This window comes from Panicum virgatum, chromosome 6N, assembly GCF_016808335.1.
Source record: "Panicum virgatum strain AP13 chromosome 6N, P.virgatum_v5, whole genome shotgun sequence".
NCBI classification, from domain to species: Eukaryota; Viridiplantae; Streptophyta; class Magnoliopsida; order Poales; family Poaceae; genus Panicum; species Panicum virgatum.
The window spans coordinates 40048784-40120642 of NC_053150.1; the positions used below are offsets into that span (position 1 = coordinate 40048784).

Sequence of the window (71859 nt, forward strand, 5' to 3'; positions counted from 1 at the left end):
TTCTTCATCTTGTGCTCCCCCTTGATCCATGCCATGATCATGATCATCACCATGATGGTGACTTTGATCTTGAGGGACTTGAGAACTTGATGGCTCAACTCTAGTGGATGATGATGGGTCGTCATTTCTTGCTTCAACCGTAGCATACCTCCTTTCTTCTCACTGCCTTACTTCACCTAAACCCATCCTCATGATTGCTTGATTTGGTGGTTCTTCATCATCTACAAGATTCATATCAACTTGCTCTACTTGAGAGCCGTTGGATTCATCAAACTTCACATCTACCGTGGTCTCAACAACACCGGTGGTTTTGTTGAAAACATGATAGGCATGTTCATTAGTACCATAACCAAGTAGAAAACCTTCATCAACCTTTGGTGCAAACTTTGAGTTTTTGGCTTTCTTGTTAAGTATGTAACACTTGCAACCAAAAACTCTAAAGTAGTGCACCTTAGGCTTGTTACCGGTGATTATCTCATAGGGTGTCTTGCCCAAATACTTGTGGATATAGAGACGATTGATGGCATGACACGCCGTGTTTATTGCTTCGGCCTCAAAGATATCCGGAGTCTTGTACTCATCAAGCATGGTTCTTGCGGCTTCAATCAATGTCTTATTCTTCCTTTCCACAATACCATTTTGTTGAGGTGTATATGGAGCAGAGAATTCATGCTTGATTCCTTCTTCATCAAGATATTCTTCAACATTAGTGTTTCGAAATTCCGAGCCATTGTCACTTCTAACATTCTTGATCTTCAACTCAAATTAATTTTGAGCCCTTCTAATGAATTTCTTGACAATTCCTTGTACTTTGCTTTTGTCATGCACAAAGAATACCCAAGTGAAACGAGAAAAACCATCAGCAATAACAAGACCATATTTGTTACCGCCAATGCTAATGTAGGTTATTGGCCCGAATAGATCCATGTGTAGAAGCTTTAATGGTCTTGATGATGTCAAGATGTTCTTGGGAGGATGTGGAGCACCAACTTGTTTCCCGGCTTGACAAGCACTACACAACCTATTTTTCTCAAATACAACATTGGTTAGTCCTAGGATGTGCCCGCCCTTTTGAAGTTTGGCCAAGTTTCTCATGCCAACATGTGCTAGACGGCAATGCCAAAGCCAACCCAAGTCGGATTTTGCCACTAAACAAGTCTTGGGCTCAATTTTATTTTTAGAAAAATCAACAAGATAAACTTTGCCCTTTAAAAGACCCGTAAAAGCAATAGAGGAATCCTCCCTTCTAGTGACGGTCACACCCTCGTTAGTAAAGAGACAATTGTAGCCCATGAAACAAAGTTGTGAGATGGACAACAAATTGTATCCCAACTTTTCAACCCAATAAACATCATTAATTGAATTATTATGAGCAAGAGCAATTTTACCCAAACTAATTACTTCTCCTTTGCTATTGTCTCCAAAGACAATAGTTTCTTTGGGTATATCTTCCGTTTCCAATGAATAAATGAAAGAGATACAAGATTTATCCCAAAGTTCACTCCACAAAGGAGCTACGTCTCCGTTGAGGTGCTCACAAAGAGCAAGGTTGCCATATAACCCTTTCCCTCACTCAATAAACCACTTAGGTGGATTGAGGTGCTCACTAGCAAATGTCCACAAAGGACGGGTAATACAAACTTCCGGAGGCTCAACCACAAAGGAATAGAAGCTCACCGGCACCTCTAACCGTCTAGGAGCCAAGCTCTAAGAGTAACAAACGCGAATCGATGAATCAAGGTTGCTTCAAATGCTTCTTGAGATGAACAAGTGCTAGCTCACGGAGTGCTCTCAAATCACACCTCGAATCTCACTTCCTCTCAATCCCTAGGTGTTTCCTTGCAAGAATCAATCTCTAGGATGGAGAGAAGTGGAGGAATTAATGTTTTGGAGGCGTGGTTGGTCGGGGAGAGAGCCAGCAGTAAATGAAAGGGGTGAAGGGGTATATATACTCCCACCCCGGAAAGTGACCGTTGTGTGTTTTCTGGTGGTACCCGGATCATCCGGAGTAACCTCGGATCATCCAGGGTAGGAACAGAATAGGTCAAAAACACACTCGAACTCCCAGGTCCGGATCATCCGGTGTAGGGCCGGATCATTCGGCCTGGCCTTCTTCCAGACGCTCACAAGTCACCATGTTCGGATCATCCGGGCTAGGGCCCGATCATCCGGACTTACGCAGAGCCGCCCAACACTGTGTGGCCGGATCATCCGGCCCAAGGCTGGATCATCCGACCTTGTGCAGAAAGGTTGTGCTGGGTAATGTTTTGTGAGTGTTTTCTCTCAAGAATATCATATCAAATGAAGCTTTTTAATAACCAAAAATTCATTCGAAATGCGTCCCCCTTGATAGTACGGTGAATCTATACTCAAATTCAAACCGAAAATTAAAGTTAAACCTCCGATAGAATCCACCATACTTAATTTGAAATTGGGGACCTTCCTTTCATCTTCCTCTTGTTTTCTCATTTTATTCCTGCACACACTTTCTTCAAAGCATCACATCACCAAATTGTGATTGTTAAAAATCACCAAAATTAATTAGGGCCCTAGATGCACTTTCACTCGTGCGCCACCATCTCCGACGACACGACGCGCACCGACGTCGTGCCCGCCGAGGATGTATCCCCCTGGGCCTGAGGCCGGTATGCCTTCACGATCTTCTGGGGAGCCGCCAACAGAGGAGCGAGCCTGCCCAAGGGGCTGGAAACAAATGAGATCAATAAAAAGATGAGCAAATCGAAGTTACTTAGAGAAGACCAAGTGGAGAGGCACTTACCGCGTGGCAGTAGGGCGGGGCTTCTTCGGCTTAGGCTTGGCCGCCAAAGATCTGACCTCACCCTGTCGTTTGCCCGATGCGCTGGGCGGAGGCCGCAAACCTTGCGGCGCTCCAAGGACCGTGGTGGCCGTAGAGGAAGTCGGGCAAGACGAGGCCCCACGGCTGGCCTCGAGGACCGAAGGTTGGTCGGTCACGGAGGTCCTCATAAGCATCGCGTCTCCTACCCCTGCGCCGGTGGGCGAGCTGATGACCGGGCCGCCGGAACAAGCTGACGCACCCTACGGTGGAGGGGGAGCAGCGATCGCCCCCACGACCGGGGGTCCCGGCAAGACCCCAGCTCCGCTCCCTTCTCCTTCCTCATGCGACAAAAGAGCCCAATCAATATGCTCCTCACGGTCATGGTCGTCGTCGCCCTCGTCGTCGTCGACACTCCAGTCGGGCTCCTCGGGAGACTCGGCGTCGCTGTCCACCTGCTCGCCGTGCCTCCTGCCATCCTGCGCTGTTGGCGCTCTGCCCTGCGTGTTTGCTGGGCAATATTCCATTTCCGCTTGCCATCTTTCTTCTTCTTCTTCTTCTCGGCAGCGGTGCGGTTCATCGCTCGTTGGGCTGCGTCCCCGAGTGAGGGAGCGTGAGAGAGACGAAAGCCATATCCATCCTACGAGCGTAAGGCGGAACTCCCACAGTCAAGCAGGTTGGTAGGCAAGGCGAAAAGGAAGAAAGGTTTGAGGTCAGAGCACTTACAAATCGGACGAACCCCACCTCCGGGCGCATCACCGGATGAGCAGGGATAGGGAACACAGGGTACGGCTTGTCGAAGGCCTCTCGGAATCACAGGGTGACCTCGATGTTGCTGATCTCGCTGGCCACCAAAACCGTATGGGCGACCGCATCCACTGGCGCGTCGGGCCTCATCTCATCCAGCGGGAGCGTCCACGCCATTATTGGCGCAACCCACCGCTTGTGGTACGTGCCCACCACGCCGGCGCCAGTCAAGCCCCGACTCTTCAGGAGCCTGATGGCAGCTAGGAGGCCGGAGAGCTTCTCAAGTTCCTCCCTTTTCGGGCTGTACTCCCACATGGACAGTTTGTCCGTCAGGAATCAGTCGGAGAAGGCGGGCAGGGGAGCCTCCCCGTGATTCTTGACATAGAACCATGAGGAAGACCACCCCTTGTTGTCCTTGGTGAGGGGGATCATCATGTACTCACCTGCCTGGGTGTTCTTGCCGCTGCCACCGCCGCCTCGGAGGTGGATGCTGGCACACCCGATCGGGGCGTGATGAAGTTCATCCCCCACCCTTGCCTTAATGGGGGAGACGGAGAAGAAGTACAGGAAGAGGTTGAAAACAGGGGGGACGCCGAGGAAGCCTTCACACAAGGCGATGACGGCAGAGATGTGCTGAATCCCATTCGGATTCAGGTGCTGCAGCTCCAGCCCATAGTGCTGCAGCAGCCCCCAGAAGAACGGGGCGGAGGGCGACGCAAAGCCCCACTCGTGGAAATGCACGAACGAAATGATGTATCCCGGAGGCAGCACTGGCTCCACTCGCCCTGGGGCACCTTCCACTCTTCCGCGTCCATCAAAGGGCATAGCAGCCCCCTGGACACCAGGCCGTTCAGGGTGGCCTCGGTGACATCGGAAGGAGCCAAGAACGACATGGTGACGAAGGTAAAGAAGCTCAACGACGATGAGAAGGCTAGGGAGGCCGCCGGTGATGGGAACGAGGGGTGAAAGGTGTGGATGTTCCTTGCATTTTCTCTCCTCCCCTATTTTTTCCTCTCTCCCGCTTTTGATTGCAGTGTAAATGTGGGAGGAAACTCGCCGCCGCCGGAACACACAATAAAAGAGATAAGGAGAAAAGCGAACCATCCCCTCGATTCTCGCGGAGAGGATCATTACGTCGCCGCCCATGACGTGCCGAACCCACCAGAACAGGGACCCACGAACTCGGCAAGATGCGGCCCATTGAAAATTGCGCCGAATGGCTCAATCAACCATTCTACCCTAGGTAAGGAGGGGATCCGGGCCCTAAACGGGTCCGGATGGCCCAATAAAACGCCCCAGGGTTCGAAAACCGGCCCAGCAATGGGCTTGAGGCTGCCTAGGGCACCAAATGAGTGAGGGGCAATGACGGATGGGCCCCTGGCGGTCAGTCCCGGGCACCCAAAGGGTGGTCTGAGCTTCCGGATTTGCGTCTAAGTCTTGATTAGATTCTGACCCGTGTTTTCCCCTGAAGGAAGGTGACGAGCCACTGGGGTCGGGCGAACGACCCCGGTAACTATGACGGTCGGGACATCAAGAGTTTCTGGGGTAAGCCGCAAGCTGACTCAGTCCGACCCACCCCTCCCCTCCCCCACCCCCCCCCCCCCCCCCCCCGCACGGGATCGGGGCTCCACTTAGACGAGCCCGTTAGTAGCTCCATGAGCGCCGCATTTCGACCCCCGACGGAAAGTGTGGGTCAGCTCGGCTCTCCTACTTTGAGAGAAAGAAGTGCGTGGCAGAGTTAATCAGAATGAAGTCAAAATGGCTCCCGGCCGGCAACCTAATCGAACGGGGAGCCCGGGGGTTAGCATCACAAAAAGAGGTCCGCAACGGGATCGCACTACGGGCGGGGTAGGCCTGCTAATGGGTTGGGTTGAAATGAGTTTTATGGGGTGGGTTTTGAAATGGAGTGTGTTTGAATGATTTAAAATGGGTTGTATTAGTTAATGGGGTGGGTCGGGGCGGGTTCTATATAAATGCGGGTTGGGGCGGGTTGGGGTGGGTTGAAATGGATACTTTTTACAAAATAGTATAACTATATATAAATGTGGGTCCCACGTGAGAGCTGGACTCTGAAATTAAAACCACGTGTTTATATCAGAAAATTTTATCGAAATTAACTGAATTTTGTTGGAGATGACTCAGTACGACTGGCAGCTATTTTGTGCAAAGCAGTGTGGTTAGAACTACCTGTGGGCCCCACATGAAGAGCCGGGCCCTGGAATTAAAACATCGCGTTCACACTATAAAATTTTATCGAAATTAACTGAAATTTGTTGGAGATGACTCAGTACGACTGGCAGCTACTCTGTGCAAAGTAGCGTGGCTAGAACTACACGTGGACTTCACATCAAGAGCCGGACCCTAGAATTAAAACCTCGCGTTCACACTATAAAATTTTATCGAAATTGACTGAAATTTGTTGGAGATGACTCAGTACGACTGGCAGCTACTCTGTGCAAAGCAGCGTGACTAGAACTACACGTGGGCTCCACATCAAGAGCCGGACCCTAGAATTAAAATCTCGCGTTCACACTATAAAATTTTATCGAAATTGACTGAAATTTGTTGGAGATGACTCAGTACGACTGGCAACTACTCTGTGCAAAATAGCGTGGCTAGAACTATATGTGGGCTCCACATCAAGAGCCGGACCCTGGAATTAAAACCTCGCGTTCACACTATAAAATTTTATCGAAATTGACTGAAATTTTTAGAGATGAGTCAATATGACTGACAGATACTCTGTGCAAAGTAGTGTGGCTAGACATATATGTGGTCCCCACATTAAGTGTAGAACCACTAAATTCCTCTACATAGTAGAACCCATGGGTTTTTATGGGTTACCCGCTTATAATGGGGCGGGTTGGTTAGAGTTGAGAAATTAACTAATTAGGTTGGGTGGGGTTGGGTATCTAAATATGTTAATTTTGGGTGGGGTTAGATACGGTGCGGGTTCCAACCCATTAGCAGGGCTAGGGCGTGGTCAGCCCGCCCGACCCTACGGATCGGTTCGAGGAGGTTAGACGTCGAAGCCACAGATGAGACGAATGGAGCTGGCCCGCACCTGAACACAAGGGAGTGGAAGTTGACAGTAATTTACATACAAACTTATATTACTACTCATACAAACTAACACTAAGAGCAAGTATTATGGGCCACGGGGCGTCGGCGGAATCCGAGCTGGATGAGAGATAAAGCAAGAGAGAGAAGGAATCGGACGTTTCGCGAGACGCCGGCCGAACCGGGCGGCTGCAGAAGCGGGACGCTCCCATTCGCCGCTGCGCTGCGCCGCTGGCTTCCCATTCGCCGTTGCGCTGCACCGCACGCGGCAGCTGCTGCTGGAGCATTAAATGGACGCCAAGCTGGCTTCCTTTTCGCCGAGGTGCCGACGCAACCATAGTTCTTGCTCTAAAGTCTGATTGATAGGAAGACCATGCAGGTTCATACCGGAACAACAAAAGCTAAGAACGCCTCGAAAGCAAAATACCATCGCCTAGCAGGAGTATGGCAGGGGGGGGGGGGGGGGGGGGGGGGGCGGAGACCGCGGCGAGGTGCTGGATCCGAGGCCCGAGGCCACAGGGTTCATGGCCACACCACGAACCTTTGGCCAACAGTTCCTCTTCAAGCAGAGCTGGCCGCCCGGAGTCCCTCGGGAGCTCCCCGCCGTCGACCGGTCGGGCGCGCCCTGTCAAGTGCCACCGCATCCACCACCGCCCGCCAGACGGAGGATCTCGGCGTTGTCGATCTCGGCGACGACGTGAGTGGCGGCGAGCCCGAAGTCACCCGCGAGCGAGTCACGCTCCTCTGTGGTTGTGAGCGGGGGTAGCCTGGGGTTCAGCTGGTGAAGGTCCTGGCCGGACCTGAGCTGCGCTGCGGTGAGCAGCAGGGCCGCCCCACGATGCACGCCGAGGCTCACAGCCCTCCACACATGGGATGGGAAATCGTGGAGGCGGAAAACTACCTCGCTCCCTGGCTCCCGCGCCATGTTCACGGTGCGAAGCGCCGTGTGCTCGAGGGTGTAGAGGCGGCTCTTGAGATCGTCGAAGCGGAGCCCCATGTCTGCGATCCCACGGCGGGCCGCGGCAAGGTCCCGCTCCAGATTTGCCGCCTTGGAGCGAGCCTCGGCGGCCTCGCCCTGCGCCTTAGCTGCGTCTCAGAGAGGGTCGTGAGGGCGGACACGAGGTCAGCATTGAAGGTGTTGACACCGGATTTTAGTAAATCTGATATAATAGGAATTATGAAGCAATCGGCTATTCGTGTCAATATGAAAGCCGGTAGTCAAAGGTTGTTGTCGATGAAGCCGGAAGCTTGCTTGTTGGAAATTCATACGTGAAGGCAAGGGGAGCAAGAAGCTAGTAGGAGCTTACATGCAAGTATGTGAGGTTCACATGTGACGGCAAGAAGCTAATAAGCCTTGCATGCACATGTGTGGATACATCACGTGAAGAGTATTCCTTAATTAAATATGGTTAGCGCCTGGCCGAATTATTTTATTATTGATTATGGAGGCAAGTCATGGCAAAGGAAGCTTCGCACACAAGAAGGCCAGGAGCAGCACGTGCATGGCAAGATGGATCGGAAGGAAGCTTAATCACGAAGGACTCTAAAAAAGGAAATTAGAGTCCATGTATCTTAGTATTTCCTTTTGTTTAGATATTTCTTCTTTAGCAAGTTTGATGTGCTGTAGCCGGTTAGGTTGTTTAGGCTATAAATATGTACCCTTGTCTATTTGTAAAAGTTTTGTCACACGACCAATCAATAAACTCTACTTTTTCCCTTGCAATTTACTTTTCTATCGGCGGCTTCGCTATTTTCTTTTTCTGCGAGTTCTTTCGAGTTGATCATGGATGCCTAACATTTGAGCGACTTGATCTGCTGGTAAGTTTTCGTTTACCGAGTAAATCTGAGCTTTAGCTTCCAGGCGCATCGATGTTGCTTTGTTCAGATCTATTCAAAACTTATCGAATTCATCTAGGCTTTGATCTCTGGCGCATCGTTGTTTTCTCGTCTAGATTTATTCACAAATTACCATGCTTAGCAATCTGTTTAATCGGCTATCAGTTCCTTTTTTGTAGCCTTAGATCTTGAAAAGCTGATTAGATCGGTTGTAAGCTTAGCTTTACTCAGATCCATATATTTGTGGGTTTGTGCATTGTTATCTGGCACGTGTCGGCTTTAGATATAGCCGTCTGTTGCTACCTATATCGGCAGCTTCTTGCCGATCTCCCGCAGATCGCTTTTAATGATTGTTTATCATGTTCGATCTGTCATTTTCTGTATTGGCAGCTCCTTGCCGATACGCCGCGTGAGGGTTATTCGGAAATCCAGCCGATACACCCTCGAATTTAACATTTACCCTGTTTCCTTGTCAATCAACAGGTCAGATTGACTGGCATGTTTGGTTTGTATTCTGAAGCTTGGCGAACAATGTCTTCAGATTCCAGTGTGTTGATTTTTGCGTCAACACATCTTTTGGCACACCCAGTGGGACACGACAGTGGAATTATCATCATGGATTTTCCAATGGATGGAGCTAAGTTACACGAGACGATTGATCAAGCTGTGAAACAAGCAATGATAAACTGGACTAATAGCCTAGCGAGTACGGCGATTAATACAGTCAAAGGTGTGGATGAGCATCGGCTCAGACAGGCGGCTATCAATATTGTGCATCGGCTTTGCAGCCGATGGCTTGTCAGCAATCATGGTTAACAGTTCAACAGCCACAGCCTGTTGTTCAGCAACCACAGTCGATGGTTTATCAGTTACAACAGCCAGCAAGCTATCAGCTACAGATGTTGGCCTCTTCACTGATGATTTGTCAACTACAACAGTCAGGCGGTTACCAACCACAGGCATCCGCTTATCAGCCGATGAGTTATCAACCGTCGATGGCTATTCCACAACAATCAAACTATTATCTTCCACAGACGTTGGTTTGTCATGCGACTTGTCAGCTTCAACAATTAAGTGCGCAACAGCTGATTGCAGGGTCACCGATTGTACAACATCCGATCGTGCAACAACTTCAACCAGATAGTTGTCAGCCGGTTATGCAACGATCGGAGCCAATAATTCATTGGCAGTATATTGCAAACAGCCAGGACGGGGAGTTTGAATCTGAGGTATTGGCTTCTGGAGTGTCCAGAAAATTAGAGGATTCGTTTTCAGCAAACATGGTTAAAGCTGATGATGGGAATAAGGAGACTCATACTGATTCGTTGGTTTTAGAAGAGCCTCAAAAATCTATGGACAAAATACCCATTGATGAGCAAAATGATGATTATCGATATAAATATGTCCAGGAAGAAAGTGACCGATATAATAAAGAATGCAAGCAACATGGGAGTATATATCGGCTTGTTAGAGAAAACTTGGATAAATATATTGTTTCAACTGGGAAGGCCAATATAGTGATCCTTACAAGAGTATTGGCCGTCATATTTACTGAGTATAACTGGGGGTTCTGCTTAAGTTTATGGGATCTAGGTGGACGGAGCTACTAGTGTAGCAGTGACCATCAACCAATGACTTTGTTTTTCTTTCAGTCCATTGACTATTGGCTTGTTACGTATGCTTATTGAATTTTGTCCTAGGATTGCCAACCTAGAGATTGGAGTATGATATTGAATGAATATTGATCCAATGGCAAGAAAAAAGTAAAATATTGTTGCATCGGCAGACAGAGAAAGATGTGCCGATAGCTACAAGATAATCGATATATCTATCGGCTCCAGGCCGGCGGCCCAAGTATTCGCCATACACGAGCAAGGGTCCTGTCCATGTTTATTTCAATGAAAGCTAGGTGGACAAAAGTTGCATGAGTACATATAGTTTACCTCCGTTGGCTGACATCAAAGACAAGTACAAAGGTATACAGGAAGTTCGTAGCATGCAGATTCATTTGATCGGCTACATGAAGAAGTTTGGAAGGACAAATCGGCTCCTTGCCAGCTGATAGAGGGAAGCCGATATACTTCAAGATTACCTGTACGTGGGAGCTAGTCAAAATTGATCCATATTCTATTTCTAGATAGCTGACAAGAATTCTCTTGGCTAGTATTGGTCGAAGTTTATCACCTGTGGATTATTTTAAAAGCCTACTTAGAGAATTGGAGCTGATGGATTATACTGCATTGACTATTATTTTCCAACGCATGCTGAAGCGCAGGTAGAAAGAGAAGCACAGCCGAATAGGGTTAATCAAAAAGAAACATGGATCTGATGTGAGTCAGCTGCTTATTATATATTATTTGAGGTCGTTCTTTTGATATATCTTGGATGGATAAATCGGCTACACCTACTTCAGCCTTTAGCATCAATGTCCGATAGAGTTATCCAGGGTTGAATACGAAGTGGTATTTAAAGAATTATTTGTTCCAATGAATGGATGGAGCGGCCAAAAGATTTGCTACGACCTGGATATTGAAGCTGATTTACTATTTTATTGCAGGCACCATATCTTATGGAAATTAAGGTCCTTGTGAAAATTTTGGAAACTCCAACACAGGCCATTGGATCTCCATCCAAGGGCACCAGACAGATCTAGGGAAATTTGCATCTAGGCGCCCGCCTCACACCCCCACCTGACCTGCTCCTTTTGCACGTAGCCCCCTGACGCCTCCGTTCCGTCTGGGCGATGAAGCATCGTTCCGCTTCCGTTTCCTCGGCACGAGGCAAGTGAATCGCCCCGGCCTAGGTCTTCCGCCGGCGGACTCGTCGCCTCCCTCGGCTCGCCGCCTCCCTCGGCTTGGCGCCTCCCTCGGGCCGCCGCCTCCCTCGGGCCACCGCTGTCAGACCCGGGGCAGCGGGACTGTTTATAAGCATAGAATATTCTAGAGTAAGGGATAGCTCATGGATATACCTTACTTCTTTTGTAACTACCTAGATAGGCATAGAGCTAACCGCAGTACAAAGGAAACTACCCGATCGTGCTGTAGTAGGACTCCAACCGTACTCGGCTAGGACTTTCCATGTAAACCTATCCCCCCGGATATATAAGGGCAGGCAGGTGCCCCCTGGAAAGACATCAACACCTAAGGCAATACAAACCACCACACAAGACGTAGGGTATTACGCAACTCGCGGCCCGAACCTGTTTAAATCTTTGTGTTCCTTGCACCATCGAGTTCCAGAGCAGTCGATCCCTACCTACAAACCTTACTGCTAAGGGTATCCCTGAGAAGGCTTGGCGGTAAACACCGACAGCTGGCGCGCTAGGTAGGGGGCTAGTTCATCGGCGAGTTCGATGGCCACCTTCACTTTCAGCACCATGACGCTTCCTCAAGGCGTCACCTTCATCTTCGATTCGTGGGTCTGCGTCGCCAATGGTTCGGGCGGCTTCGACAGCCACCTAACCAACTCACCCACACTGAAGATCAACCGCGTCGAAAGACCCCAACAAACTCGCCGGATCAGACGATCATGGCATCATGTTGCTTCCCAACCTCGCCAAGGAGATCGAGGCGAAACTCGAAGACAACTCGAGTTCCACTCGGACTCAGATCAATCTCAAACCGAAACCTACTCGGATTGAGACTCCTCTTGCTCAACCCATCTTCAGGTTACGAAATTCATCATCTAATTACAAACAGATGATCAGATCCATCTATGAAAATAGCTCGGATCGTCTTTTCTATGTCGAGAACTACTCAGTCACCGCTAGCCAGGAGGCACCTATTTTCGACGTTTACCCAGATCCAGTAGAGTCGTCTCAAAACAGCCTGAATTTCATCACCAATGCGTTGGCAAAGATCCAACTCGAGTCCTGCAAAAGTCATACTCTTGCAGAACTACTCGATCATCTTCGGAAAGTTGCCAGCATTGACGATCTTTCATTTCAACACGGTACTCCTCTCGTAACCGAGAGGGAAACTGGGTCCGGAGAAACCGTCCTAGCTGACTACGACTCAGACCTAGAAAGCTTCTCCCCCGAACGTTTGATTCCGGTAATCATCCAACAATCCGACGGTGCTCCTAGTCAGCATGATCCAAACGAAGCTTTGGATCAAATTTCAGCAGACAATCTGACCCAAGACGCTCCACAAGATGAAGATGAAGCTACTCGCATAGCTCGCAGGGCAAGAAATCAACGTAAAGTGGAGCACAGGGTTCAAGCTATGGAACGAGCTCGCCTTCTCCTGCGCAACCTCAATAATGAATTCAACAACATCGCGGATCCAGTTTTCAGAACCCCAATTGCCGCGATGACAGAAGAAACCCTGCGGCTCATGCAAATGCCTCAAAACCCGGAGATGGAGCGTGTCATACACCTTGCCAGGAACACTGTTGAACAACTCGAGAGACAAAACCCGTTGTCCTCGCTCCATGGCACCCGGTCGAGGGCCACCGCAACAGTCATACCTCAAGCAAGTCGTACTCCTGGAGGCCATCATCATCAACAATAGTTGGAGCAGCAAAACCAAAGAAACCAAGATGATCAGGAAGTTGCAAGCATCCATTGACCCAGGGGTGGCCAACCACCGGCAAACCAAGCCCCTAGGCCTCAGCCAAATCGCAACAACAACAACCGCAAGCACAATAGGGAAGAGGTAGCCGATTTCATAATGGACGCATGGGACATCATCAACGCAAGACGCAGATCGCAGCTTGTAGACAACTCCGATCACTTCCAAGCCCTCAGCAGAGTCTTCGATAACACCGAGTACCCGAAGGATTTCAAGCCTACGAACATCCAAAAGTATGACGGTAAGCAAGACCCTGCTCAATGGTTCCGTTTATACTCGACCGCTGTTAGTGTTGCAGGGGGAGACACCAACACCAAGGCCCTGGAGCCCGCACCCCTCATGTGGCTCGAAAGCTTGGCGCGCGAGTCTATACACTCGTGGGATGACCTCAAGAAGGCCTTCATCAACAACTTCCAAGGGTCGCTACATCGTGTAGCTACTTGACACGCCCTGTCCATGTGCAAGTAGGAGCAAGGCGAGTCGATCAGATCTTACGTCAAGCGCTTCTTCGACACAAGAGCCACCATCCCCAACGTCGCCGACGACAATGTCATCGACTATTTCCAAAGCGGCTTCACTGTCCAGTCTCTGTACCGTGACTTTGGGCTTAATCGCCCCAAAACGGTAGTGGAGCTACGAGACATGATGCAGCGCTGGGCGGACGAAGAGGACCAAGAACGCAGTCACTTCCCACGCCGTAACAACGACAACAATGGGAAGCGCCACAACGACTGTGGAGGGCCCAGTAACCAGCGAGATCCCGCGTGTAAGCGTAAGCCTGACGACACTGTCAGCACCATGGATCGCACCCTGCGTGGTAAGAAGGGCGACAAACCACAGGATCAATTCGACAAGATTCTTCACAACAAAAGGTGTCCAATCCACCCCAAGAGCAACCACTCGATGTGGGAGTGCACAATCCTGCACAAATCCTTCCAGTAGGCACCTGCAGATGCTCCTAAGAAAAAGCAGAACAAAGATGATGAAGACGACAAGAAAGACCCAGATGGTTTCCAACAGCAACAAAATGTCGTCAATGTCATATTTAGAGGAGATCCCAACTTCTCCAAGCGAGCCCAGAAGCTCCTACTTAGAGAAATCCTTTTAGTCGAGCCAGCAGTTCAGAGGATACTGAAATATAGTGAGGTCCCCATTACCTTCTCCAGAGAAGATCAATGGAACAGCTTCTCTGAACCCGGAAAGTTCTCGCTAGTACTCGACCCAGTCGTCCAAGGCTCCAAGCTTACTCGAGTACCCATCGTCGGCGGAAGCGGGCTCAACTTGATCTTCGCAAGTACACTAGCCAAGATGGGCCTTAACTACATGAGTCTACTCACTCTGAGCAAGGCCCTGTTCTACGGCATCGTCCCCGGAAATTCTTCCACCCCAATTGGCTCGGTCACCCTTCCGGTCACATTTGGCACAGAACAGAACTTCCGGACGGAGTACATCAAGTTCGAAGTAGCCGACTTCGAATCTTCCTACCATGCTATCTTGGGAAGACTAGCGTTAGCCAAGTTCATGGCAATACCACATTACGTGTACCTTCTCCTCATGATGTCGCGTAACACAGGAGTACTTTCCTTACGTGGAGACCTCCTCAAGTCCTTCGAGTGCGACAAGGAAGCAATAGATCATGCTGCCACAATCCGGGTTCCTAGCTCTGTCAGTGAAATACTTGCTGCTGCTAAGGAACTCTCACTCAAGGAGTCAATGCCTTCCAAGAAGCCAAGCCAATCATCGGTTAAACCAACTGGTGACGTGGGCACCAAGACTATCCAGCTACAAGAGGGAGACGATCCAAAACCGCCATCATTGGAGCAGGTTTAGACGATAAATAGGAACTCGAGCTCATCAACTTCCTTAGGGCCAACTGAGACGTATTCGCGTGGAAACCAATGGATATGCCAGGGGTGCCCAAGGAGTTGATCGAGCATGCCTTGAAGGTCGACCCTAAAGTCACACCAAATAAGCAATGGTTGCGGCGTTTTTCACCAGACAAGCGAGAAGCCATCAAGAAAGAGCTGGCGAAACTACTTGCAGCAGGGTTTATCAAGGAAGTCTACCACCCCGAGTGGTTGGCTAACCCTGTACTCGTCCAGAAGAAGAACAACAACGAGTGGAGGAAGTGCGTCGACTACACAGATCTAAACAAGCATTGCCCAAAGGATCCTTTCGGGCTACCATGTATTGATCAAGTAATCGACTCTACAGCAGGATGTGTCCTGTTATCCTTTCTCGACTGCTACTCAGGGTATCATCAGATAGCCTTGAAAGAAGAAGACCAAATCAAGATAGCCTTCATCACCCCTTACGGGGCATACGCCTACAAGACCATGTCTTTCGGGTTGAAGAACGCTGGTGCTACCTACCAGCGTGCGATACAGCTATGCTTTGCCGACCAGCTACATTGCAATGTTGAAGCCTATGTCGACGATGTTGTCATCAAAACCAAGACCCAGGATCAATTCATTACTGACCTGGAAGAGACCTTCAACAGCCTCCAAAAATTTCGCTAGAAACTCAAGGCAATCTAATCGACATACAACCAATCAATTTACTATTTTTGCATCTCTAAACCCTAAATCCCCAATTTCTCTTGATTCCCCAATCCCTTCTCTAAACCCAGTCCTTGATCTCGACTCCCTCCATGCTATTCGACTAATCCTAGTCCCCAATTCTCTGTTTTCTCATCCAATTGCTGCCCTAGCTTGGCCCTTGGTCAACTAGAACCCCTAGCGATCCTTCTTCTCCGCGGGAGAAGGGTTCTAGGACTATCCTTAGTGTTTGGCGCGATTTTGCTCCAACAGCATTCTAGAGCCTTAGAGCATTAGAGTGTGAGTTGTGACACCCTCATACACCCATTGAGACCTGCGTGTCTCATCTGTGCTTGAGAGCACAACACTTGTAGGTGTGCGGTTTGTAATCTCGCGAGATCCTCCGGGAGGAGGGGTCGCCACCAACTTGTGAGAGGGAGGGAGGCCCTCGGCGATTTGTCCAAAGCTCTACACTAGTGGAAACGGCTCGGGAAGACGCAGCCCAAGGCATTGGGTGGCTAGGCGGTTCCCGGATGCAGAATTAATCCTTCATCAAGGATCACCCCGGCCGCATTGCGGTGACCTTCGTCCTCGCGTGAACAAAGGTTGCTTGACCTCGAAGAGGATCAACGCACGGGGCCCTCGAGAGGGACTCGTATAACGTGGACTAGTGGGGAGGTTGTTTGCCTCCCTGATACCACGGGATAAATCCACGTGTTATCGTCTCCGGGAGTTTGCCTCCTCTATCCCTCTCTTTATTCTATGCATTTACTTCCGCACTTTCATACTTGCAATTGTTGTATGCTTGTCTAGAGTAGAAATGTTCTAGACTTGATTTGTAGGTTGCTTGTATGCTATCGGTAGAGTAGACACACTCAACAAAACCACCTTTGTACCGTTCATAACGTAAATAGGTTCTGCTTAGTGTGGCAAGTGGTGCAATTTGAGTAGCCCTTAGAGGAATCGAAAATTGGTTAAGTCCTAATTCACTCCCCCCCACCCCCTCTTAGGCGGTCGGTTCACTTTCAACCTGTTCGCACAAAACTTGCAAGTGTGGTTTAGGGACTTTATTGGATAAGTATGCGTGTAAGAAATGCAAAGTCTCATGATTTTCTGATCAAGTTGACGCCTGGAAACGATCGTTAGTGAGCGACAACACGCACCATTACAAAGAGTGCCCATCTGGCGGAGCAAACGGGCGCGCCACGCATAATGCATATAAGGAAAGATATCAGGGCCCACATGTCAGCATGCCAGAGAAGGATAAGGACGAGGGCCTGCCAGGTGGGGTCGGCCGAACCTGGCCTGGCTCCCGTCCAGGTGCATTTCGAGGAGGAGTGGCTGCCAAGGCACCTGATCACCTTCCATATGTGCGTTAGCGGGAAACCGGGTGTGGGTCGCGCGCTTCAGCGCCATCCATTTTCGGGGCTAGTTGATTCGGCAGGTGAGTTGTTACACACTCCTTAGCGGATTTCGACTTCCATGACCACCTTCCTGCTGTCTTAATTGACCAACACCCTTTGTGGGTTCTAGGTTAGCGCGCAGTTCGGCACCGTAACCCGGCTTCCGGTTCATCCCACATCGCCAGTTCTACTTACCAAAAATGGCCCACTTGGAGCTCCCGATTCCGTGGCACGGCTCACCGGAGCAGCCGCACCGTCCTACCTATTTAAAGTTTGAGAATAGGTCGAGGACGTTGCGCCCTCGATGCCTCTAATCATTGGCTTTACCCGATAGAACTCGTAAGGGGCTTCAGCTATCCTGAGAGAAACTTCGGAGGGAACCAGCTACTAGATGGTTCGATTAGTCTTTCACCCCTATACCCAAGTCAGACGAACGATTTGCACATCAGTATCGCTTCGAGCCTCCACCAGAGTTTCCTCTGGCTTCGCCCCGCTCAGGCATAGTTCACCATCTTTCGGGTCCCGACAGGCGTGCTCCAACTCGAACCCTTCACAGAAGATCAGGGTCGGCCAGAGGTGCGGCCCGTGAGGGCCTCCCGCTCGTTAGCTTCCTTGCGCATCCCAGGTTTCAGAACCCGTCGACTCGCATGCATGTCAGACTCATTGGTCTGTGTTTCAAGACGGGTCAGATGGGGAGCCCGCAGGCCGTTGCAGCGCAGCGCCCCAAGGGGCGCGCCTTGCGGTGCGCGGAGACCGGCCGTGCCGATGTCGGCTGCCGGAGGCACCTAAGGTCCCCGGGCTTAGGCTGCCGGCGCGGCCGACAATAGTCCACGCCCCGAGCCGATGGGAGGACCAGCAGAAGTCGTTCCGCATACGACCGGGACACATCGCCGGCCCCCATCCGCTTCCCTCCTGGCAATTTTAAGCACTCTTTGACTCTATTTTCAAAGTCCTTTTCATCTTTCCCTCGCAGTACTTGTTCGCTATCGGTCTCTCGCCTGTATTTAGCCTTGGACGGAGTTTACCGCCCGATTTGGGTTGCATTCCCAAACAACCGGACTCGTTGACGGCGCCTCATGGCGCGACAGGGTCTGGGCCGGACGGGGCTCTCACCCTCCCAGGCGTCCCTTTCTAGGGCACTTGGGCCCGGTCCGTCGCTGAGGACGCCTCTCCAGACTACAATTCGAGTAGGGGACCTACTCGATTCTAAAGCTGGCTGCTCCTGGTTCGCTTGCCGTTACTAGGGGAATCCTTGTAAGTTTCTTCTCCTCCTGTATAGCGCGCGTGCGGCCCAGAATATCTAAGGGCATCACAGATCTGTTATTGCCTCAAACTTTGGGCTGCACCAAAGTGAGACAGAAAACGGCAGAACCGGGTTAGTCTAGCTTTTGATGGGCATTTGATGATTGCAACAACATAATGGTATTAAAAGTGTTACATATTTTTATTGCCAAATTTGGCGGTCTCCTCCAAATTTGGCAATAAAATCTCCTCCACCAAACACAGGTGGTGTTGCCACAACTGATGGAAAGGCACTGGTCAGACTGCTCATGTGGAGATTTTATTGTCTCTATGTAAATTGTCTTGCTGCCACCGGAATCTCTTCAACCAGTTGTCCTACAGAAACGGGTGTACTGTGCAACATCAAACTTCTGCTACCTCTGTGATAATAACATCCAAATTAGCCATGTGTTTATGAGGGAATCTCCACTGGACAACATTGAGCCTTGGGCAGCAGAAGTTTACCACAAGGAGCGCTGACCTAGAGGAGATGACATCTGTGTGGCGAAAATGGAGATCAAGTATGGGTCGATGCAATATTCACTTTCTTTTCGATCTGAAAGAAAAGGGGACAACAATCAAGACTTGCAAATCAGGCATGAACAGAGGAGAGTAAAGAAGAAGAAAATGGTTAAAAATAAATCTAAAGCCTTCATGAAGTGAACTTACGGATGAATCTGAGCTTATTTCCTTGGCGCTGTGCTGGCCGAATTATTCCTTGGCTGAGGCGCCACGGACTGCGTCTTGTCCGTGCTCTGCAGACTACTGGCCAATGGGGCGACTAAACCATGTGGCCGATGACAACGGCATGCACGCTCAGTACTCTCAGCACGATAAACCGCACACGTCTGCACCAATTAAGCGTTTGTTTATGGCCGGAAGAAATTTCTAGTTTGTCCAGAAGCCAAAACTCGTTGCCAAGACAGCTCAGCAGACGAGGTACCCGAGACGGAGACGGAGCGACGGAGGATGACTTTGCCGGCGCCGCCTCCGTCGTTTACCAAGCGCCAAGGTGCCCCAAGCTCAGCAAGGTGAAATTGAAACATATTCCTGCTATGGAATTTTGCTGGAATAGTTTCACGGATGATGGTGTAAAGGAAGCGGTCGGACTAAAGGGTAAACAATTTCCAAAGAACAATTTCCAGCTCACACGTGTCACCACAGAGTTGCTTAAACTCAGGGACGAAGAGGGGGAGAAGAGGATGTGGGAGGTGATCCAGGGCGTGTGGGTGGAGATGCTTTGCTTCTCTGCCGGTAGATGCCTTGGATACTTTCATGCCAAGAGCCTGGGCAAAGCCGCAAAGGTGGAGAGTACCTATCCTACGTCTGGATGCTATTGTCCGAACATGGGAATGGAGACATTGGCCGAGAGGCTGCAGAGGACGGGGCAGCACGTGCTAGGGCTAGGAGTAGGGTGGTAACGGATCATGGCCCTAGCAACCTCTTCACAGTCCAATAAGACTCTTAAAATTTTTAGTTCAAAATTACATAAGATTAGAACCCGGCTCTTTTAGAACCCGGTCCTTAGATTTTCTAGTTCAAAATGTTGGGTCCTTTACCACCCCTACGTAGTAGGAGACATGGGCGCCACCAGCACCACGACACCGGCTGCATCACCTGCTGGGATGGGAACCGGCAATAAGAACAATGTTTGACGGACCAATGCATGGTGCACTACTCTGAGAAGCGGAGGTTCTACGTACGTACTATTCTTGTTTTTGATTGTTTCGTTCTATTCTCTGTCTGTGCGTGGTGGGACTATTTGTTCAGTCCGTCTCTTCCAGTCAATCACATACTTGTGTTGCTGTCGTCTTATTTAGTGGTGCAGCTATGGCTGATGTACACTTGCCATTGTATATATTTTCTACCTGATGGTTGTTGCTATGTCGATCAATAAAGGTTGTGGACTGTTCGTTTTGGTAGTGACTTCATTGTATTCCTCACGAGTCATGGCTCAACGCTCACTCTGCTGCTGCATATATATGCATGTCACCGGCGGCATAACGGCAAGTCTCACGCTGCTTGCATTACTGCTAGATCGCTTTTCATTCCGTTTTGTACTGGTCAATTAGAGGCTTCTATATAGTAGAGCTGTAATAAAAAAAGAATACTGAGAACTCGGCGGTAACAAAACATGAGCACGCATCACATATAACAGCTTGCATTAAGCCTGAATGCAGCGTCGGAGAATAACAAACAGCAGCCATAGTTCTTCACAGTAATAAAAATTCATACACACCTGCTTACTTTTTTATTTAGGCACGCTACAAATACTGTACATCTACTGCTTCCATTTATTCCGACACGCATGTGCACACAATGCAGAACAGAAGGAAGCATTTGTGGTTCTTGATTAATCTCTCCATCTCCTTCCACCAGAAAGCATGCACGCCATGCGAACACCACGAAACAATTCTCTTAGACGGTGCGCCGCTATAGCTCGACATAGCAGTCCAGGTCATGCACCCTGTGGGATACAAGCATAGCATAGCTTGTTTTGTAAACAACACAAGTAATAGAGAACTTAACAAAGCAACCTTCCAGTAGCCAGTAGGAGCATACTACATGTAGTATCATACTAGTACTATTCATTCCGACACGCATATATATGAAGAAACCCAAAAACAGAGAAACCATGATGTCTCAGCTAGCCGTCCTCATCCTTCCCCTGAAAGATGTATGAATGAATATCAGGAAGGAAAAAAAATTTACGTACTAGCATTAAATGGACAGCCAAAACAATTAAAGGAGCTCGTAGGCATGCTAGAGTTAAAAACGTATGGCTAAATTAATGCCCAACCAGTTTTGTTCATACCTTGAAGCTCCTGCGGCCCACCCAACCTGATGCCTCTCACTCTCTAGGCCATGTGTACACCTCCAGGTCTTCACCATGGAGTTGTTGGCGTTGCCGTTGAAGCTTGGGCACCCACAGCGAAGAGAGGTCCTTCATATCCTCGTCTAGCCATAGCTGCTCCAGACCACCCAACTCCACAACACGCCTTAGATTTGAACAATTGGTAATTCGCACCTCTCTGATGACGACGACAACAACAACATAGTCTTTTTTCCCAAGCAAGTTGGGGTAGGCTAGAGATGAAACCCGAAAGAAATAAGTTCAAGGTTCAGGCACATTGATAGCTAGTCTCCAAGCGCTTCTATCCAAAGCTATCTCTTTAGAGATATTCCAATCCTTAAGATCTCTCTTAACCAACTCATCCCACGTCAGTTTAGGTCTACCTCTACCCCTTTTTACATTATCGACCCGCTTAAGAACCCCATTACGCACCGGCGCCTCAGGAGGCCTTCGTTGGACATGTACAAACCATCTCAGCCGATGCTGAGTAAGTTTCTCCTCAATTGGTGCCACCCCGACCATATCCCGAATAACTTCGTTCCGGACTCTATCCCTCCTTGTGTGCCCGCAAAACCACCGCAATATCCGCATCTCTGCTACACTCAGTTGCTGCACATGTCGCCTTTTTGTAGGCCAACATTCAGCACCGTATAACATCGCCGGACGAATTGCTGTCCTATAGAATTTGCCTTTTAGCTTTTGTGACACCCTCTTGTCACAAAGGATGCCAGAAGCTTGCCGTCATTTCAACCAGCCAGCTGAAATTCTATGCCTAACATCTTCATCAATGTCGCCATCCTTTTGTAGCACCGATCATAAATACCGAAAAGTATCATTCTGGACCACCACTTGCTCATCTAAACTAACGTCTCCCCCCTCATGCCTAGTCGCGCTGAAATCGCACATCATATACTCGGTCTTGGTCCTACTAAGTCTGAACCCTTTCGACTCTAACGTGCGTCTCCACAGCTCTAACTTCCTATTAACCCCTGCCCTACTCTCGTCAACTAGCACCACATCATCAGCAAAGAGCATACACCAAGGGATCTCACCTTGTATATCCCTTGTGACCTCATCCATCACTAAAGCAAATAAATAAGGGCTCAATGTTGACCCCTGGTGTAGGCCTATGTTAATAGGAAAATCAGTGGTGTTACCATCACATGTTCGGACAAACATCGTCGCATCCTTGTACATATCCTTAATGAGGGTAATGTACTTAGTTGGGACTTTGTGCTTCTCCAAAGCCCACCACATGACATTTCTCGGAACCTTGTCATATGCCTTCTCAAGGTCAATGAAGACCATGTGCAAGTCCTTCTTCTGCTCCCTATATCTCTCCATCAATTGTCGTATTAAGAAAATCGCCTCCATGGTTGACCTTCCAGGCATGAACCCAAATTGGTTTTGGGTCACACTTGTCACTCTTCTTAGGCGATGCTCGATAACCCTCTCCCAAAGCTTCATCGTATGGCTCATCAGCTTAATCCCACGGTAGTTAGTACAACTTTGAACATCGCCCTTGTTTTTGAAGATAGGTACTAATATACTTCTCCTCCATTCTTCAGACATCTTGTTTGACCGAAAAATGAGATTAAAAAGCTTAGTTAACCATACTATTGCTCTATCTCCTAGGCATCTCCATACCTCAATGGGAATACCATCAGGGCCCATCGCTTTACCTCTCTTCATCCTCTTCAAAGCCTCCCTGATCTCTGCCTCCTGAATTCTCCTCACAAAACGTCTGTTGGTATCGTCAAAAGAGTCATCTAACTCAAGGGTAGGGCTCTCACTCTCCCCATTAAACAACTTGTCGAAGTACTCCCTCCATCTATCCATGATCTCCTCATCCTTCACTAGCAGTCGATCTGTCACATCCTTAATGCATTTGATTTGGTTGATGTCCCTTGTCTTCCGCTCGCGGATCCTAGCCATCCTATAAATGTCCTTCTCCCCTTCTTTCATGCCTAGCCGCTGATACAGGTCATCATACGCCTTACCACTTGCTACACTCACAGCTCGCTTTACAACCCTCTTCGCTAATTTATAGCCCTCGATGTTGGCTGCACTCTTGTCAAGATGGAGGCGCTTGAAACACTCCTTCTTCTCCTTAATAGCCCTTTGCACCTCGTCGTTCCACCACCAGGTGTCTTTCCCCTCCTATTTGCCTCCCCTACTCACGCCAAACACCTCTGAGGCCACCTTCCGAACACATGTTGCCATCTTTAGCCACATGTCATCTGTGTCTTCTCTTTCTTTCCAAGGCCCCTCACCTAGCATCCTTTCCTTAAACGCTTGTGCCGCTTCCCCTATAAGCTTCCACCACTTTGTTCTCGCAATCTTGGCACATTTGTCCCGGTGGACACGTACCCGTAGACGAAAGTCCGCCACCACAAGCTTGTGTTGAGGGACAACACACTCCCCAGGTATCACCTTACAATCTAAGCAATCTATCCTCCCTCCTAGTAAGGATAAAGTCGATCTGGCTCGAGTGTTGTCCACTACGAAACGTCACAAGATGGGATTCCCTCTTCTTAAACACGGTATTCGCTATCAACAAGTCCTAGGCTAACGCGAAGTTCAACACATCCTCCCCCTCTTGACTCCTGCTACCATACCCAAAACCCCCGTGCACTCGCTCGAACCCTACATTAGTCGCACCCACATGGCCGTTGAGATCTCCTCCTATGAAGAGTTTCTCGCTGGTAGGCACGGTACTAACCATGCTATCTAGATCTTCCCAGAACTGCATCTTGGTGCTCTCACTAAGACCTACCTGAGGGGCATAAGCACTGATCACATTCAAAACCGAATCTCCAACTACCAACCGGATTAGGATAATCCGGTCGCCTTGCCTTCTAACCTCTATGACTTCGTCCTTAAGGCTCCTATCAATCAAGATGCCTACACCATTCCTACCCGGAGTTGCTCCCGTGTACCAAAGCTTGAAGCCAGTATCCTCAACCTCCTTCGCCTTCTGGCCCTTCCATTTAGTCTCCTGAATGCATAGAATATTTACACGTCTCCTAATTGCTACATCTACTAGCTCTCGCAACTTACCCGTTAGGGACCCTACATTCCAGCTACCTATACGAATCCTAGTTGGCTCGGCTAGCTTTCTTACCCTTCGCACCCGTCGAGGGAAGTGCGAAGACCCTTGCTCATTTTTCACTACACCCGGGCGTAGATGTAGCGCGCCATTCAGGTGACGACCCGACCCTTGCTCACTTATCATCGTACCCAGATCATGATACGACGCGCCCTTGGGGGGATGGCGACCCGGCCCTTACCCATTTATCACCACACCCGGGTTCCGATGTAGCGCGTCGCTAAGAGGGTTACGCTTGAGACCTTTTGTAGCCCTCCACAGCTATTAAGTATAAGTTCCTCTGACAGGAACGCTAGGTTCTCCACCACCTTGAGGCTACCCACATCTCTTAATAGGAGCTTCTTCAAGCTGGTGGTCCCCTGACCAAGCTGCTGAGGAAGACCTCTCAGCTTGGGGCAGGAATCAAGTTGCAGCACCTTTAAGCGTGGCAGCACATGCATCTTTGGAGCTGGGGCTTCCCCTTTTCTCTTTGCGGTAGCCCCTTCCTCTTCCCCGTCTTTACCCGCTATTGTTGCTTCTTCTTCTTCAACAGCAAAGGTCCACTCCTCCCAGTGGGGCATATCCTCGATGACCAATGTTTCAAGCTTGGGGAAAGATACTACCTCTGTTGATCTGAGATTGCCCACCCCATAACCAACAAATTCGGGTCCAATCTTGGTAACTGCAGTTGCTCCTTCGATTCTCAGAAATTTCAGGTTGGGTAGACGGCCAATTGGTGGAAGATGCAAACATGATTTGCAACCTATGAAGTATAAATATTTCAGTGAAGGCACATGGGTGGCAGCATCTAGCCAGGTTGGAAACACCCTACCAAAGTAATTCAGAAAACTTAGATCTTCTAGGTTGTGTGCAGGGATCAGCAACTCAAAGGTCTTCTCGATATTGATTACATCATCTTCAGGATATTGTGCCTCTGTAGATTCAGTGCACCTTAAAACTAATTATGTTAGACACCTTTTGTTTCTTAGCAACGAATCAGTACTGCAAGGACCTGCTCTTTCTAGTTTAATCATATCAAGCCGCCTCAACTCCATAAGTGTGCCCAACTCTTCTAGGTTCCATCCATTTTGCATTCTAGTGCGATTATCAATGCCTCCACCAACCGGAAATCCTTGTAAATCATTGAGAAACTTTAGTCCTCCTATCCCACTTGGGACCTGATCTATTTTTGTGCCCCTAAGACCAAGGCGTCTTAAATTGCATAGCTGAGTAATCCCTAAAGGAAGACTGTGCAATGAACCACACCTCTGCAAATTTAATATCTGGAGGTTTATAAGATAACAAATGGACTCGGGAAGACAAGATATGTCAGTCCCATCAAGGTCTAGTAACCGTAAATGGATCAAGCGTCCAACACAAGAGGGAACACTTTCTATATGTGACTTAGTCAAATCCAAAATTCGAATGTATGGGAATCTTCTAAATATTGCATCATCGACTCTCAGTGACTTGGTATAAGAAGTTATCCAAGTTCTTACTTTATATTTATCCTTTTCCGTGCCAAGGAACACAACTGAATCCTTAGTAGTGACAACTGAAATACGTCGAAATTTACTCATAACACTAGCGTTTATTGCTTCAGGTTCGCCAACAAAGCAGTCTTCTCTAGATAAATGACGAGCGAATTCCCTTAATAGATCATGCATTTGGCATTTGCTATGGTCAGCCAATGAAAGATCTGGTTGGAGGAGGTTCCGATAGATCAGCTCGTAATAGTATTTTTCTGCTATATCTTCAAGCAACTGTCCAACTTCCTCGTATACAAAGCCTTCAGCAACCCACATCCTGATAATAACATCACGGTAGATAACTGTATCTTCAGGAAACAAAGCACAGTAGACAAAACATTGCTTCAAATGGGATGGTAGCTCTTCATAGCTTACATATAAAGCCCCTGTTATTTCATTAGGAAGTCTGCTCATGGACCAAGCATCTTTTCCTAAAATCTTCTTCCACTCATTCTCAGTTTGATCTTTGCTAGCTAAAACTCTAGCAATAACCTTAATGGCAAGAGGAAGACCACCACATCTATGAACAATATCTATCCCTACGCCTTGTAGATTTTGCACTTCATTTTCATCGTTGATGCCCATGCTCTTCCACAGTAACTCCCACCCTACATCCACTGACATCAAATCGACTCGATGTGTATAGTCCACTCCAATTTCTACAGAAACTGTCAAGTCGAGTCGTTAGTAGGATAATCCCAGTGGCTGCAGCATACAACGGGATCCTTAGCAAATTTATCCATGGGTTAGATTCCCACACATCATCCAACACGAGGAAAAAAGTCTTCTCCTTAATGGCTTGTTCTAGCCTACTCTGGAGCTCTCCAGTTGATTCATCATGCATGTACGTCACTTCAATGTTTCGAAGAATCTCTTGTAAAATACCAACTTCAGAATAGTCCTTGGAAACACAAACCCATGCCTGTTTGTTGACAAACCCCTTCATTTTTTGGTCATTGTATATTTTTTGAGCTAATGTCGTCTTGCCGACTCCTCCCGTTTCAAGAATTGCTATCTTGTATGACTTCTTTTCTTTGTTTGCAAGAACCAAATCTACAACTTTTCTAGAAGCATGTATGATCTCCTTACCAACAAGATTGGGTTCAACAAGATTAGAAGTTCTTCTGAGTTTAGGTGCTAAAACAGTTTCACTTGGTTGTGTATTGGTGAGTGATGAAAATACCCTATCCTTTGTAATGCTATCTATTCTTTTGTTTAGACTCCGAATCTTAAAAGCAACCTCATGACGTGTCTGGATATTGGAAAAGCAAGAGGAAAGGGAAAGACCACTACATCCATTTGATTGGTTTGATAATGACGAAGAATGGTCTGGCAATAGCTTGATTCCTTTAGTTCTAGCCAAGTCAATAATATCATCAGCGTCATACATTGCATCTCTTAGCTGACCAAGCCAATTGTTAACAGCCGATTCTTTTATGCTTCTTTTCTCTGCATCATTTAGGAAGCGACATATTAGCTCCATTCTTCTCTGCAGTTCTGTGAGCTCTTCTTTTACACCTAATATCAGTATGGCCTCATCTGTTATGATATCCTGCAACTTCTTGGCACATGACCCAAAAAAGGATTCTAGTATGGTTGCCATCAAGCAAAGATGGTGTGGAGATTCACCAAAAGAGTTGTGTATTGTTAGGAATTGGATCCCTACCAAGGCGTGGACGCAGGTTGTAGGCGTGGGAAGAAGGACGGAGGATGATGCGCGCCCGACGGCTTCTGGGCGCCGTGGTCGCGCAAGGGGAAGGAGGCAGGTGGGATTGAGAGGATTGTGGAGGAGGAAGTGACGGCGGCTGCTGCGCTACAGTACCCGCGGCGCTACAGTACCGCTAGTACTGTTCACGGGATGGCGTCTAGGGTTTGGGGGTCTCCCGGCTCCGTGAGGAAAGCCGAGCGATATGATTGCTCTTGCTTGATTAGATTGATACATCTCCTCTCCTTATATAGAGAGGTTTACTTGACCCCTAAGCAAGCGACTAATTAACCCTAATGGGCTAAGGCCCAATACGCCCTTGACTCCTCTAACATTTATATCCTTTTACAAACCAACTAATTTATGGAAACAATTAAAATATCTAAAGAAGCAGATCTCAGCCACTAGTGCAACGGCGGCGTTGATACGTGATCATCGGCGGCAGCTGCGCCGGTTTGGGCGCATGGGCCAGCTGGGCCTGGCCCGTAACATCTCTCCGCTCCTCGAGAAACAGCTCGTCCTCGAGCTGAAAGTCGGGGTAGCGCTCGATGAAGGACTCCCGTGGCTCGCAGGTCGCTTCATCCGGAGGGAGCCCCTGCCACTCCACGAGGATCTCCCAGGCCCCATGCTGGAAGCGCGCCCGCCGCACCCGAGCCGGAGTCAAGACCACCCTGCCATCATGAATGGGCGGCAGTGGCGGCGTGGACGCAGGGGGGTCGCCGTGGAAGGGCTTCAGCAGCCCCACATGGAAGACATTGTGGAGGCGCGACCCCTCTGGAAGCTGCAGGCGATAGGCCACCTGCCCGATGCGCTCGATCACCTGGAACGGACCTGCGTATCGAGGGCCGAGCTTGCCCTTGGGACGGCGCTCCAGCGAGTGGGTCGGCCTGTGTAGCAGGCGGAACCAGACCCAATCACCCACCACAAACTCCAGCTCGCGGTGGTGAACGTCGTAGTAGTGCTTGGCGTGCTAACGAGCCTGAAGAAGACGCTCGCGGACGTCGGCGAGGAAGGAGTCGCGGTCACCGAGAAGCGTGCCGGCCGCGTCCGTCTGGGCCACGCCGGCGGTGTGTGGTAGAAGCGTCGGCGGGGGCCGCCCGTAGACCACCTCGAATGGTGTCGCCCGAAGCGCCGTGTGGTACGAGGTGTTGTAGCAGTACTCCGCCCACGCGAGCCAGTCCACCCAGGCTCGCGGGCGATCTCCCGTGGAGCACCGCAGGTACATGGCCAGCACCTTGTTGACGATCTCCGACTGGCCGTCCGTCTGAGGATGGAACGCCGTGCTCAAACGGAGCTGGACGCCGGCCATCTTGAAGAGGTCGCGCCACATGTGGCTCGTGAAGACGGGGTCCCGGTCGCTGACGATGGACGTCGGGAAGCCGTGGAGCCGAACGATGCCGTCGAAGAAGGTGCGGGCGACCGACGAAGCCGTGTACGGGTGGCTCAGGGCGATGAAGTGCGCATACTTCGAGAAGCGGTCCACCACAGTGAGGATGACCGACTTCCCGCCGACCTTGGGCAGACCCTCGACGAAGTCCATCGAGATGTCCGCCCACACCTGGGCGGGAACCTCGAGGGGCTGGAGCAGCCCCGCTGGCCGCTGCGTCGACGTCTTGTTGCACTGGCATGTGGGGTAGGCACGGACGAACTCCTGTACCAACCGCCTGTCATGGGGGAAGTAGAAGTCGGCGCGCAGACGCTGTAGGGTCTTCTGGACGCCCTCATGACCAGCTGAATGGACCAATGAGAGCACTCGCTAGCGTAGGTTGTGCTGAGAGGGCACGAAGATGCGCTTGCCGTGGAGAAGGAGCCCTGCGTCGGTGTGCCAGGGCGCATTGAGGCCCCCGTCCAGGAGCCGTGCAGCCTCCTTGTCAGTGGATGTGGCCGCGCGGATGTCGTCGAGGAGGTCGAAGGACGGCCCGGAGATGGCGTGGAGCTCCGCCGCGTCATAGGAGCTGGACTCGTTGTCGCGGCGGGAGAGGGCGTCTGCCGCAGCGTTGAGGCGCCCCGGGCGATACTCCACGGCGAAGTCGAACCCGAACAGCTTGCTGAGCCACTGGTGCTGCGGGATCGTAGACAGTCGCTAGTCGAGGAGGTACTTCAGGCTGTAGTGGTCGGTGCGGACCAAGAAGCGGTGCCCCCAGAGGTAGGGCCGCCAATGACGCACAGCCTGTACCAGGCCGATGAGCTCCCTCTCATAGGCCGCCAGCTTCACGTGGCGGGCGGTGAAAGGCCGGCTGAAGAAGGCCAGAGGGCCGGACCCCTGGTGCAGCACCGTGCCAAAACCGGTGCCGGAGGCGTCGCAGTCTACCACAAACTGCTGCTCGAAGTCCGGCATCTGCAATACCGGACCCGTCGAGAGCGCCTTTTTTAGCGCCGTGAAGGCCTCCGCCGCTTCCGCGGTCCAGGCGAAGGCCTCCTTGCGCAGGAGGCATGTCAGGGGGGCGGCGATCGCCCCGAAGTCCCGGATGAACTTCCGGTAGTAGCCCGCGAGGCCCAGAAAGCCGCGCACGCCTCGGGCTGAGCGTGGCTCCGGCCAGGATGCGACCGCCTCCACCTTGACAGTGTCCATCGCGACTCCCTCGGCAGAGATGACGTGGCCGAGGTAGGCGACAGAGCGGGAGCCGAAGGCGCACTTGGAGCGTTTGAGGTGGAGGCCGTTGGCGCGTAGCGCGTCGAGGACGAGGCGGACATGCTGCAAGTGCTCAGACCACAACGGGCTGTATATCAAAATATCATCGAAGAAAACGAGCACAAACCGCCGAAGGAATGGCTGCAGGACGTCATTCATCAGGGCCTGGAACGTGGTCGGCGCGTTGGAGAGACCGAACGGCATGACGAGGAACTCGAAGTGGCCGTGGTGGGTGCGGAACGCGGTCTTCTCCACATCAGCCACGTGCATGCGCACTTGATGGTAGCCCGAGCGGAGATCGAGCTTGGTGAAGTACCTGGCGCCGTGCAGCTCGTCGAGGAGCTCATCGACCACCGGGATCGGGAACTTGTCCTTGGAAGTCTTGTCGTTGAGCGCACGGTAGTCGATGCAGAAGCGCCAGGTGCCGTCGGCCTTCTTGACCAGTAGCACTGGCGCCGAGAACGGGGAGGTGCTGGGTCGTATGATGCCCTGGGACAGCATCGTGGCACACTGACGCTCAAGCTCGTCCTTCTGCAGCTGTGGGTAGCGGTACGGCCTAACCGCGACTGGTGCCGTGCCCGGCAGTAGGTGGATCCTGTGGTCGTAGGGGCGGGACGGAGGGAGGCCTTGCGGCTCGGCGAAGACGTCGTCGTACTGCTGGAGGAGGACGTCGAGGAGTGGGCGCTCGGGGTCGGCCGAGAGAGCGTGCAGGTGCGGCTCGGAGATGTCGACGCGGGGCGATCCGATCCCGCGCCAGACGATGCGGCGTCCATGCCACCAGAATGCCATGCAGAGGTCGTCGAAGTCCCACAGGATCGGACCCAAGGTCCGCAAGTAGTCGACGCCGAGGACGAGGTCGAATCCGCCCAAGCCGACGCCGAAGCAGCTGATGGCAAACTCCTCCTGGCCGATATGCATGGCCACGTTGCGGACCACCGCCCCGCATGACACGCGGTCACCGTTGGCCACCGTCACTCGCAGCCTGGCGCTCGATGTCGCCAAACCGAGACGGCTCATCAAATCCTTGTGGATGAAGTTGTGTGTCGAGCCGCTGTCGAGGAGGGCCGTCAGACGGTGTCCGCCGATGTGGACAGGGACCATCATCGTGTCCTCGGTGCGAATGCCGGTGATGGCGTGGAGGGAGACAACCGGGTCCGGCTCCTCAATAGGCTAGGCGCCAGCGCCCCCGGCCGCAGCGTCATCCTCGCCATCGGACGTGTAGTCGGCCACCTCCAGGTAGAAGAGGCGCTGGCACTGGTGGCCACGTACGTAGGGCTCGTCGCAGTTGTAGCAGAGGCCCTGGCGACGGCGTTCCACCATCTCAGCCGGAGTCAGACGGCGGAACGGTTTGGGCGGCGGCGCCGGTAAGGCCGGTGCAGGAGCGGCTGGCGGTGGCAGGGGCAGGCGCTGGGGAAGGCGCCCTGCACGCTGTGGAGAAGCGGTCGCCGTGGCCGCTGCGCGACGCTCAAAGGCCCGTGCGAGATGCATGGCATCCTGGAGCGTCGGGGGTGTGCGGAGCTCGACGTCGACACGGATGTGATCCGGCAGACCCCCCACAAAGAGGTCTGCCTTCTGCTTTGGCGAGAGCTCCGGGGTGTGGCACACCATAGAGTTGAAGCGCTCCTGGAAGTCTTGGACGGTACCGTGCCAGGGAAGCCGGGCCAGCTCCGAGAGGCGGTTGGAGCGAATGGCCGGCCCGAAGCGCTGGTTGGCAAGCTCTTCGAAGCGCTCCCATGACGGCATGCCCTCGTCCTGCTCGAGGGCGTAGTACCAGGTCTGGGCCACGCCAGTCATGTGGTACGAGGCGAGCCAGACCCGGTCGGAGGCCAGCGTGCGCTGTCCCCTAAAAAACTGCTCACAGCGGTGGAGCCAGTTCAGTGGATCTTCAGTGCCGTCGTAGGTGGGGAAGTCGAGCTTGCTGAAGCGCGGAACCCCCAGGCGCTCGTGTGTGCTGGCAGCTCCCGGTGCACCCGACGCGCCCAACGGGTTGGGCTGCGGGATGTCGTCGAACACGGGCAGCGGTGATGGCGAGTGGGGGAGCGTGATCATGGTGATTGGCAGGGTCGGCGAAGACGTTGGGGGTGCCATGGACAGTGTGGCGGCGGCCGTCGATGAAGAACTCGCCAGGGTTGTAGATCCGTACTCTGGCATCCCATAGGGCATGGACGCCGTGGGGTTCAACGTCGGCGGCGGTTGAAGGCGCGACTCCATAGAGGTGATGCGCGACTCCATAGAGGTGAAGCGCGTCTCCATGTCGCCCATGCTGCTCAGCAGCTTGGTCATCATGGCGGCCAGACCCTCCATGGTTGGCGGTGGCAGTGGTGGCTCAGACTTGACGTCGCCTGGCATAGCTGATACCAGATTGATAGGAATTGGATCCCTACCAAGGCGTGGACGCAGGTTGTAGGCGTGGGAAGAAGGACGGAGGATGATGCGCGCCCGACGGCTTCTGGGCGCCGTGGTCGCGCAAGGGGAAGGAGGCAGGTGGGATTGAGAGGATTGTGGAGGAGGAAGCGACGGCGGCTGCCGCGCTACAGGTGCTACAGTACCGTGGGTACTGTTCACGGGATGGCGACTAGGGTTTTGGGGTCTCCCGGCTCCGTGAGGGAAGCCGAGCGATATGATTGGTCTTGCTTGATTAGATTGATACATCTTCTCTCCTTATATAGAGAGGTTTACTTGACCCCTAAGCAAGCGACTAATTAACCCTAATGGGCTAGGGCCCAATACGCCCTTGACTCCTCTAACACTTATATCCTTTTACAAACCAACTAATTTATGGAAACAATTAAAATATCTAAAGAAGCAGATCTCAGCCACTAGTGCGATGGCGGCGTTGATACGTGATCATCGGCGGCAGCTGCGCCGGTTCGGGCGCATGGGCCGGCTGGGCCTGGCCCGTAACATGTATGCTATCAAATGAATGAGAAAACAAGTCAACATGGTCTCAAAATTGAATAATATTTGCTAAACTGAAATGAACTTTTGAAGAGGCTAACAGATTGAACTAATGTTGTGTACTATAGTTTAGATATGGCATGCAGTTAACTTAACATGGTGGATGCCAGGGAAACTAGTTATGAAGTTATAGCATAATGGCATTTCCATATGAATCAGCAACGAGGACATTGCTTGCTGTCCTTTTTATTTTGTGCTTTCAGATATACTAGTAAGCTAACATGTCTTTTGTTGGTTGTTATCACTAGGGAAAATAAATAGCACCCTATGCATGAAACTTCTCCCAATAGTAACATTTTCATCTGCTACAGTACGAGGATTGTCTGGGTCACCATTTTAGAACTATAACCGTAGCAGATTTCTACAAGTAGTATAGAAATCATAAACTGAGTTGATTTCTTTCTTCTGGTGGGAGAGTTTGGATCTCCTTGTAGCGCTCTTTGGTGTTTGTTTTGTTTTGCTAATAAATTTGTGTTGTGGTAATTATCTTGCCGTGATTTTGAAAAAGATTTACTGAAATGGCAATGCAATATTGAAGTAACATGAAAAGTCTAACCTCGCACACCTTCTTTAAAACAATAGAAAATGATTTCTATCAAGATTCAACGCTAATAGTTTTGGCACAAATAATTCACCAGATAGTTAACCCGTCCAGTGAACAGCACCCAAGTTTGAGGGGTGGACTATGACAGAGAACCAATTTATGAGGTGGATAACAGAATGTTGTTAGCCAATCACAAAATGGAGAACCGGTCACACTGCCATTTAAAGGTGAAAAAATGTAAGATAGAATGAAAAGGCAAAGCGTTTGCTCATTGAAAAAAATTGTTCAATCACTGATTACAAATAGAATGGTTCAGCAGAAATGCAGGAAGATTCGTCACTGTTGTTAGAGTGGCGCAGTGCAATCTCAGCCCGGCTCGCTTGGCGCCCACGAGCCGTGGCCCAACAGTCCCATGTACACTGGAGCCCACGACATATACGACCCCATGCCTAACCTGATGCCATATATGTCGGGGGCTTCGGTATACATGGGCATGGTGGGCTGTGCCTCGTGGGCGCCAAGCGAGCAGACCAGAATTCTGTTGCGCCACTCTAACAAGTGTATCGGAGCCAGGTTAAACCTGGAAAATCTTCAAGGTCACGAGGGAGTCGTGAAGTGTCTAGGAGATCGCACGGGTACACGGGGTGCGTGTGTGATGTGATGGGACTCGAGTGGGCCTGTGAGGCTTCTAGAGATCACGGGGGTGCGTGATAGAAGTGTTGGCCCGATTGTGTGACGGGAGAGATTGTTAGATTTAGTCCCACATCGCTAATTGATGGTAGGAGAGCACGACATATAAGGCGGGGGCAGCCCTAACCTAAAGAACTAGTCTTTTGGGCTGAGTTAGACCTGAGGTCGTATATGTCGTGGGCTCCGATGTACATAGGCCTGATGGGCCGTGGCTCGTGGGCGCCAAGCGAACCGGGCTTGCGAGGTCCAAGAGGAGATACAAAGCATCAAGCTCTTGTTCTACCTCTGCGATCCGCCATGCAAGTCTGAAGAACATCTATGACTTCCATGAAGGAAAAGAGTCTGATAATAACAACCTGTAGTAATCATCTTGCACAAGCAGTTTGTTCAGATCATTCCAGTGAGTAATCTGCTGATCTTCAAGAGTGAAGGAGTTTCAACACAACACACGTGCCTTGAGAAACCAGTGCGTAGAATAGATAACTGAGTATATAATCACTCGATCACTAGGAGAAGCAAAGACCAGCTGATTGCATGGAAGCACCTGGAAAAAGTGGGGAAAAGGAAAACTAGAGCAGCTTAGCAGGTTAGGTGACAGCATGGTTGATCAGAACCTATAACAGGAGCTTGGAAGGTAATAAAAAAGAACTACCAGTAAATAAGAATTAACAACAACTGCTTGGCCACAACTGATGGCAAGGCACTGGTCAGACTGCTCACGTGGGGATTATATTGTCTATATGCAAATTGTTTTGCTGCCACCAGAATCTCTTCAACCAGTTGTCCTACAGAAACGGGTGTACCGTGCAGCATCAAGCTTCTGCTACCTCTGTGATAATAACGTCCAAATTAGCGATGTGCTTATGAGGGGATCTCCACTGGATAACTTTGAGCCTTGGGCAGCAGAAGTTTTACCATAAGGAGACGACATCTGCGTGGTGAAAATGGAGATTTAGTATGCGGCGATGCAATATTCACACACACACCACACCAGCCGGTTGTTGGATTGCTCCACAACAACCTGTTGCTGCTTAGGATTGCTCTTTCTCAAAGCCTACCAAGCTGATGATCTGCTGGGCTCCAGAGTCCATACCACTGATGATCATGCAATTAAATATCGGTCGACGGAACATTATATTCTCCGTGGAGGAACATGTAGAGTAAATTTATGTACCCATGAAGTAGAACGTTAATTGCTTTATGCCATACTCCTATGGCAGTTTTTTTTACCTCAGTAGGCATGGCTGGTTTTCTGTTTGCAGCGAATCTCCAGCACCGAGAAGTCAAATGGCGCATGGCCCACCGCCGCTATGTGCGGCTCAAATTATCGTGCATCATTGAGTGGCCCGCCACTGCTACATTCAAGAGCTTGTCATCATCTATGCGGCCCAAAAAGGTCGGCCTAGGCCTGGCCAGGCTCGTGGAAGGAGTCTTTTTTTTCTTTTTGTAATGGTCTTTCTATAGTGGTACGTGGGAAGAGTCGACAGAATCCCGTGTGTTAACGCCACCTGGAGCACTGAGGTGCCCTAGATCAAGGATGTCATCCCTAGGGATGCGTTGCCATCCGTTCGTCATATACTTGAACAGTGTTCATCAAGAAATGAAACATCACTCACTCTCATTATCTATCTACTTCTAAAATGTCAGTGCACAAGCCTCTACACTGATTTTCACAGAAGAGGAGGGAACCACCTTCAACAAGAATGCCGATTCTGATGTTGAACTCCGTGGTCCCCATCCTTGTCCTTGTGCTGGTTCCCAAAGCTTCCCCACGCCCACCGCCTCCGCTTCATCGCTTCATTGACCGAGGCCGCCTTCTTGACGTCCTTCGTTGCGAACAGGCTTGACTTTGGATTTTCTATTGGGTTTAGCCCCACATTGGAAATTCCAATGTAGGGGGAGCACAACATATAGGGTCAGGCAGTCCTCACCTATTAGGCTAGTCTTTTGGATTGAGTTAGGCTCATTGCCTCCGTTCGTTGTTGCTCCGTTTATACCTGGGCCTTAAATAATCCTAACATTTTCATCATGTAATTGTTCTCCAAGTCTCCCTATAAATTAAAAAAATTTATAATAAATGGATTAGTTCCTATGGTTGTATTTTCATCTTGAACTGCCAAATCTTTTTAGCATATAAAAGAATAGGGTCCATTTTCTCTACGATTATGACCCAATAAATTGAAATATTGGAACATCTTAAAAATATGCTAAGTCAACATTTTTTAAAATATTAAATCCCCAAAATATAAGTATTAGTTAATATTTTTAAAAAATGAATTCAAAATATTAAAAATATGCTAGGTCAACATTTTTGAAAATATTAAATCCCCAAAATATAAAATTAGTTAATATTTTTAAAAAATAAAAATATTTAAGGGTCGACCATCTGAATTGTAGACTCCTGCATATTTGTGTAACACTTTTCTGAGATGCCTTGTTGGGACACAACCTGGTGCACTCCTTCAAGTTTTCTAATGGTCACAAACTGAAGCATAAGCTTCATTTCTTGAAGAATTTAAGGTCTGAGGGAAAAGGAGACAGAATAAGTGATGGCATGGAGAGGAAGCACAAGCTCTTAGATACATGAGCCACACAACGGACTGGCAAGTTGTTACTGATGGCCAGCGTAGTTGTTGACAATCAGTACATGCAACTTTTTTAACCCAAAAATTAAAACAGATCATAGTTTTGTTCTCAGATACAGATTCAGGCACGGATACTGCTAGATGTGTCAAATATGGAAAATATCCATCCGATAGTCATCCCTATTTTTATCATAGAATGTGCAGTTCGAACTTGTCAGCAATAGGTGATGTATGGGTAGATTAAGCTATGTGTTCTAGTGGTGCCTCATCAACAAACAATTTAGTTGATAACAAAGGATTCTGTTAAGAATCTTATAAGCTTGCCAAATTGGAGACCAAAATCATGCCAATTTCAAAAGAGTCAACAGGATTTTAGTGCAACACTGCAAAAAAACAGTGGACATAATGCATTCTGTCTAAAACAATATGGATTGGCATGCTACTTAAGTGCACATCAAATAGCCACGCGCCAACCATCTGCTAAGCATCACCTACCAAAAGGAACTTTGTGTGGATTGTATAAAGCAAATTTTGGAACTCCAATTGTGAAAACCCAAAATATAACAATTAGCAATAGCAACCAAATCCCATTGCATGAACCTAGCTCAGTTTAGAAGATATATTCTGTCAGGGAAATGAAGCAGGATCTGAAAATACTTGGTATCAATCACAGAAGGAAAAAAAAAAGATCCATTCTATGGACTAAGTGCTGTTGGAGAAAGGATCCTAGACAGCTGGAAATTTACCTAATCAGAGAAGAGCTTTAATGTTAGTGTGCACTATGAAATTTGAGTGTTCCCATTAAACATGGGAAGATTTATTTAGAGCTTAGAAGAAGAAGAAGCACAAAAGACCAACATAAAACTACAATAAGACATTCAAATATGGAACTCCAGGCATTGAACTGATCAAGAACCAAAAAAAAAGCATGTCAAATAATGAACAGCAAAACACTCAAGGATATAAAAACGCATTTTGCCTCCAAACATAGACTCAAAGCCATCAATGAACATTTTTTCCCATGTAAGCATAGATTCAACGTCATCTTGTTGTTTTAACCGGCTCAGGCATGTAACAAAAGAATGCTTGTGAAAGAAATATTTTAGGATCACATATGACAATATCAATTATATGGAGATCTTTGTGTCTTTCAATCTTCAGTGAAGCATAAATACAGGAGAATTTGGTCCCAATTCTAAGTAGCACTATATTTATATACAATGTGAACCTTCTAAGAATATCATGGTTATAATCGAGACCTATAACATACAAACCTATTTTTTTTTCCTTCAACTAACTGTTAGCTCCATCACAGTCTGATATCAAGCACAGTCAGCAACAAATTACAGGAGATCAATCAAATAAGTATTAGGGGGTGTTTGGTTCCCTTGGGCTAAAGCAAAACGGACTAAAGTTTAGCCCAACACGGACTAAAGAGCCAAACACTATGGACTAAAACAGGGATAAAGTGCATTTTTGGGCTAAAGTTCTCTAGCCCACAAATTGGAGCTTTTTTGAGCTAAAGTGGGGGAAAGACACCCCTTGCCCCCCCTCCCCCCGCCGACCCCGCTGCTGCTGCCCTTCCATGGGGGTAGTGAGGTCTTTTCATACAATAATAATGGCTTTAGTCCCTGGTTTAGCCCAAAGAACCAAACAGGGTTGGGCTAAAGTTTAGCCCTTCATTTTTCTCTAGTTTAGCCCATTAGCTTTAGCCCAAGGGAACCAAACAGGGCCTTATAAGCACCAATATGGGTAACAGTAAAAATAAGTTAAAGAAGGCAGTCTGGATACTGAACTTACCAACATGGCCAATGAAAACCACATTCAAGTGTCGTTTTGTGTCCTCTACCTCATCTTCTACCTCCAGAGCATCTTGTGCAGCAACTGCACCGATATAAAAGTAGGCTTCCATAAGAGTTTGAACTTACAATAAGAACAAGTAAACAACAACAGGCCCAAGCAGTATCAATAATTTTGAAACAGTGATGAAATGAACATATAATAAAATATATAAAAGTGCCTAAGATTCTGTGTAGTAACATGATGCATAAAATCATTTGGGAGAAAATACACAACATAAAAAATGTAAGAAACCCTGGATCAACACTCTGTACGGAAGAAGTTACCATTAGGCTCAAGCTCAATAAAAGAAGAAATAATAAATTGTTTCATGCTGACAAGATCAGCTATTTATATATACATAGATTCATATAATTAATACGTGTGTGTCAGCTATCTGACAATTAGAAGTTTTACTATTTAAATGATCAGGTTGCAATTTACCAAAAATTGCATGAAACTAAGGACAAGGCACAACATTTGCAAAGGACTTTTTATTGAGTTTTAAACAACAATGCAAAGAGTATACGGACATAATGAAGGATGTATTTAGTACATACCATGTGCCTTAAGCTTCAAGGACTGAAGAGATGATTGAATTTCCTTGACACCTGAAAGTACATGTCCCGGTTAGCAACATAGCAACAGTTGTATCATGTATTCACCTTCCAACATACTACCTCCGTATTTAAATATAAGTCGCGTTTGACTTCTTCCTAAAACTTCGTTCATTCGTCTTATTCAAAATTTTTTACAAATTATCATTTATTTTGTTATGTTTGTTTCATCGTTAAACGCAGTTTGAGTATGACTTGTTGCTTTACATGTTTGCACAAAATTTTAATAAGACGAATGATTGAAGTTTTGGAAAAAAAGTCAATCGCGACTTATATTTAAATACGGAGGGAGTATGAACTAAAAGGCAGATCCAAATAGATGGTCTCATTTGATAAAGTGAAAAGGGATCTCAGTCATTTCTCCATAACAACAGTCTACGGCCACCGGGATGACATTATATACGAAACAGCTCAGCAGATTGAAAGCCCAGGGCAGAGAAAGAAGACATTCAATATGGCCAACTGGTCACACCACTGGATTCATTAAGTTAACGAATTACTGTTAGCCCAAACTTTGAAATCCTAGTGGCATATAACAATTGTGCCATTTGTTCAAAGAGGTGAAATGACCTCATGGTTGAAGGCAAAGCTGCACTTAGACTGTTCCAGTTCCCTGAATTTAGGAATAAAATGTGTATAAAGGAAAGTGAGCCTCCCATGTTAGGATTTTAAATGCTCCAGGATTTATTGCATATGAAAGGAATAATGTTGCATGGGCAGAACAAGGGACCAACACTAGTGTTCCTGTGGGAACAAAGAAAAACAAACATAAGCATAGATTGTGATGACAGCGCTAGATTTTAAGTGCGGAACATGGTCTCCTATCATAGTTTTTAAAGGGATCCAGAAATGTCTATGCAGACAGTATTAGACCCAGTGTTTAAAAGGTGTTGCCTACGCGTTTAGGCGGTGCCTGGTCGCCATGGAATTTTGTCGCCTAGGCGACGCCTAGCCCGCTAGCGGGCGCCTAGGCGTCCGGGCGGTGCCTGCTCGCCATGGCTCGCCTTACCGCCTTAAAAACCAAGATTAGACCAACAAGGAACAAACAAACAAAGAACCGCCATGTCAGAACAGTTCAAAAACATTTGAGGCAAAGAAAGTTTTGCCAGCACTCTGCTTGATTTGTGCAAGGGAACATAGATCCACTGGAAACTATTATTGGATATTGGGTTAGACTTGCAGTAGTTCGTTGCATATTTTTTAGAGCATATATAAGGACTTAATTCACATATGATTTGGAGCCCTCCAATGTACGGGAAAGTAGCCTAGGTGGCCGCCTACATGAGGGTGAGAGATATAGGGTTTGGCAAGAACATGTCAGCCTAATTGAACAACAAGGCGCAAGAGAGGGCAAGGAGAATATATGTATCATCAGACAAAAGAATTCAGAACCATATTTATCGTAAATGTCCTTATTTGCTCTAATGAAAAATCTCTAGGGATTTTCTATTCATGCACATCAGTGTTGTTCTAAATGTTGGTCACCTAAGAGTGCTTAGGGGCTAGATGACCCTTCCCTTTAGCACTTAATTACCACATAACCTGCCTATGCAACGACATCTCTCTGCAAATTGTTTCTTTGGAAATCACACAATTGTGGTATTATCAAGCACGCGACAACCACAAGAAACCAACAGGATAAAACCTTCCCCAGGCAATTAATGGAATTACAATCACAAACCGACAAAGGAAACCGAAGCAGCACTGCATGAAAGGCTTTAGAATCCTAATGATGACCTTCATCTTATTCATAGATGTACACAACAAAAGCATATCATGCAAAAACAAAGCACTGCATGAAAGGCTTTAGAATCCTAATGATGACCTTCATCTTATTCATAGATGGACACAACAAAAGCATATCATGCAAAAACAATTGATGTCCAAGAATCTCTGACACACCTTGCTATAACAGAACTAGCAAAATCTAATAGTTGTCACTTTAAACAAATTGCAAACCCAACCGAATTAGCAGGGATCGCGGCTACAACCTAATCTTCATTATCCTACCCTGTTTCCCGCCAGAGCAACAGAGCCGAACTAGCACCTGCCCTAGCAGAGATCGCTGCTACAACCTATTCTTCATCGTCCTAATCCATTTACTACCACAACAACCCACAAAAACGAGACCCTAATCCACAAAAACCACCTCTGCTTAATCGAGCTCAAATAGATCGACGCCTAAGAGGCTTAGATCTATGCGAACAAGCCATATCACAGCACGAACAAAAGATTAGACAGGCTGAAGAGGGGAACCTTCTGCCGCAGACGAGGATGGAGCATTAACGGTGGGATCCACCGCAGCCACCTCAGCGTGGGCAGCGCCGGAGTCCACGAACATGGGCTCCGCGGCGTCACGCGCCCAGTCGTCAATGACGGCGTCCTCAGACGGGCCTACAATGCAAGATCATAGTATAAACAGAAAATGAAAGATTTGAACAAAAACTATCAATACAGACAGGACTAAAGGCAAAGACACCCCCACAAAGGAGTACCTCAGATACCAATGAAGATTTCTACTGGAAATTAGCAGCGTGTCAAAGAATTCACGCTGAAACAACTTATTCCACAATCCACCACAACCAATACTACATGACTCCAACCAATGACCTACAGTACATAAGTCGTCCATTTTTTGTAGTCTAAAAGTCTAACCGTGAGCATCTAGCCTCACATGAATAACAAAATTTGCACTGCTGCTAAGCCATCCTTCAACGACAGAAGGGATCATATCCCTATGACAATCAGATTTCATGGTTACTGCATTGGGCTACAGCTTAATAGACAATATACAGATTTGTCATAACATGGAGATCATCAGAAAAATGCATGGTGCCCAGACCAGAAACTTATTTCTACTTACAACAAGCAGAGTCATTCTAACCATTGAGAAGCAAGCACCCGTGCCAGAGTGAATGAAATCAAAGACTTGGTGAGGTACTAATCTAAAGCAGACATCTGCGACTTGACTGGTGAAACTAGAAATAGGAAAGGAGGTGCTTCTTCATTTGCACATTAATAGGCAATGGGCCATGGTTCTGCAGTTTCCTATTTATCTGCCATGAGCACCCATTCTAGAATAAACTGAACATGAACCAGGCTTTTGATCTGCTGTGTAAATTTCAGTTACAGTAATATTTGGGAGATGGGAATTATCATATGCAGGTTGAAAGGATGAAACTACAAATATAAAACCCATACGGGTCTGTTTGTTTTCCTGCATTAGAATAGGTCCTGCCCAGCCTACAAGAATGCACCTAGTCAGTGTTTGTTATCATGTATGTATAAGATCTAAAACAGCATTGCACGATGCCAAAGAGGCTTGTGAGGCCGCATTCCTGGAAACTCAAATTCTCTGCATACTAGCTGATGCAGGCCAGCAAGTTGTGCTGCACAGCCACACACAAAAACCTAAACAACTTTTTCACCTCATTTTTAGTCATATCTCTTATTTAAAACATCTAATCATCAAACCGATTTCATACTTGAATTTATAACATTTTTGTGAACAAAACTATATCACATTGCAATATAGATTTTAAAACATTTATTTCTTTCTTCTTAGTTGCACTCTGTCCTAACGCAGACAACCAAACACAACCTAGGACAATGCAGCATAGCCTAAGCACCAAAACCAAACACCAATACATGGTATTCAACCATACTGGCTCAAGCTAGTCCGCATAAAATCCTACCCAGCTTTACTCTACCGAGGAAACAAACAGACCCTATCGACATCTCATAAAATGATCATGTGCCCTAACAAGCCAAAAGAGTTCCTCCATAGTAAGTAGAATGATCACTCATGAAAGATGATCATACAAAAAGTTGGTACCGAAGCTTGAAAAGATTAAACAGGATACTCATCCAACAAGGCATGTCAGTTTTAATAGTAACTAATTTGCAATACAAATTCAAGAACTAAAATAAACAAATAGATTATACAACACCATGAGTAAAAGGCATATCAATATAAAGTCCCACATGTAATCAAGGTTGATGCAACAAGTAAATTTGTCAGTCCAAGGCAAGCACTGTATTTCCCTTAACTAAATCAAGGTCACCAGAAAATATAGTATATGCACAAACAGTCACAACAAATAATCAACCAAAAAATAGCATTAACTTATTAAACATCTATGCTTTGCCATAAGCCAATAACTTCTGTAGTGACTAGAAACATGGAAACAATGGATGCATAACGAAAATTACACAGCTATGCACACATAACAGATACTGCATTCCTAACAACATAATGTACCAAACAAGTGTTAGTCAGCGTTGCCAATAAAGGGGGTAGCTTTAGCACTAGGTGTTATATCCACTCTCCGAGAAGAGCACAGCGAGACAATGGAACATGAATATATCTCATATATAAATTATAACCACTCCGAAACAGAGCCATGGTTTACCTATTGGATGACAACTCCCAAGGCCTAAGCAATGTTCGTGAACAGGGGACAAGATACTCACGGGCGAGGTTCTCTGTGTCGTCGTCAAGGCGCTTGGTGTCGAGGGATGTTCCGCTGGACGCCGCCTCGTTCGACCCAGCGTTGTCTGCAAACAACAAAAGTTGTCAAACACAGACCAAGCAGACTCGGAGAAAACGAACTAACAGATTCATTCGTAACGAAAAGAATAGCAGAAACAAAACTATTGGAGGCCACCAGCATAAAAGATCAACAAAAACGATCGAATCTTCCTCAAACCCTAGCAGGCAAAAAGCAGGGAAATCCCCCAAAAGAAGTGCACAAGCAAAATCATCAAAGAATAAATTAAAAAAAAACATCGCAAAGACGGAAACCCTAATCGTCGAATCCCATCAATCGTACAGCACAACCGGCAGCGAAACGGATGAAACCGAAATCCGAGCGTCAATTTAGAGGGAAAAAAAGAAGGGGTCAATCCAAAGCTACAAAACGACTTACACTTCTTCGTGGTCTCGATCTCGGCGCCGGAGCGACACTCGGCGTTGACTGCTTTCTCATCCTTCTCGACCAGCTCCCAGTCCTGCCTGATCGGCCCGGTCCCCGCCATCCACCTCTCCCTCCTTGGCTGTCGCTGACTCTACGGTCCCCCACACGCCGCCGCTCAAGGGCCTCCCCCTCTTCTTCCTTACAGGACGCAACGCAACAGGGCAGGGCACGCGAAGTGGTGGAGGCGGAGAAGAGGAGGACCAATAAGATACGACGCGGATTGACTAACTTTACTTCGGGAAGGCTAGTCTTAACTTTCGCTTCATCACGCACGCCCATTCCAGATCGAACGGTCCCAGATGGTTTCGATGGAAAAGACACCGCCGCTCTCGCCGTATCCTCACCGAACCCGCGCCCGCGCCATGCCAGCAGCGCCCCGGCTCCTCGCGCCGCCCGCCCACTGGCGCCTCGCGTCGCCGCCTCCTCCTCGCGCCCCTGCTCGCGCGGACGTTGCCCGTGCGGGGACAGCGGCACCGGGGCGGGGAACGGCGGCATTGGGGCATGGGGCTGGCGTGTCCCCGTGGTGAGGCGCCGGCGGCGTCAGGTGTGCACGCGGCGCCGGATCCCAAGACGGAAGCGGCACGCGAGTCGCGGGAGCCCCGCCTGGGACGGCCATGCTACAGACGAGGAAGGAGGCAGCGCTCAAGAGCGCTATTCTATGTATTATCGCACCAGGTAAAGCAAGCAAGCAAGCAAGCATCCGGCTGTTTTGCATCGGGTTGATTAAAAGATACTGCCCTTCCGAGCTCTCTCCGGGCTTCACGGAACGCGTGGCGCTCAGCGAGAGCTCCGTGGCTCCCAGCAGTGTAATAGGAAAAGCTGCACGCCTAGAACCAATAGAAGCTGCATGTTTTTTATATAAAGAAATAGAAACGGCACGTACACACATGCAGGGACTAAATGATGCTAGATACAGAGACGTGTACACTACTATCCCACGCACCGAAATAGTCTGCTACGTGAAACTGGTGTAATTTTTTTTCAAAATAACATTCCTTATAAAAAAAGGAACAGACATGCAAGGATTGCATGCTGCTAGATATAGTGGACTGGGCATACATACTACAATCACACACACCGAAATGGTCTGCTAGTGTATAATTTTTTTTTCTAAAATAACACAAATGTTTATACACACACAAAATCACGCAAATGCTATGCTCATGTAGAGGGGTAAAATGGTCTTTCCAAAATAACACAAATATTTATATACACTTCCATCATAGCAGCAATATTTGATCATGGAAATGCAAATAGGGGTAAAATGGTCTTTTTCATGTGGCTGCTAACACCATTAACACTTAAAATTAACAGAAGGGCTAGATTAAGGTGAAAATGAAGTTAAGGGGTCATATAGAGGGAAGTTTTGAAAAAAAGGCCAAAAAAGGAAGAGCTAACTTTAAAAGGGTCATATAGGAAATTTTCTCTACTACTATCCCACGCATCGAGACAGTCTGCTGCGTGCAACCAGTGTATTTTTTTTTCAAAATGACACAAATATTTATACACATGCGTACACTCACTCCTATAGATATACGTGTGCAATTCTATCTCTATGAGCACCTACGAAAGACTGAGTTGGCATATCCTCAAAATTGATAAACTCATCGCACCAGTTAAATTCTAGAATAATCCAAAAAAAATATGAGCACCTATGTTAAATTTAAAAAAATTAAATTTGAACAGACAGGTTCCACCACAAGCTGAACTGCGTTCAGTCAGTGGTGCACTCGTGACCCCCCCCCCCCCCCCCAATCTTGTTCAAGGTAGCCACTACTTGATAATGGCCGTTCGCTATTCTTAAAAGGAAATCGTACATACTTATGCCTATATCCAACAGGTTAGATAACATATATTTGAGCATTGTACAGAATGTTACCACTTTTTTCTTATACGCAATAAGAAGTAAAACATATGTAATATGTTATTAGACTTGTCCTTGATGTATTTAGTCGACTTGAAAAAAACAAACACCTGCAGCTAATTTGTACATGGTGCAGTAGTCAACTTGGAAAAAACAAACACCTGCAGCTAAACACTTGCTATATTCTCAGAATATGCTATTATTTTTCTATAGATATTTTTTATATCTAATATTAAGATCATAATATAGGGCGCGCAAAGCGCGCTGAACGTTCTAATTCCATTAATTCCTATCGAGTCATTTATTCGTTCACTTCAGCGTCCCTGTCGGTGGGTAGATTTGGCGGAACCCCGCGCTGTCGAGCGAGGACATGGACGTGGATGGGCAGCCATAGTGGGCGGAGAGGTGGATGGCGTCGCGCTCATCGTTCGACACTGGCCGAAGCACCAGCGGCGCCGCCGGCGGCAGCAAACGCGGGGGGCATGGCGTGCATCTCAGCCTGGACGCGCGTCCATGGACCAGCAGCTTGAGGCAGCGGCGGTGAAGATGGATGCGGACACGGGGCGTCCCCTGTCGTACTCGATGCTGCGGCAGTAGTTGTCGTCCCCAATGCACCGGAACCAGTCACCCGTGACGCCGTCGCCGGGGAAGGCGAGATCCAGGTGTGGTCGGCAAGCCAGCGCGTGGACCGCGGCAGGGGCAGGGGCGGGGCGGGAGCTTGACGCCGAGCCTGCAGCCCTTCACACGCAGCGGCAGCAGCTGGGCGTGCCCGGCCCCAGCTACATGGGAATATTTCTAATTAAGCAGTGACATAAAACAAAGATAGAAATACAAATTGAGATAGTTCATAAGTTCTTACGTCAGCAATGTATATGGAGCAGCTTGAGACTTCATAGGGTGAATTGATTTTAGAACGTGAGAAATCATAATGTGAATAGTACTCCCTCAGTCCCACCCTTCCAAATTGGAAGAGGTGCCCATTATTTTTTCGGTGTCTAATATGTGTGGTGAAAGAAAATAGTAAGTTGGTATATACTCATGCAAATCAGCACTACCAGAGATGCGCCAAGACTAACCATATTTTTGTATGCATGTAGGCTTCATGATCAAATCAAATGATTAGGGACACTCCAATATATTTCAGAATATGCAACAAAGAAGAAGAAAGCAGGGGCCATATAAACTGCCCATTAGTTTAGCTAGCGAGCAATGTATGTTTAATAAACTTTTAATTATTTCAAATTATATACTTTTTTCAGATTTGAAATAACCTCAAGTTAAAGTTGGACGCCGGTGACAAAGCAGCATATCTAGCTAAAAATATAATTATCTAGCTAAGAAGTTAGGGTCATAAATATTATTTAGTCGATAAATATATAAGATTAATTCGCAAGAAAAAATGTTATTTCTCTTTGACTAATTTCTTTTTTGATAGACACGCGTGTCGCGGGTGCATGATGACCAGTGTAAGGAAAATAGCCCCTTACCATTATACCTAAGTGTTTTGGTGATTGGATGACAATACAAACCAATTGGACTAATGAAGTGTCAAGTTGTATTTGGTTAAGTCTTAGGGATGAAGCCGATGGCTTGGCGTATAAACACATCAAAGAAGGCATCAAAAGAGCCATGAGACATGCCAAGAGAAGATCCAAATCACGGCGAAGAAAAGCCAAAGCAGTACATGGCTGGTTAGCGAGCTAGAACTTTTCGAGTGCCAGACCGTCCGGCGTATGGATGTCGGACGGTCCGCCATCTACATGGTAACATGGCGGCGATTGTGCAGAGTCCAGCAACAGAGTTCAGCAGAGTTACAAGCCGGACGGTCCGGTATACACGCCGGATGACAGCGACCGAGAGCGCGAAGAAGGAAAAGAATGGCCATTTGCGAATGCCAGACGGTCTGGCGTGTCAACACCGGATGGTCCGTCATGTCAACGTCGGACGGTCCATCGTTTACCGGATGACAACGGCAGAGAAGAAATTCAAAACGACGGGCGAAGCAGTTCAACACGCCGAACGGTCCGTCATATACACACCGGACGGTCCGGTGTTCACAATGTTCGTCTGACAGGTCCAACGGTCGGCTCAACGGTTAGTTTGGGGCGGCGCACAATAAACGTCGGACGGTCCGATGTATACAACAAAATGCTGTCCCCCCAACAGCTACATTTCGAGGCGTGGCCTATATACCCCATGACTGGCCTAAAAAATGTCCCCTATGTTCCAGAGATCGAGCTGGTGGATACACAGGAATGTTGAGAACCAAGATTCGTGTTGGAGATGCTGCAGCAATGGCATACATCGAGTAACATTCTTTATCTATTTTCTTGGGGACAAATTTTATGGGTAGTTTTTCACAGGGTGTTTTTTTTTGATAAATTTCACAGGGTGTTAATAGTCTGTTGCATATTGCAAGTCTGTTGTTCATTGGCACTTACTTTAGTGAAAGGATCTGCTTGTTAATTAAGTGCTTAGGTTTTTGAACTTTTTACTTTATACTGTACTATGTTTTAGCGAATTGGACTAAGATTCACACTGTAGAGAAAGTTGTTGGATCCCTCAAATTACTTCTGGAAACCATAACTTTGTGTTTCTAGTCAAGTACTTGCTAACAGCCTTTGCTTGACATTGTTACATCCAAATAGTTTAATATTTAGACATGCACTATATGTCAGCTATGTCATACATAGGTTGGTGGACAGGGAGAAACCTGTCATATAGCAGTTTCCTTGCAGATTTTCTTTTTTTTTCTTGATAAGGATATTAGATATGCGTTATTTATCAGTTATGCCATATGCAGGTTCGTGGACAGGGAGAATGAGCTTAGGCTCCGTTCTCTTCTGCGTGGGATGATACGCAACGCGCTTCGCAGAGGGTCGCGAAGTTTCTGCACCACTCGATCGAGGCATCGTGCGGCGTGGACGTCACCTGCGGATCCATCCCGCTGCGGCGCGGATAAGCCACGCTCGAGAGAACGGAGCCTTAGAGAGGCCAGACCTGCAACTCCGCAGCCACCTCAGCGAGCCACTCTTGATCCATGGACCAAATCTCGTGCTAGCCAACAGTGGGCAGGACCTAAAGTCACCAGGAGCTTGGAACCAGAAAACTTATGAGCAAGTGTGTTTATGTTCTGTAGAAGGTCTCTAATTATATGTTTGAGGCGATAGTGGTTTTCTCTGGAGAGCTAGCAATAGAATGGTTCGAAGTTGTAATATCATTTTGTATACTCATGAGTCATGAGACGTATGCTTCTAACTCATTTCATCAATTGAAGATGAAATAATTCATTTTTAGGCCTAAACTAAAATAATTCTTGCCTAAACTAATGCAAGGAATTTATTTTTTAGGCTTATTGAAGACCGAGGACCATACCGAAGGTCTCAAAGAAACTGAGAAAAACCCCAAAAATATATTTGGACCATAGGGACACAAATAAAATATTTTGAGCTTATGGGAAGATTGATAAGAGCCTCAAAATAGTATAGTTTGCTCTAGAAAAATGAGAAATATTTCTAGAAAAATCTAGAAATTTCTTGTAAAATCTCTCTTGATTTCTAAACGCATCTAAAAAGTTTTTCACATTTGTTGTTTTATAAAATATTTTTTCCCTGTAATAACGTCTTTGGCAAAGTATATAAATGTATGGATTTTTTTTTAAAATAAATTCTTTGCATTAGTTTAGGCTTAAACAGCCACATCACAGAATGAAAATTCTGGGGTGTGTGAACCTGTGGTGGTTTGCATACTCGACTAGGGAGGTGCGGAAGAAGATGAGGTAGGCGGAAGGCCTTGGATGTGTGCTATGCTTTGGGAATGGATGACAGGGGTGACACCTGCCGGTAGGCACTGGCGAACAACACCTCCAAGTAAAGCAATAATGAAATAACAAAGGTAGAGCACAAGGAACTTTACTCAATCCTGGAATAGAATATCCTTCCTTAGAGATAACAAGATCAGGGGTAAGAGAAATCCAAATCCTTCACTTCTCACCTCACTACTCTCCTTGATACAAGAAGCACTCTCTCTACAAGCTAAGGGTAGCACCACTTCTCAACTACACAAGTGTACACTATTCTACACACCACACATTACAAATGACCACCTAGAGAGCTGTCGTCGGCCAGTGGGCCGTGGAGGTTGACGGCGGTCTTTGGGCCATGCAGCGAGCCGGGGCATTCTCTGTTCCTTCAAGAATTAAGAGATGTGCGTACCACGCACTCTGGCCTTGCCTCATTTGGGGGGGGGGGGGGGGGGGGATTTCAACATGATCTGTCGGGCGTCGGACAAAAACAACTCGAGCTTGAATAGGCGGGTTATGCGCCTGTCCAGTTCCTTCATCAGCGACCTTGAACTGATTGAGCTTCACCTCATAGGCAGGCGGTTCACCAGGAGCAATCATCGTGATAATCCTACCTTGGTTCGGTTGGATCGGGTTCTCGTTTGCTCGGATTGGATTCTGGCTTGGCCGGATCATTGCCTGCGGACCCTGTGAAAGCGATCGGATGCTCTAGTCTAAGAGGGTGAGGGGTGAATTAGGTATTATTAAAATCTTAGCCTATGGCTCCAATTAGTTTGCACAAAACTTAAATTAGATCAAACTATCTAGATGTGCAACTACGGTTCACCCTACTGTAAAATTCCCATCCCAAAAGAGTTTTGCAACCTATAGCTAATCCTAGCAAGATACTACACTAAGAAAGTAAAAGCACACAAGTTGCAATATGAAATGCGGAAGCTTAAAGGGAGGGATGTGAGGAAGCGAACCCTCGACACGAGGATTTATCCCGTGGTTTGGTTTGCCACAAAAGGCGCCCCTACGTCCACGTTATTGAAGCACTCACTAAGAGTATCGCTTCCTGGTAATCAAGTCTCTTCCGTGAACACAATCACGGTCACCTTGATCCCGATCTTCACTAAGGGAGATTGCCCACGAAGGAGGGGTTTCCGTCCCCCGCACAATGTCGTCAACGCCTCTCCACACCAAGCCGGAGGGTCGTTGACTTGCCGGCGAGCCACCAAGGCTCCAAGGAGGCCGGCGCACCGAGATACAACTTTGGTTCACTAAAGAACCACAACACAAAGGCACAAGGCCTTGCAATCTCATTCACTAAGAGCTAACCTTTGCACAACACTCTCAAAGTGTGTTAAGGACTAAAGGATATGATCGCTAAACTCTTGGATGGCTTGGAGATGTTCTTCAATGTGTATGAGGTGTCTCAGGTCTCCAGCAAACTTCAAATGACCGGGGGAGCTCATATATATATAGACCACACACTTGAATTAGCCGTTTGGAGCCGTTGGCATAATTCTGCGTAGCCATCGGAACTTCCGGTCACTCACATCAACTGAAGTAGCCGTTGGCTTCTCTAACACAGTTGCAGCGACTCCAGGGACCATCGGTTGAACCGATGCTGAGGGCGTCGGTTCAACCGGTCACACACGGCAATTGGACTAACTGTTGGACCTTTCTCTTCTGCTGACGTCATTGCTCCGATGGTATGCTCCGACGCACCACCGGTTCAACCGGTGCTGAAGACTTCGCTTCTGCTCGCTTGACATCGTCTCTGGAACATGGTATACTAAATGCACCGATGCCTATCTTGAAGCTGTCGGTTCAACCGATGCTCCACTTCTTTCTTCACTTGATCTTCAGAGGCGCTCCGTCCTGCACCAATGCCAGGGTGTTGGATCTTCCGACAACCATCGGATGCACCGATGCTATGGGCATCGGTTCTTCCGGTGCTACTGATTTCAGTAGAACTCGTCCAATTCAACGTTTCTTTGAGTTCTTTCTTCGTGTTTTGCTTTGTATGGCCTTTTTACTTCATCCTTGGGATCTAGAAATGTTCACTTAATAAAACCATTAGTCCCATTAATTGCATTGTCATTCGATCACCAAAATCACTCGAAATGGCGTAAATGGTGCCATGTTCGTTACAATCTCCCCCTTTCTGGTGATTGATGACAACACATTCAAAACAAGCATAAATTTACAAGAATTGACAAATTGAACCACTTACACTCGTTTGGATGTTTACCACCATCCAATGATGGCTTGCCCTCCCCCTAAAACCATGATTCCCCTTTGTTCCTCCCCCTATTTGCTACTCTTCTCTCATATGTTGACTTGATCCAGTCTGTATTTTCCCCCTTTGGAATATACTTTTCCTTCTTGAGAACATCTCTCCCCCTTTGTTGGGAATATGCCTTGCTTTGATCCACATTTCTATCCCTTTGGAATTAAATCACCTAAAAGGTCTTGCACCTAAAAGGTCTTGCAAAACAATATAGCTCAAGAGAAGATTAGTAGCCTAGAGAGTTAGTTTCATGACTTATGATCTAATTGTATGATATCAATGAAGATACCAATTGAAATTTTACTATGATGGATCACAAAATCACGAAACTAGCATGACATGAGCTAAGCTTTTCACAAGTGTGCACACAAAAAGATAGTGTGAAAATCAAGTGCACAACTAGATGTTTAAACTAGAAAGCTTAGGCCATATCATGCACGGAGGTAGCTCTAAAAATGAAAGGATTTGACAATGATATCAATTGAATGAGTTTAGAACCTTACATACCTCCGGGGGTAACTTTGTTTACCTTGCATGTACCAATTGAAAGTGACTTGCAATCAATTGAAAGTCTTTAAATAAAGAGCACTTGGTACACCAAGGTTAAGCAAATGTATGAGCACATAGCCTATGAACTTGGATATGAGCATTTAAGTTCAATAGAGCATGACTCAATATGCATGAAAGCACAATTTATCCAATCACTCTTATAGAGTTGTTTGTTCACATTGATCATGAGAAACATTCTCTTAGAGTGTTAACTCCACGTGAGACTACAAAAGATAAACTTGCAAACATGTTAGTCTCAAAATCACAAGCCATAGAATGAACTCCCCCTAAATGTGTGCATTTAGTGTTTGAATCACCAAGCAAATGTATGCACATTGATTTTGACACAATTAGGAAGTTTACCCTATATAGCTTGTGTTTATGGTACATATATGAAATACATATCTCATTAAGTTAATGTACCATGAAGGGTGACTTTGTGTAGCTTTCTACACACTTATCAAACCATGTAGGTTGCTCATGAGTTAGAATCATGACACAAGCAACCCACCATATATAACACTAGGAGATGCAATGTATGCAAACATCCTAACAAAAGAAATGGAGCTACATGATGCTTGAATTGAAATCTAGCTACCATTACCTTATGGGGGACTTGGGCAACAAATGTCCAAGTTGTGAGCTTAGTTTGTTTTGGCTTGACCCTTCACTTCAACTTATAAGCTAAGCCTCCAAATCCCCCGAAACCATTCTTGGGCTTCAAGTCTCCTTTGGAACCCACACCATTTGAGTCCCCTTCATATTGGTGATGATGTCCTTGGGCACCCAAAAAGAGTGGTTTCAACTCCTTTCCTTCTTCCCAACCTTGTGAGCAACCACATTGCCATTGGTCTTCTTTTTGATCACATAGGAGGTGCTATTGCTTTTGTTCCTCCAGTTGGGCTTGGTGTAGATGAGAGGACTCTTTATTGTGAGGTTCTTCTTGTTCTTCTTATCCGGAAGCTTCTTCCTTGGTTGAGGACACTTGTTGGACTTGTGGCCTTCTTTGTGGCACTTTGAGCAAGTCATGGTAGACCCCTTCTCAAGTTTCTTCACCTTGTTTTTATGGTTATCTTGAGAAGGTTAGACATTGTCCTCTATGCCTTTGCCCTTCAATCTATACAAGTCCTTCATGAGCCTTTCCACTTCTTGCTTGAGCTCATCATTCTCCTTGGCAATGAGATCATCACATGATTCTACAACAACATTCTCATTGCATTTCTCATTGCAAGGGTTAGAGCAAGATTCATCAATTAAATCAATGCAAGAAGTTGAAGCATCTATCCTAGAGATTGGAATTGCACAAGGGATAGTTTGCTTCATTTCCAAAAAGTCATTAGTATCATTAATGCTCTCAAATTTTAATTTGAGCTCTTCATGCTCCTTGCTAAGCAATTTGAATTTGCTAAGCACATTAAATCTTTAAAATTTGTAGCAAGATAAGCATTTAGATCACTGAGAGCATTAAGGTTTTTAATTTCTTTTGATTGCTTCTTAATGACTTTTTGATGCTCATGAACAAAGTCAAGAAGTTCATCAATTGAAGGAGAGTCAGAGTCATCGTCACTTACATTGCTATCCATACCTTTGGCCATAAAGCAAGTGTTGGATGATGATCCCATGCGGGTGGTGAATTTCTTATTTGATTCATCACTTGAATTTGCACTTGATTCTTCACCACCGCTTACCCATTCACCAAATACGGCATATGATTCATGCTTGGGCTTCTTCTCCTTCTTTTGCTTGTTCTTCTTGAACTTCTTCTCAACCTTCATAATTTGATGGTGAGGCCAATCTTTGAGGAAGACCATATACCCCATTGAGTTGATTTCCTTCAAGCATTTGTTCATCTTCTCTTGCTTGTAGAGGTTGGGGTGCATTGGCTCTTTATCATCACTTGAGGAGCTTCTTGCATCTTCTTCTTCCTCATCACTTGAGCTACGCTTGATGGCCATCTTCTTCAACTTCTTGAGTTGCTTGCATGCAAGTGCGCTATGCGTTGGTGAAGAAGATGGCGCTTTTGTCTTGATTTCATACCTAATGGGCGATCACCTTGTTAAGGACATGATTTGGCGTCATTGTGTTGAGCTCTTTCTCATATATAATTGTGGTCACCAAATCATAGTCCGGCATTCGGAGTGAGTGAAGGATCTTGCGAATGAGTTCCAAATCTTCAATTTGCTTCACACCTAAGGAATTAATCTCATTCACAAGAGTGTTCAAACGTGAGTACATAGATTCGGCATTCTCATCATCAAGTTGCTTAAAACTATTAAGCTTATCAAGGAGAACATGATATCTTTCGTTGGCAACATCTCCGTGCTCTCATGGTTCTCAATGATAGTTTTCCATAGCTTTTGAGCATTTTCACAAGAATAAACACGATTGAACACATTATCACTAAGAGAAGATAAGATTATGTATTTTGTGGTGACATCATATTGCTTCTCTTGTTGACCATTATTTTTTTACCCCTTCACTCATTACTCTCCAAATATTTAGCCCCGTCGCTTGGAGATGGGCTTGCATCAAAATCTTCCATCGTTGGAAGCCCGTGCCGTTGAACCGTGGAGCGGGTCTAAAAGGATCCATCATTTCCCCCTAAGAGCTAACTCACTAGGCGGTGAAGCCTACCGATCTTATGAGCCGGTAAACACAAATTTGCCAATAGAATTGGCTTTCTTTGTGAGAGAAGTGAGTCCCGGCTCTGATACCAATTGAAAGCGATCGGGTACTCTAGCCTAAGAGGGGGAGGGGGTGAATTAGGCACTATTAAAATCTTAATCTATGGCTCCAAATAGTTTGCACAAAACTTAAACTACATCAAGCTATTTAGATGTGCAACTACGGTTCACCCTAGTATAAAACCCTCATCCCAAAAAGTTTTGCAACTTATAGACAATCCTAACAAGATACTACACTAAAAAAGTAAAGGCACACAAGTTGCAATATGAAATGCGGAATCTTAAAGGGAGGGATGAGAGAAAGCGAACTCTCGACACGAGGATTTATCTCGTGGTTCGGTTTGCCACAAAGGCGCCTCTACGACCACGTTGTTGAAGCACTCACTAAGAGTATCGCTTCCCGGTAATCAAGTCTCTTCCGTGAACACAATCACGGTCACCTTGATCCCGATCTTCACTAAGGGAGATTGCCCACGAAGGAGGGGTCTCCGTCCCCCGCACAATGTCGTCGACGCCTCTCCACACCAAGTCGGAGGGTCGTTGACTTGCCGGCGAGCCACCAAGGATCCAAGGAGGCCGGCACACTGAGATACAACTTTGGTTCACTAAAGAACCACAGCACAAAGGCACAAGGCCTTGCAATCTCACTCACTAGGAGCTAACCTTTGCACAACACTCTCAAAATGTGCTAAGGACTAAAGGATATGATCACTAAGCTCTTGGATGGTTTGGAGATATTATTCAATATGTATGAGGTGTCTCAGGTCTCCAGCAAACTTCAAATGGTCGGGAGAGCTCATATATATAGGCCACACACTTGAATTGGCCGTTTGGAGCCGTTGGCAGAATTCTGCTTGGCCATCGGAACTTCCGATGAAGGGCGTCGGAACTTCCGGTCACTCACAGCAACTAAAGTAGTCGTTGGCTTCTCTGACACAGTTGCAGTGAATTCAGGGACCATCGGTTAAATCGATGCTGAGGGCGTCGGTTCAACCGGTCACACACAGCAGCTGGACTAGCCGTTGGACCTCTCTTCTGCTGATGTTATTGCTCTGATGGTATGCTCCGACGCACCACCGGTTCAACCAGTGCTGAAGACTTTGCTTCTGGTCGCTTGACATCGTCTCTGGAACATGGTATACTGAATGCACCGATGCCTATCTTGAAGCCGTCGGTTCAACCGGTGCTTCACTTCTTTCTTTACTTGATCTTCAGAGGCGCTCAGTCCTGCACCAATGCCAGAGCGTCGGATCTTCCGACAACCATCGGATGCACCGATGCTATGGGCATCGGTTCTTCCGGTGCACTGATTTCAGTAGAACTCGTCCAATTCAGCGTTTCTTTGAGTTCTTTCTTCGTGTTTTGCTTTGTATGACCTTTTTACTTCATCCCTGGGATCTAGAAATATTCACTTAACAAAACTATTAGTCCCATTGATTGCGTTGTCATTCGATCACCAAAATCCCTCGAAATGGCATAAATGGTGTCATGTTCGTTACACTCTGTCCTCTGATTGCTCTGATCACTCACCTTTGCTGTTGCAAACTTGTTGCACGTGCTGGAACAAACGTCGTTTCATCTTTGAGAGTATTTGGCCGCGGTTTCCGGGCTTCCTTGATGTGGTTCGGGAAGCGTGGGACTGCCCGGTCGCAGGGCTGGATGCCTGTCGTGCTCTTGATTGCAAATTTCATTCCACCACGACAGCTTTGAAGAGTTGGAGTTCCAAGTGGATTGGGAATATCAGGTTGCAGCTCACAATTGCAAGGGAACTGATCGCCCAGTTCGATCTGGCTCAGGAGTCCAGGAGTTTAAGCGCGGAAGAAGTGCTGTTCCGGAACCATTTGAAAATGAGATGTCTTGGTTTGGCCTCCTTGTCCAGGACTGTGATTCGGCAGAGGGCGCGTCTTGTCCACCTGGAGGCGGGAGACGCTAACATGAAGCTGTTCCATTTGCAAGCTTGCCATAGGAGCCGTAAAAATTTTATTGCTGAGCTGCATGTGAATGACGTGGTGGTCTCGTAGCGGGACGGCTTGGAGCAAGCACTGTTTCAGTTCTTTCAGGATGTTTTAGGGAAGGAATTCCAGAGGTCACATGGTTTGGACTTCTCGCGGCAAAAAGCGAAGTCTGGAGCGTGATTAGGGAAATCCCACCGGAGAAAGCCCCCGGGCCTGACGGTTTTACTGGCTTGTTTTACAAGCTATCCTGGGAGATTATCAAAAATGACATTATGAGAGCTTTCAACACGCTTTGGTCGCTAGACTGTAGGAGCCTTCACAGGGTTAATGAGGCATACATCATTCTGCTGAAAAAAAGGAGGAACCCAAGGAGATAAAGGATTTTCGGCCTATTAGTCTGCTGCACAGCTTCGGCAAGCTTGTCTCCAAAGTGCTCTCGCTCAGGCTGGTGCCTAAGTTGGATGAGCTAATCCTAGCCAATCAAAGTGCTTTCATAAAGGGGAGGACCATCCATGACTGCTTTAGAATGGTTCAGCTTACCTGTAGGTGGCTCATGCAGAAGAAGATGAGTACGGTTTTTCTTAAGATTGACCTTGCCCGAGCCTTTGATTCGGTCTCTTGGCAATTCTTACTTGAGCTCTTGGAGTCCCTTGGTTTCTCACGGAGATGGCGAGACTGGCTGGCTGGGCTGTTATTTTTGGCCAGCTCAAAGGTGCTTCTCAATGGACAGCCAGGACGCCGTATATGCCACGCGAGGGGATTGAGGCAGGGCGATCCCCTTTCGCCAATGCTCTTTGTGATCGTTATGGACGTCCTCAACAGGATGATCATGCTGGCGGATGCAGAGGGTTCCTTTTCTGCAATAGGTGGCAATTTCTTGGGGCGCAGGGTTTCGTTATATGCTGATGATCTGGTGCTTTTCGTGAAGCCCCGTAGGGTTGACTTGGTGGTGCTTGTTGCTATCTTAGACTGCTTTGCCGGGGCCTCGGGGCTATGTACAAATGCGGATAAGTGCTCTATTACTCCTATATGTTGCTTTGATGAGGAGTTGTGCCTTGTTCAGAGCGTTCTTGGTGGTCGGATAGCACACTTTCCTTGCAACTACTTGGGGGTTCCACTCTCCTTCAAGAAACTACTGCGAGCTTCGGAGCAGTTACTTGTGGATAAAGTGGCTTCTAGGATCCCTAAATGGAAAGGTGATATGTTGAGCCTGGCTGGTCGCACGGTTTTGGTTAAATCGACGCTCTCGGCGATACCTATTCATGTTGCCATTGCATTAAGTCTTTCGCCATGGGCGATCAAGGCGATCGACAAATTGAGGAGAGCTTTCCTCTGGACGGGCACGGCTACAGTGGTCGGTGGTAAATGCAAAGTGTCCTGGCCTGTTGTCTGCAGCCCGGTCCAGTGTGGAGGGCTTGGTCTACCCAACCTTGCTTTGATGGGGATGGCGCTTAGGGCCCGGTGGCTCTGGCTGCAGCGTACGAACCCTGGTTGTATTTGGGCGTCGTTGCCTCAGTACTTTGAGTGCTCTGTGCGTGATCTGTTCTTTGCGGGCATGACCACTTCGTTGGGGTATGGCCGCAAGGCGCTGTTCTGGGTGGATAATTGGCTGCAAGGGTGTACAATTGAGGTCTGGGCGCCCAACCTGCTTGCGGCGGTTCCTCAGCAATATAGAGGCAGAACTGTGAAGGATGGCCTTGATCAAGGGCATTGGATTTCTAACATCAAAAGGCCCTTGGCCACCATCGCTGTCGCTGAGTACGTCGATGTCTGGGAAAAGATACAGAACGTTGTCTTGTGCAATCGGCAGGACACGTTTTCTTGGAAGTGGTCTTCTGATCAGCTCTACTCCGCTGCTTCCGCTTACAAGGCCTGTTTTGCCGGGTCTACGTCGTTGGCAGGCGCAAAGTTGCTGTGGAAAGTAAAGGTGCCGGTGAAGGTTAAAACTTTTCATTGGCTTGTGTTGCATAACCGTTGCTGGACAGCTAGCAGACGTCGGCGGCACGGGTTGCAGGATGATGATGCTTGCGCTTTTTGCGACCAAGATGAACATCTTCTGGTTGGTTGTGCTTTTGCGAAGGAAGTCTGGTACAGGGTTTTGCTACCCTGTGGTTGGAGTGCTTGGGTCCCTTAGCAGGCGGTGTTTGTGGAGTGGTGGCTGGCCACTAGGAAGCGGGTGGCCAAACTCCTTCGTGATGGTTTCGACGCCCTTGTTCTCCTCACAGTTTGGTTTTTGTGGAAAGAACGGAATGATAGGGTCTTCAAAGGTCAGTGCGCATCACCCCCTGAACTCTTTGGCAAAATTGTCGATGAGGAGTTGTTGTCGAAACTGGCGGGTTTCGTTGTCTTCGACAAGCTCCGCGCGCTGGTCGTCGGAACTGGTGGTACCTCTTCGCGGGTCGGTGGTCTTCGGTCGCTAGATTTTGATGTAAATTAAGACCACGTGTTGTTTCTGTTTTCTGTGGGTGCATAAGAACCCTGGTAAGCCCTGGCTTACCGACCGATTATGTAACCTACATTGCTTCTCCTCCTAATGAAACAACGTGCTTGCACGTTCGCGAAAAAAAAGAAAACACCGAAATAAAGTACAAGTTGTAGTATCTGAACTCACGCACTAACACACACCTTTTGTGCCTTTTTCTTGGTGCACCTTAGGTGGACTCATGCACTAACACAACACCTCTTGTGCCTTTTTCTTGGTGCACCTTAGGTGGCTTCGGCTCCATGGCTCGAAGCGCTAAGTTGTATTGGAAGATGGCATGCGACCTCGACAATCACAGCTCAGTAATCCTGAGGGGTAACAAGACATCGTAGTTATTCATGCTCTCAGACCTCTATAACTCCACAGATGTTAGCGTCATCATGCTTAGGCTCAAGGTGTAGTGGTGCGGGACTTTCTTTACCCACCCAAATGCTCTCAGCTCATGTTTGTTAGCATGTGTTTAGCTGTTGTGGGACCGAAGCCGGCAACTAGAGGGGGGTGAATGTGAGCCAATCAAAATTTCTTCCGAAATTCAAAACCGTTGGCCTATATCCCGAAAATCACCCAAGCCCTCAAGCATTCTGGCCAAAGTTTGGAATAGCTATTGAAAAGCTAAACCAACACAAAAGGCCTCGAACGAACGAGTGAAAACCCAAAGTAATTCGGAAGCGATTCGGGAAAACAGCTGATCTGAATAGCTAGGACCGGTCTGACCAGTGCGATGGACCGGTCTGACCGGTCGTGTCTGTTCAAAAATGAGCAGACCGGTCTGACCGGTCGTGCCTACCGGTCTGACCGGTAGCACCCAGAAAACCCCCGAGAAATTTGATTCAAACGGTGAATCCTGAGCAAACGACCACGAAAATCGGTGAAACTTGGGGGATTGCTTCGCCCCTACCCCGTGAACATATCCCCAAAAGATCTCATCCTAAAGATCAACGATTCTTGAGAATTCGAGAGGAGATCAAAAGGGTTGGGGTTTTCTCTAAAACTCAAGAACTCGAATTCGAAAGAGCTCGTGATTCCAGAGGGTGTAGGAAGGGGCAAGATGCACGGGAATCACAGCTAAGAACTCGTAGCCTCCTCTCAATCAAGTGTGCCAAAAATGAAATCAAAAATCCATTGCACAAGGCACAAAACCAGGGGATTGAATCAAAAGCCCAGAGGGCACGAGGAGGATAGGGCCTCCTTTCCCAATCAAATCCCTTACAAGGTTTCAATAATCCATGGACAAAATCAACTCAAACGAGAGGAACAGAGGGAGGGAGACGCAGGGGCGGCGGCCTGGAGAAACAGAGAGTCCACGAACAGAATACAAAAGCCGCTCTCAACCTAACACAAGTGAAGGGGTATTTATACCCGCGGGACCGGTCAGACCGGTACGCTGGACCGGTCAGACCGGTTGGTTAGACCGGTGCTAGGGACCGGTCAGACCGGTTGGCCTGCAGCACCCCCTGTACAACGATCTCATCCGACGGCCGAGGTTCTTTCTTCGAAACGAAGTCTTCTCAGCGATGCCGCCGTCTTGATGAAGATCCAGTCCGCGGTTTTGGAGGGTCCGCGAAACCCGGGTAGGTGGCCGGTTTTGAGAAAACCGCCAAAACCTCACGCACGGGAAGATTCCCGCCTCCGCGCCGTGGCCCTAGACGCCGCCCGACGCCCGTCACCTCCTCGCCCGCAGCGAGGCCCTAGACGCCGTCGACGCCCGTCGCCTCCGTCAGTCCCGAGACCGACGCCCGTGCCTCCACGACTTGGCGTCTTCAACCGCCGTCCACCTCCTTGGTTTTGTGGCGCAAACCAAGAAACCCGCCTTCCGTCGCTGCTTGCGCCCTCGATCCAGGAGTGGACGCCACAGCTGCCGCCCGGTCAGAGCTCCGGTCCCGGCTGCCCTTCACCGCCGTCCACCGCACGGTCCATCGGCCACAGCACCTCCACGGTAGCTCCCCGTCGACACTCGACGCCCGTGTACCTGCAATCCAAAGACCAAGCACACGATCACACCGCACGGTTGATAATTCACTCATCATAAGCAGGATAGGGTACTCAATATTCCTCAATCTCCCCCTTGATGAGTGCATTGTCAACACACCACAAACGAACCAAGAGAAGTGATACCAAAGAAGAACAAAGAAGCACGAAAGAGAAGAACTCAAGCAAGTGACAAAAAGCTCAGAAAGGCAAGAACAGTCACTTACTTAAGCAAAGATCGATCCCCTAAGACAAGGGCAATGGCTCGACGCAATCGATCAAAAGCCAAAACATGACTCCTCAAAGACAGAGGTAACACTCGACGCAGTCATGTAAGAAGCAAAGGGAAAGCGAGGAAAACCAGGAGCCAAAACCAAAGCAGAAACTCCACAAGCAAAGTTTTTCCCTCTCACAAGTGCAACTCTCCCAAAATGATGCACTCTCAAAGCCCTGTGCACAACAAGTTTTTCAAAAATCAAACAAGTCACCCCCTTGTTCGATCACTTCTCTCAAAATTCTCCCCCTTGTTGGCACATGCACACATCAAGCCTAAAAGACCTAAAGCTCCCCCTGAAGCAAAAACTCCCCCTGAACCGATGCTATGCCATGAATGCAATGCAGGAGGTGTAAGTGAAAGCATTCAGGGATACAAAGATATGAGCAATATCTAGTCTCAAGCACGTGTGCATCCATAAACAGGACCTGCATCTAGCTCAAAAGGGTATATCAAATCAGTCTAGAGCTAGGCAAGTTCAGTTTAGGAGAAATAAAAGCATCACCCATGATCTAGCTCTAACAAGTAGGAAATGTAAAGCAGTGCTACTCAAACTCATACAGGTGAGCCAAACCAGCCAAAACAAGTTGCCAACATTCATTTTTCAATCAAATTTGTAGCAATCAATTCTTAATGCCAGGGGTTGAAAGCTTGTCATGCTTTACTTAGCAACGAGGCCAAGCCTATGTCAAAAGACAATCAGAAGCTTAAAGCACTCGTTTCAGTCATGCACAGCCTTGACCGGGTTCTCACAAGTGAAAAGTGAGCCGTCCCGAAAGCTCGATCAGTGCGACAAGCAATCCCACCTGGATCTTTTCAATCCATTTCAAGAACAGTTCAAGCAATTTTAACAGATTTAGATCATTTCAAGTATGAATTACTGAACGAAAAGCCACACTAGCATGCATAAGATAGCAAAGCATATCAACAAGCCCTAACATGCTAGTAGCCAAGACAGGGTGATCATGTTTTCAGATTTTCAAATCAAAATAGCTTAACTCAGATGATGTCATATACACAGTGGAGCAAGCTATACATGATCAAGTTTATCAACTCACACTAGCAGGCACTAGAAGATCATAGCAATGTATATAAGAATGCTAGTGCAAGTGAGGCAATGCAAAATGCAAACATGTACAATGCATATGCACAATGCAACTACCAAACCTACAAAGCGAAGAGAGGCAAAACAAAGACCTACCAAGCTAACCAAAACAAAAGTCAGCAATCAAAAGGGGTAGCAAACCCCAAGCTCCCCTCGCAAGCGAGCAAAATTGTCCTGCTCTAGCGGTTTGGTGAGGATATCTGCGGTTTGCCTCTCTGAAGGGACATGGATCAGGTCTATGTGTCCTCTCTCATGGTTATCTCGCAGGAAGTGGAACAGGATATCTATGTGTTTGGTTCTGGAGTGTAGGACAGAGTTCTTTGCAATGCTAATGGCTGACATGTTGTCTACAAAGATGGGAACCCTACCGAAACTCAAGCCATAATCCTGCAAGGTTTGTTTCATCCAAAGTATCTGGGAGCAGCAGCTAGCAGCGGCAACATACTCAGCTTCTGTGGAAGAAAGCGCTACGCTAGCCTGCTTGCGAGAGGACCAAGACACCAAAGATGTACCGAGAAATTGACAAGTGCCGGATGTCGACTTGCGATCCAACCGACACCCACCGAAATCGGCATCAGAAAAGCCCACCAAAACCAGAGAAGAATTCGCAGAATACCAAAGACCAAATTCAGGGGTGAATTTCAGATACCAGAAGATGCGTTTCACCACCTGCCTGTGGGAGGTGCGTGGAGAAGCTTGATACCGCGCGCAGAGGCAGACGCCGAACTGGATGTCCGGTCGCGTCGCCGTCAGGTACAGGAGAGAGCCGATCATGCTCCTGTACTCCTTCTGGTCCACCGCCTCGCCGTCCAAGTCCTCATCAAGCGCCGTAGATGCTCCTGTACTCATGTCAAATTTCCGCAGCAAGTCTCTAGTGTACTTGGCTTGATGGACAAAAGTGCACTGAGGAGTTTGCTTGATCTGCAGCCCGAGGAAAAACTGCAACTCACCCATCATGCTCATCTCGAACTCCCTGGACATCTGCTCAGAAAACTTGGACACAAGAGCGTGAGAAGAGTCACCAAAGATAATATCATCCACGTATATCTGAACCAAGAGGAAATCAGTGCCAGATCGCATGAGGAACAAAGTTTTATCAACACACCCCATTTTAAAGCCCTGAGCCAGCAAAAAGGTTTTCAATCTATCATACCAAGCTCTAGGTGCCTATTTCAAACCGTAAAGAGCTTTCTGAAGTTTATAAACACGGTTTGGAAACTTCGAAACTAGGGGGTTGCTTTACATAAACCTCTTCTTCGATAAAACCATTCAAGAAGGCATATTTAACATCCATTTGGAAAACCTTAAAACCCTTGGAAGCAGCAAATGCAAGAAAGATTCGAATAGCCTCCAAACGAGCAACATGAGCAAAGGTTTCCTCAAAATCAATACCCTCTTTTTGGCAAAACCCCTGGGCAACAAGATGAGCCTTGTTTCTAACAACCAAACCATCCTCACCCTGCTTGTTTTTGAAGACCCACTTCGTTCCGATGGGATTACAAGCAGGTGGAGGCTCGACTAAAACCCAAACTTGGTTTCTTTCAAAATTTTCAAGTTCCTCATGCATGGCATTGACCCAATTAGAATCAGAAAGAGCGTGTCCAATATCTTTGGGCTCAAAAGAGGCAACAAACGCTGAATGAGCAAAGCCAGCGATACTTGTTACCTTGGACCTGGTGACTCGCTCGTTGAGATCACCTAGCATCTGTTGAGGTGGATGGCGACGCTGAATATGTCGTGGTGCTTCCCGTGTCGAAGTCGCCTCCTCCTCAACCAAAGCTGGTGCCTCCTTAGGTGCACCTGGTGTAGCCTGAGTCACCTCCTCGAACAGCCCTCGGGAAGTAGACGTAGTCGGGTCGGGGCCGTCGTTATCGTCCGAGCTCGTGGCAGAAATAGCTGGGTCCACAGCACGCGTGGTAGCCTCAGCCTCGCCATCTGCAGCTTCTTCCTCCTCATCTTCAAAGATGGAGGTGCCGAGCTCATCATCTCCTGCAGCTTCAAAGACAGAAGAATTGCACGATGCAGTCTCGTCGAAAGTGACTTCACAAGTCTCTCTGATGATGTTAGTATCAATAATCAGCGCACGGTATGCTCTAGAGTGAGAAGCATAACCGAGAAAGACACCGTCAGACGAGCGAGACTCAAACTTATCAAGATTTCCATCTTTCAGCACAAAGCACCGGCAACCGAAAACTCTGAGATGGTCAACACGGGGCTGGCGTCCAAACCGCAACTCATAAGAAATCCTGTGCATGAAAGCACGCAAGAAAATGCGGTTGGACACGTAACAAGCGCTGTTAACCGCCTCAGCCCAGTATTTGCGAGGAGTCCTATGCTCATCGAGCATCGTCCTCGCCATCTCAACCAGCGTCCGATTCTTCCGCTCTACAACTCCATTCTGCTGTGGAGTGTAGGGAGAAGAATACTGGTGTTCAAGACTTTGATCACTGCAAAAGACATCAAAACAAGCGTTTTTGAATTCTGTGCCATTGTCAGAGCGGATCGCTCGCATGGCCTGGGGTAACTCGTTTTTCAACCTCAAGATCAAGTCTCGAACAAACTCAAAATCCTCATCCTTGGTTCTCATGAAAAAGACCCAAGAATAGCGAGAAAAGTTGTCCACAATCACAAGCACGTACCACTTCCCACCAATAGACATCACCCTAGAAGGACCAACTGTGTCCATGTGTAACAATTCTCCAGGGTGAGCGGTCATCACCTGATTAACAGGCGGATGAGAAGCGGCAATCATTTTCCCGTGGCGACACGGATGGCAAATAAGGTTCTTCTCAAACTTCAATTTGGGCAATCCTCAGATCAGGCCAAGTGAGCTCAGTCTCGACAACAAATCGAAGCTCAAATGTCCTAGTCTCCTATGCCACTTCCACAAATCAGAAGAAGGACCAGCCATCAAGCAATGAGAAGGGGCAAAAGGAGTTCCAGAGAAGTCAACCAAGAAAACTCGATCGCAAGGTGTAATCCGGCAAACCAAATCTCCACTGGAATCCAAAACACGCGAACAGCCCTCCTTGAAGCGAACCTCAAACCCCTCATCAAGAAGTTGCGAGACAGAGAGCAAATTAAAACCCAGATTCGAAACCAAAGCAACTTCTCTCAGGGTAAAGTGATCAGAAACTCGAACAGCGCAAAGTCCACGTACCTTTCCTCTTCCATTATCCCCGAACACAATGTACTCCTTTGAGCGCATCGGGGTGAGGCTGGAGAACCATTTGTCATTTCCGGTCATGTGGCGCGAACAACCGGAGTCCATGATCCACCTGTTCTCCAAGCCTCCGACCTGCACATCAGTAGTGAGACAAAGAGTGAGCAAATATCTCAACACTGGGGTTAGCAAAGTGAGAAGCAAACCAGTGTCGAGCCATTTGCCCTACAGAAGGGTTAGCAAAACCAGACAAAGCGTATCCCTCGTCCCGTCTACCACGTGACTGACGAACACCACCACGAGCAAAGCGTGGAGCCTCAAAACCTCCTCCAAAGCCTCGGTCCCGTGGTCCATAGCCGTACTGAAAATGACCAGGAGCACGGCCGGCAAAGCGACCACCCGCTGGAGCACGGTAACCACCACCGTCTCCCTGACCTCCACCTACACGGCGCGCCCTAGCATCTCGCCTATCACCATGCCGAGAAGGACCATGCACCCGAGCAGAGTACATGTCCGCGTTCCGTCTCTCCTGCTCTCTCCTCACAGCCCGCTTCCTCCTGAAGCAAAACTCCTCCAAGTGACCTTCCCTGTCACAGAACTCGCAGTGGTACCTCACCTCACGCTTGGGAGGTGGAGGCCTAGCCTGCGGACGGGGAGGAGCAGCCCTCTTCTTCTAGGCAACCTGGGCTGTGGCAGCAGGGAGCATGTCGAGGGAGTTCCTCAGCTCATTGGGCTTTGGAACCCAAACTTGCTTCTGCGGAGGTGCTTTCGGTGGTTCTTTAAGCACACCATCCGCGGGGTCAACAAGCGAAGGCTGCGAGCTCGTGCTAGCAGTGTTTCCAGCAGTCTTGCCAATCTTACCATACAACATATCAAAGTCTGACTTCGTGTATGTGTAACCGACCCCAAACCCATCACCACGCTTGAACTGCTTGATCATCATGCCCTACTGCGGCTCACTAGCAGAAACCCAACTAAGAATCGCCCTAAGATAGGTATTCTCATTTTCTAGGTTGGCTTTCTCTACCGCAAGATTATCCAAATCAGAACTCAAACCAGGGCAAACAGAGCAGTCAATAGGTGGGCTAGACTCTACGACCTTAGTCTTTCCAAAAGACTTGATCAAAGCGTTCTTCTCCTCTAGCTCCAACCTAAGCGTGGGACAAAGCTTACAAGCACCAAGCAAAACTGGCCTAGACTTCATCTCCTCTAGCTCGCACACAACAGTAGCAAACTTAGACTGCAATGAAGCTAGATCAGACTTAAAGATAGGACACTCCTCACATTCAAGCACATCGCTAACAATAGGAGCATCCTTGACAAGTTCAAGCTCATGCTTGGCCTTGGCTAGCTCGTGAGACACGTCAGAAAGCGAAGTCTTAGCAATATCTAAGTTCGCGACGTTCTCATCATGCTTGGCACGGAGAGCAACAAGATCATTCATATGAGATATGCAGCCAGCGCACTCATCCTCACTAGATTTCTCCCTAGCACAAGCCAGCTCAGCCCTAAGCTTTCTACGCTCTCTAGCTGCTTCCTTAAGCAGCCTCTTCTGGTTGTCGAGAGCGGCGTACAACTCCCTAACCTCTGTATCAAGCAGGTCAATCGTGGAGTTTACCTCTGAATCGCTCTCGGATCCAGGAGAAGAGCCGGAGTGCGTCAGTGTAGCATGTCCACCCGAAGACGCACGAGCACCATCGGCTTCGCCCGCCATGGTGTAGAAGCTCTTGCGTCGACCGGCCGCCAAGCAAAGGCCGATGAAGCCGGTGGCTTCCTTGTCCCGCTTCTTCTTCTTCTTGTCATCATCGTCGGAGGTCAGTGAAGAAGAGCGGTCGGTGTCGGAGCTCTTGTCGAGGTCGCTGAGCTGCGCCAGGAAGGCCTTCTCCCGCTTTTTGGCCTTGTACTGGAAGCGCTTCTTGAGTGACTCCTTGTCGAAGCGTCCTCCCCGATCACGACTGCGGTGCTTGTGGCGCCGACGCTCCTTGTTGGAGCCTCCCTCGTCGCGGTCGCGGTGGCGGTAGTAGTCGAAGGAGTTGTTCTGGCCACCGCCGGACTTCTTGGGGCAATCGGCGATGAAGTGGTTCAGATCGCCGCAGTTGTAGCACCCGGGGTTCTTCTTCCTCTGCCTGTTGTGGTAGACGCGCTGGAACTTGCTGATGAGAAGGCACAAGTCGTCGTCGCCCAGCGTCTCCAGCTGCTCATCTGAAACAGCTGTTAGCGTTAGAGCTCGATCCACCTGGGCCAGTCACAAGAGCGACGCTCTTGGAAGGAGGGGCACCATTGAGCTTGGCTCGTGTCTGGTTATCCACCTCCGTGGACTTGAGCTTGCTAAAAAGCTCGTTCACCGTCAGAGTCTCATAGCCAGCAGACTCAATGATGGTGTTCACCTTGAGATCCCACACAGAGCGATCAAGTGCGTAAAGCAACTTGAGGGCCTTCTCGTGCTCTGTGTACTCAAGGGCACCAGCAGATCTGTTCGCATTGACCTTGTTCACAATCGACTGAAAACGACTGAACATCAGGTCAATGCACTCACCCGACTCCTGTGTGAAGTTCTCGTACTCACGCCGGTGAGTCTCGAACAGTCTGGCCTTCACCTGAGGTGTACCCTCGTGGTAGTTCTCAAGGCACGTCCAAATTTTGTGGGCTTCCTGAAAACCCTGGACGCGAGAGAACTCCGCACGAGAAACGCCAGCGAACAAGGCATTGATGGCCTTAGCGTTAGCCTCATGCTGGGTCACCTGAAGAAGCGTGGTCCGAACAGCCAACACCTCGTAAAGCTGGTTCTTGGTAATCTCCCAGACCTCGGCTCCCATGCTCTGCAAGAAGTCTCTCATGCGAACCTTCCAGTAGGCATAGTCTTCGCCAGAAAACACCGGGATCTTACCAAGACTCGCCATGGTGGCCGAGCGGTTTTTGAACCGGTTAAGGTACTGAAAACCTCAACCAATCTCTGATACCAATTGTGGGACCGAAGCCGGCGACCAGAGGGGGGGGGGGTGAATGGGAGCCGATCAAAATTTCTTCCGAAATTCAAAACCGTCGGCCTATATCCCGAAAATCACTCAAGCCCTCAAGCGTTCTGGCCAAAGTTTGGAATAGCTATTGAAAAACTAAACCAACACAAAAGGCCTCGAACGAACGAGTGAAAACCCAAAGTAATTCGGAAGCGATTCGGGAAAACAGCTGATCTGAACAGCCAGGACCGGTCTGACCGGTGCGATGGACCGGTCTGACCGGTTGTGTCTGTTCAAAAATGAGCAGACCGGTCTGACCGGTAGCACCCAGAAAACCCCCGAGAAATTTGATTCAAACGGTGAATCCTGAGCAAACGACCACGAAAATCGGTGAAACTTGGGGGATTGCTTCGCCCCTACCCCGTGAACATATCCCCAAAAGATCTCGTCCTAAAGATCAACGATTCTTGAGAATTCGAGAGGAGATCAAAAGGGTTGGGGTTTTCTCTAAAACTCTCGAATTCGAAAGAGCTCGTGATTCCAGAGGGTGTAGGAAGGGGCAAGATGCACGGGAATCACAGCTAAGAACTCGTAGCCTCCTCTCAATCAAGTGTGCCAAAAACGAAATTCTAAAATCCATTGCACAAGGCACAAAACTAGGGGATTGAATCGAATCAAATGCCCAGAGGGCACGAGGAGGATAGGGCATCCTTTCCCAATCAAATCCCTTACAAGGTTTCAATAATCCATGGACAAAATCAACTCAAACGAGAGGAACAGAGGGAGGGAGACGCAGGGGCGGCGGCCTGGAGAAACAGAGAGTCCACGAACAGAATACAAAAGCCGCTCTCAACCTAAGACAAGTGAAGGAGTATTTATACCCGCGGGACCGGTCAGACTGGTACGCTGGACCGGTCAGACCGGTTGGCCTGCAGCACCCCCTGTACAACGATCTCATCCGACAACCGAGGTTCTTTCTTCGAAACGAAGTCTTCTCCGCGATGCCGCCGTCTTGATGAAGATCCAGTCCGCGGTTTTGGAGGGTCCGCGAAACCCGGGTAGGTGGCCGGTTTTGAGAAAATCGCCAAAACCTCACGCACGAGAAGATTCCCGCCTCCGCGCCGTGGCCCTAGACGCCGTTCCTGCCTCGGCCTTCTGACGGCCCTAGACGCCGCCCGACGCCCGTCACCTCCTCGCCCGCAGCGAGGCCCTAGACGCCGTCGACGCCCGTTGCCTCCGTCAGTCCCGAGACCGACGCCCGTGCCTCCACGACTTGGCGTCTTCAACCGCCGTCCACCTCCTTGGTTTTGTGGCGCAAACCAAGAAACCCGCCTTCCGTCGCCGCTTGCGCCCTCGATCCAGGAGTGGACGCCACAGCTGCCGCCCGGTCCGAGCTCTGGTCCTGGCTGCCCTTCACCGCCGTCCACCGCACGGTCCATCGGCCACAGCACCTCCACGGCAGCTCCCCGTCGACACTCGACGCCCGTGTACCTACAATCCAAAGACCAAGCGCACGATCACACCGCACGATTGACAATTCACTCATCATAAGCAGGATAGAGTACTCAACATTCGGGTAAACCCGACATTTGCTGACAAAAACCAGAACCCGACATTTCGGGTACCCGAAATTTCGGGTTCGGGTTCGGGTAAACCCGAACCACCCGAATTGCCGACCTGCTCGCCCCGCGCCGCTTGGAGCAGGGGAGGCTTGCCCCACCCCACGCCCGCGCCGGCCGGCGCAGCTCCTCGGCCCGGCGCAGGTGAGGAGGCCGCAGCTCCTCGCCCGCCGGCCTGGCGCAGATCACCTGAGAGAGGGGCCGGAGGAGAGAGGTGGTGGAGATGGCGTTGGCGGAGGCCATTGGGAGATGGAGGAGCTGGGGCCGAGCCAAGAGGATAAGATGGAGGGGGACGAGGGCGCAGAGGGAGCCGGTGACGGTGAGGCCGCCGCCCCGGCGGCCACTGCGGCGAGGGCGAGATCCGGAGCTGCGCCGGCTTGCCTGCTCGCCGGGGAGGGAGAGGAAGGAGTGGGAGGCGCCGGATGCCTCCGTGGATCCGGTCGGAGAAGAGGAGAGGGGGGGCCGGCACTGGATCCGGCCGCCGGGGGTCGCCGCGAGCAAGGGGGTCGCCTCGAGCAGCACCGTCGGAGGAAGTAGGCCGTGGTCGTGTGCGGTGGCGCGGGGACGGCGGCCGGCGGGCGAAGGGCGGTGGCGCGGCGGCGGTCGGCGGGCGAGGGGCGCTGGTGGCCTGGGCGACTCGCAAATCGCGACTCGGGTGTAGTGGCGGCGTGACTGACTGGGCCACTGGGGTGTGGGGTGGGCTGTGCGCCTGTGCGGCTGGGCTGGGCTGTGCGTCTAGGTTAGGGTTAAGGGTTTCGTGGGCTGGGCTGCAAGTGCAATGAGTAAATATACATGGGCTGGATTGTATTTCGGGTATTTCGGGTAGTTCGGGTACCGTGGCCCAATACCCGAACTACCCGTAATAATTTCGGGTACCGTGGGTTAGAACCCGAAATAGGGTTCGGGTTTTTCG

At 48.4% G+C, this 71859-nt stretch overlaps 1 protein-coding gene, 2 long non-coding RNA genes and 2 pseudogenes across 17 annotated transcripts; 1 reads left to right on the top strand and 4 right to left on the bottom strand.

Moving 5' to 3' along the window:
* The first annotated feature begins 17599 nt into the window (after positions 1-17599).
* LOC120678158 lies at positions 17600-18709 on the top strand (annotated as a pseudogene).
* Positions 18710-20419: 1710 nt separating this feature from the next.
* Positions 20420-21266, bottom strand: LOC120680186. Its single transcript, XR_005677507.1, has 2 exons — positions 21045-21266; positions 20420-20897 (listed from the first exon to the last, which is right to left on the bottom strand). It is a non-coding gene; the product is annotated as an uncharacterized LOC120680186 (long non-coding RNA).
* A 3052-nt stretch (positions 21267-24318) lies between these two features.
* Positions 24319-27339, bottom strand: LOC120678371 (annotated as a pseudogene).
* Positions 27340-30967: 3628 nt separating this feature from the next.
* Positions 30968-44533, bottom strand: LOC120678372. Of its 15 annotated transcripts, none has more exons than XR_005676502.1 (8): positions 44199-44531; positions 43744-43827; positions 41527-41664; positions 39214-39264; positions 38615-38698; positions 36161-36280; positions 35922-36055; positions 35464-35581 (listed from the first exon to the last, which is right to left on the bottom strand). XR_005676502.1 is itself a non-coding variant. In XM_039959532.1 (7 exons), coding segments are annotated over exons 1-7 (483 nt in total). In that variant the 5' UTR covers positions 44308-44529; the 3' UTR covers positions 34576-35057. The 15 variants fall into 15 exon arrangements, 12 of the variants coding, with proteins under 12 accessions (XP_039815459.1, XP_039815460.1, XP_039815455.1 ...); XR_005676503.1 differs by having other exon boundaries at positions 35922-36076; XM_039959532.1 differs by lacking the exons at positions 35464-35581; positions 35922-36055; positions 36161-36280 and adding exons at positions 34576-35058; positions 35145-35160 and having other exon boundaries at positions 44199-44529.
* A 1619-nt stretch (positions 44534-46152) lies between these two features.
* LOC120679436 lies at positions 46153-50185 on the bottom strand. Its single transcript, XR_005677190.1, has 2 exons — positions 50026-50185; positions 46153-46889 (listed from the first exon to the last, which is right to left on the bottom strand). It is a non-coding gene; the product is annotated as an uncharacterized LOC120679436 (long non-coding RNA).
* Positions 50186-71859: the final 21674 nt, after the last annotated feature.

Coding starts and splice junctions, on each gene's coding strand:
- LOC120678372 (XM_039959526.1), bottom strand. CDS start 32,689: ATGTATCAATCTAATCAAGCAAGACCAATCATATCGCTCGGCTTCCCT.